Source organism: Armigeres subalbatus, chromosome 3 (assembly GCF_024139115.2).
Source record: "Armigeres subalbatus isolate Guangzhou_Male chromosome 3, GZ_Asu_2, whole genome shotgun sequence".
Taxonomy (NCBI): domain Eukaryota; kingdom Metazoa; phylum Arthropoda; class Insecta; order Diptera; family Culicidae; genus Armigeres; species Armigeres subalbatus.
This window is the reverse complement of record NC_085141.1, coordinates 135,265,590-135,326,537: the sequence shown is the minus strand read 5'-3', so window position 1 is coordinate 135,326,537 and position 60,948 is coordinate 135,265,590. Positions and strand designations below refer to the sequence as shown.

General features: G+C 39.3%; 1 protein-coding gene, 1 long non-coding RNA gene and 1 pseudogene across 6 annotated transcripts; 2 read left to right on the top strand and 1 right to left on the bottom strand.

The window, feature by feature from the left end:
• Positions 1-3,718: 3,718 nt before the first annotated feature.
• On the bottom strand, positions 3,719-41,924 carry LOC134224708 (uridine-cytidine kinase). 5 transcript variants are annotated; one of them, XM_062704238.1, is made up of 7 exons: positions 41,717-41,924; positions 41,412-41,477; positions 40,925-41,261; positions 29,961-30,058; positions 29,843-29,891; positions 13,919-14,038; positions 3,719-5,185 (listed from the first exon to the last, which is right to left on the bottom strand). In XM_062704238.1, the coding sequence occupies exons 1-7, from the start codon at positions 41,831-41,833 to the stop codon at positions 5,169-5,171; spliced, it is 804 nt and encodes a 267-aa protein (XP_062560222.1). In that variant the 5' UTR covers positions 41,834-41,924; the 3' UTR covers positions 3,719-5,168. The 5 variants fall into 5 exon arrangements, with proteins under 5 accessions (XP_062560222.1, XP_062560221.1, XP_062560220.1 ...); XM_062704237.1 differs by having other exon boundaries at positions 3,719-4,798; XM_062704236.1 differs by having other exon boundaries at positions 3,719-4,306.
• Positions 13,671-15,074, top strand: LOC134224710 (uncharacterized). The gene is made up of 3 exons (XR_009983030.1): positions 13,671-13,812; positions 13,876-14,099; positions 14,268-15,074. It is a non-coding gene; the product is annotated as an uncharacterized LOC134224710 (long non-coding RNA).
• A 12,952-nt stretch (positions 41,925-54,876) lies between the features above and the next one.
• LOC134222000 (uncharacterized) lies at positions 54,877-58,763 on the top strand (annotated as a pseudogene).
• The last annotated feature ends 2,185 nt before the right edge of the window (positions 58,764-60,948 follow it).

Genomic DNA, 60,948 nt, shown 5'->3' with positions numbered 1-60,948 from the left:
TATCGTGAGAAATCCAACGCGTTTAAGGAATTTCGAAAACACGGATCGATCGTTCTTCACAAACGGTACATCGCGCTTGAGATCCAGTTCAAGAAGCTAGTCAAAGTGAAGAAACGTGGATATTGGTTTATCGCGCGAGACCTCAATGAAAACTCTGTGGACCGTCGGGAGAAGAATGCGCAACGCGTCGTCCGTAAACGAAGATCGTAAAGCTCGTCGCGGTGGATACTCGATTTTGCAAAGAAAGTTTGTCCGGATTCGGTGCTGGTGAAGCAAGAGTCACGTGATACTTTTGTTGACAGGGATGATATGGATAGCCTCTTTTCTATGATTGAATTCTTGCTTGCTCTCCTTTCATGTAACAATTCTGCTACTGGGATGGATAGAATCAGGTTCAATTTGCTCAAAAACCTTCAAGACGTCGCGAAGAGGCGCCTATTGACATTGTTCCGGATGATTGGAGGCAAGTGAGGGTGGTAGCCATCCAAAAGCCTAGAAAACCCGCGTCGGATTGTAATTCATATCGCCCCATCGCGATGTTGTGCTGTCTTCGGAAGCTGTTGGAGAAGATGATTCTCTTTCGGCTAGACGAATGGATTGAATCGAATGGTTTGTGGTCAGATACACAATTTGATTTCCGCAGGGGTAAGGGAACGAAATCCAGCATACCTTCGCTAAAAAAGAGCTAATGGGCTCAGTATTCTTGGACATTAAGGGAGCTTTTGATTCAGTTTACGTCGATGTTTTATCCGACAAACTCCAGGAGTGTGGAGTTTCACCAATTTTGAACAAATATTTGTTGTAAGAGAAGCGTATGAGTTTCTTCCATGGTGACTCGGCAACTTCACGAATTAGCTACATGGGTCTCCTCGGGGCTCATGTTTAAGTCCCCTTCTTTACAATTTTTACGTCAGAGACATTGATGAATGTCTCATGCCAAATTGCTCGTTAAGACAGCTTGCAGATGATTGTGTTGAATCCGTTTCTGGGCCAACAGCGGACAATTTGTCTACTTGAGCTTTAAAGCTGGGTATCGCATTCTCTCCGGAGAAAACTGAGATGGTTGTCTTAAAAAAAAAAAACATAAGCCGGCAAAGTTCCCGCTCCAACTGATGGGTAAGGCAATCACTCATAGCATGTCTTCTAAATACCTCGGGGTCTGGTTCGACTCGAAATGTACCTTTGGGAAGCACATTGTGTATCTGACACAAAAATGCCAGAAAAGAATCAACTTCATGCGAAAGATAACGGGAACTCGGTGGGGAGCGCATCCTGAAAATATTATCACGTTGTACCGAACAACCATTCTGTCGGTTCTTGAATACGGTAGTTCCTGCTTCCAGTCCGCGGCTAAAACACACATCATTTCGCGGAATTATCGCTCTGGTTCCTTCTCCGCTGTGAGGTTCTCAATCCATTGGTCATTGACAACTTCGAGAAGCTGCTCGAACAAAACCCTCAATCTCGATTCATGAGAATTTACCACTAGTGCATGACGCTGGAGGTAAGCCCATCTTCGGTTGACACCAATCGTGCTAATTTCTTAGACTCTTACAGTTCCTCTGTTACTTTTGATCTGTCCATGAAGCAGAAGGTTCATGGAATACCAGAGTTTCTTCGTGCGGTGGTCATACTTCCATTATTTGTAAGCAAATACGGGCATGCCAGCGACGAGAGAAGCTTTTTTACAGACCGGTTAAAAACGGATGACTCCACTGGTTTTGGTGTTTTCAACGTTTTTCATAGCGCCTACTTTGGGCTGAAAATGCCTAATTCCGTGTATACCGCTGAGCTAGCTGCTGCACACTATTCACTTGAGCATATTGCATCCCTACCTCCTGACCACTTCTTTATCTTCACCGATAGTCTAAGTACCCTGGAGGCTGTTCGGTCAATGAAACCTGTAAAGCACTCAGCGTATCTTCTAACCGGGATACGGAAAGCTTTGAGTGCTTTATCAAAACGGTCATTCACAATCACCATGGCTTGAGTCCCTTCTCATTGCTCTATCCCGGGAAATGAGAAAGCGGACTCTTTGGCTAAGGTGGGCGCTATGGAAGGTGATATTTACGATCGACAAATCATTTTCGATGAATTTTTCTCATCAGTTCGTCAGGAAACCTTGATCAGCTGGCTCCAGAAATGGACAAATGGGGAGCTTGATAGATGACTGTATTCAATTCGCCCTCAGGTGTTGAAGCGTCCATGGTTCAAAAAATTGAATATAGGAGACTTCATTCGAACCATGTGTCGTCTAATACCCAATCACTACACTATAAACGCATATCTTTTCAGAGTGGGGCTCTCGGAAAGCAATCGCTGTGTTTGCGGCGAGGATTATCAGGACATTGATCATGTCGTATGGGCGTGCGAGGAGAATCGCGACCCCAGATCTGTATTAACTGAACATATCCAGGTCCGAGGAAAGCAACCAAGCCTATTAGGGAAGTGTTGGTGGGTCTTGATCTCGAATACATGTCCCTCGTCCACCAATTTGTGAAAGTTGCTGATGTAAGATTTAGATCTTAGTCTGCCCACCCCTTGTCTGTAGTACCCCATACCGAATGTCTTCCTCTTGTTGTCCATTTCAATGTCTGTCGTTAACCCCTTTCGTATGTCTTCCTCTTATTGTTGTCTCCCAAAAAAATGTTTGTCCCGTTACAGATGTGAAACATCGCCAAGAATGTCAACTATGTGAACATCAGCAACGTAATTACTTAAGCACCCTAAATGACCTTCCTTTCCTACTATATTATTGTATTCTCTAACCTCGACCAAACCGCGAGTCTTTCGGTTCCCTAAAACTAACATTATGTATAAGATTTAAGAAATGAATTGTTAAACTTGATTTAGCTCCATAACGCTTCACGGCAATTGAGCCTCCAAAATGAATGAAAGATCAAAAAACACCCAGTAGACCAGTCCAACTAGTCAGTATGATACTGGGTGTTGCAGGTTGATAGGAAAAACATCTTTTTTAAGGCGATTTGATGTGTTTAAAAATATATATAATGCGTAAGGTTTGGTTCAACAAAATCTGGTCAATTTTGAGTACTGTGGCTCTAACATGAAGTTCGAATTCTTCAAAACATGTCAGGATGTCCTATATTTTGCGAGCAAAGTTAATGTAAGTTATGACGGTGTGTAGTAGCTACAATGTCTCTTGTAAAAGATTTCGGAGCAAGGATGGGATGCAAAGATTTATGTGAGAACGCCTGCTAAGATCTCTTGTTCTTAACTCATGCGATAGTTATTCGCTTTGACGAAGCTGCGCTGTTGCCACCTAGCGGAGACGGACGTGTGCTTGAAATCACTCTATTTCAACATGGTGAAATATAGGAAGTATATTTTAAAATGCTTTTAAAATGTTATTAGCAGTGATATATTGAAAACTTTTTAATAAGTAGGATTAGAACTTTGAAAAACCACATGTTAGAATATTTATCTTCACATGTTTTTTTAATCAAAATATTTCTATTCTCGTGTTGCTTATTTAAAAGAAAATTAAATTTCTAACCCTAAAGATTCAACTATTTTCAGCTAAAATGTGTTTTAACGTTTTAATAAGCATTTTAAAATTGACGTCCTATATCCCTTGCCGGGTGAAATAGAAACGCATCATCCGGCCCCCATTTTGTTTTCTCGCTTTCGTCAGGGCCAATTATTATTGACCTGCCACATGGAACAATATTTCGGATAGAAAATCAAACTCTCAATCTGTTCGCCCGGTAGCATTTGAACATTCTCAAACTGAAATGACGAAAATCTTATCTTTTATTCCTCAATATAGCATAAAGTCATAACAAATGTTATTTGGTAACCTATAGGTCTGCTTTATTAGAATCAATATAGGAAAACAAACTTAAGTACTAGAAGATCATTACACATAAACTTTCGCATTGTGTTTCCCCTTTTGAAGGCCTCTAATTTTTATTCTTCTCGTCGAATTTTCTTTATATGAACTGTGTAATTTGGTGTGGTCCTAAAAACTTTACACGTATCTTTTTGCTCTCACATCAGGTGCGTGTGTGCACGATATTGCTCTTACTTCGCTGATTACCGAACGGTTTTTATTTTGTTCTGCTTTTATTTAAAATATGGAGTAAAGGTACTCTAAAGCGACTCCTCGTATCTTGGGAGATTTCCTTAGTTGCTACATAATCAGTATTTGCCAGTTTGCAAGGTTTATATTTGTTTTTCTACTGCTGCACTTAGTAGTTGAGTACGACTGAAAACAGCTTCTTATTGATGGTGGTCGAGGAGAACCGTCGGAAACTTGACGCGGAAGGTGGAGAATTGCTCTCATCTGGGCTTGTATGAGTTGAGTGTGAGAGTTTTTTTTTGGTAGGTTAGAGGATATTTTTAGGGTTTTCAGTTCAAAACGAGCATTATTGTTGTAGCGATGGATGGTAGAACAAGAGAGAAATAATTAAAAAATGAAGATCATGTTTATAACAATTGCAATATCGAGAGTCTTTTCGAAATATGAAAGCATTTTGCCAACATAAGAGAGTTCTGATTTGTTTTGCACTTAGAACTAAAATGGTGTGAGTGGTTGGTTTAGATCTACCATCGATCGGGGGAAATTCACAACTGATGATACTAGCACTAATTTTTGGTAAACTTGGAGCCTAACGTTGCTGAGCAGTTAGTAGTTGAGTGAATGCAAACTTTATACAATTCGATTTAATTTTGATTTTTGCTTTTGTCTGGGATTTGCACTCTTTCGTTAACAGTTTTTGTCTTGATCAAATTGACATCTTCATTTGTTTGTCTCAATGAAAAACGAAGTATCGGACTAGAATGGTTAGATTTCAAATCAAAACAGAATAAGAGTATCAATAAGAGGTCATTTTCAGATGGATAAAAACAATATATTTTGAATGATCTCTGTAGAAGTTGGCTATAAAATGGAAAAATTCTGTTTGTTTGTTTTTTTTTATGGCAATATGGAAGAGGATGGAGAGTAAAATCAACAGGGAGGTTAGTTTGAAAACTCTCGCGTGTGTTCGCTATTGTTAAAAGCTAGCCTAAATTAGCCACTACGGTTAATGTTAATCACGAACGATGATGAAACGTCGGTAAAGTTCGACTACTGGCGAATTGAACAAACATCAAACCAACCTAGCAGCAGAATTCAGCTTCTTGTGGTGTTGCTTCTACTCAGTTTAGTGTTTGTAGGTAGCTTTATTCAAAGAAAATTAAAACACGCTCGTTACTTTTGCGTAATTTTGGTACCTAAATAAGGCTGTGATTCGGTGCGTTAATACATGATTTTACTTTTTATTACTAGATCGTCGCTTACATACACAAACAAATTTTATCAAATATCTTTTGCCTAGAAGTGTTAGAAACAATATAAATCCTATCCTACTGGTACAGATGGAAGAATAGTTAATATAAGTTGAAAGCAAAGTTAGTATAAATGCTTGATGGTATAATATTCTGATATTGTGATACTTACAGGTGACTCCGAAGTAATGGAAAATTAAGACATTTTTTATTGAATCTCAAAAATAAAAACTACGCATGAAGTTCAAAATTCGTAAATGCAAATTCGTATATAATACACAACTTTTAAGGAGTCTTTCAGTGAAAAATGAATCCAAAAAGCCTTTAGGAAAACTGTTCTTAAGGTTTTTTTTTATAAATATCAGCTTATAAACAGATAAAAATAATGCAGGAATGAAACAGCGTTTGAGCTTAAATAAATACTTAAAGATGAATAGTTCTTTTGAATACAATAAGAAAAGCAAAGAAGTTGTGTATCGTTCTTGTAACGTTGTCTGGATATTTTGTACAAGATTCGAATGAAATTCGAGACGCTTATGACGTTCTTTCTTTTTGAAGAATATCAATTGAAATTAAGGTCAGTTCTAACAGAGCACTTGACTTGGCTCTGTATTCGCGTTATGCCGATAAGCGAATTTCTCGTATTCGGATGGTTGTGACGTCATTTCGACGGTAGTAGTGCATTGTTGGATGCAGAGTAGGTGCCGGTTTCAAAGGTGGTAGTGCAGTGAAATTTTGTTAATAAAACCGTGGTCTCCTGGTGCGCGTGAGTACATACGAACTCGTTAAGAGCAGGTTAAGAGTGACAGTGTGAAGAAGGCACTCTCAGTACTTTACTATTCCTTCGGTTGAGTGAGGTTAACTTTTATCTATGATTGTGCGTAGGGAGCGTACGGTTTGCGTGCGTGATCAACATTTTCTGTGGTACATAGTAAAGTGAACTTTTGTGGCTGGTGAGGTGGAGACGCACGGTACACGACGACATTCGCGTCGCACGTGTTCGGAAGAGACGGCGACAACTAGTCACCGTTGGGTCGCTGCAGGCAATGTTCTATTTACGCTTCCATATCAACGATGACAGAATCGCTGTAGCCAAGCGATAGAATTGCGTCGCGTGTTTCCGGACAAATGAATTGCTAAAGCCCGATGGCAATACGCGCAAACCGTGATGAATTTGGGCAAGGGTCACTCCTTCCACTTAGGGGACCCAGGGGGCGTGATAACCGTGCATCGAAACGAATCGACGGGGAAAACACTAACAGACGTCTGCCATGGTATGTGGACACGAACGATACCGCAGGACCGCTCCAAGCCCTATACGATTTCAAGGAAAAAAGTCCGTTGCACCAAAATCCTTTCATCCTTCGTCTCGCCGTTGAAAGTTTTCTTGGTTGTCGAGTGCAAAATTTGAGCAAACTCAGCAATGGTAGCAAATGTCTGGTGTCAGCCAGGGAGGCTCCAACGTCAAAGCAGTATCAACCAGCATAGATCGGGAATAGGCTTGATTCCGTGCACAAGCATGGAACAATCGAATTGTTCAGTAGATTTCCCTTCTTGCCGACTCTGTAAACAAGCTGCAAGCCAGCTGCAATATCAAGGACCAAATCATCGAGAAGCTACGCGAAACAATCCGGACTGGCGCCTTCCCAAAGGAGCCGTTCCCAGAAGTGCAAGTTAGCAAGGGAGTTGCCAAAGCAAAGAAAAACACGAACGTCGACAGCGAAGACGTTTTCATGGACTCCTTCGACACTATTGCCATAAGCCCATCCCAACCAACACCGAACCCCAACCCGAGACACCGAGCACTCCATTGGTGCTTTAAGTCCTGAAAAGGGGTAAACTCCCGATAGCCCGGAATTGGCAGGAACGAGTGTCACCAGACCATTCGCAAAGTAAAGAGAAATCGGGGACAATTTTCCTGGACGAAATCTTCCGCGAACAGTCAACAAGCGAACTGTGGAGACGCATCGGTGCCATATAGGGTAAAAGGCGCTTGTGGAGAATCACCCTGTCCATTAATGGTGTACCCCGCTGGGCCCGAGGAAATCGGCAACTTCATGCTGAAGTGCATACAAGCGTGAAGAAAACTTACCTTACTGGAAAGCATCAACAACGACTGAGCAGTGGAAAACCAGTCGCGTTTCTGGGTTATATTTTTCCAGGGCGTACGCAGAACCTATTTCTAACCCTTTCCGAGTGCAACTTGGAGCGCAGACGTCTAAGACCTTATCTCCCAAGGGTTGGTAATTACTGTAACACTATTCCTGGTGGCAATGGAGGAGGTCTTCGCAAACCTCTCCAAAAGAATATTTATTCTAGTGTATGCCAAAGATGTCCTTCTCATTGCATCCGAAAAACACCCTAAAACGATGAGGAAAATGCTATAAACGGCAGGAAGCAATGTTGCCAATTGGGCCAAATCCGCCGGGTATGAGAAATCTTCGCCCATGCATCTTGCGATTACAACCTACTGCAGAGCTTGCCGTCGGAAATTCCATCCCCTCGGATATTTCTCCAATAATTCCTCCGGAATTTCCAGCAAAAATTCCTAACGGAATTTCCGATGGAACTTTTTCAGGCATTTCCGATATTCTTAAATTTCTCCAAGAATTTCTTATACATTCCTCGAAGAACTCCTAAAATAACTTCTTGGATATAATTAGAAATTCCTTTGGAAATTTAAAGAAGAAATTCCAAGAAGATTTTATAAATTTATTCGGAAAATTTTCTACGGAATCTTTTGGAAATTTCTTTAGAAATTGTACTAGACATTCCTTTAGAAATTTCTTTATTCCTTCAAAATTCCTTTGACAATTTCTTCGGAAATACCTATAGAAAATCCTTCGGATATTCCTTCAGGAATATCTACAAAAAATGTTTTATGAATACCTTCGAAAATTCCTTTAGGAGCTATCCTTCGGAAATTGATTTAGGATTTATCTTCCGGATACGTTTTAGGAAATCTTTCAGATTTTTTTTTTTGAGAAGTTCTCCAGGAATTAATTCCAGTAATAATCAAGAAAATTACGCCAGGAATTCTTTTTGACCTTTGCGAATTTCTCCGGAAATTCCTTAGAAACATCCTCCAGGAAATCCTTTGAGTAAAGCCACACGGATTTTTCCCCCGGAATTCTTGAAGTAATTATTCCGGAAATTTTGTTGGGAGATTTTCTTTAGGAAGTTTATTAGAGAATGAAATTGGAAATACTAAATGACTTTCCACATGAAATTTCCGAAGTACTGTTATAATAATTTCCGAATAATTCTTAAAAGAACTTCTGAATAAATTTCTGAATTGATTTCCGAAAAAAAATCAAAGGAATGTTCGAAGGTTTGAGATTAATTAAATTTCCGGAGGAATGCTAAAGGAATTCCTGAGAAAAAATTGGAAAGAATTCCTGGATGACGTTTCAAAGAAATTCCGAAAGGATTACTGGGAGAAATTCTAAACATAATTGCTGAAGGTATTTCAAAAAAAAGATCGTAGGAATTTTTAAACCAATTTTCGCAGGAATTTCTAGAATAATTTCCAAAAGAAAATTCTGAAGGAATTCTCCTAAGGGTATTACAGAAGGTTTCCGTGGTAAAATTTCCACAGGTGTTAATTTCCATAAGGAATTCCGACCAAGAAATGTACAGCATTTCGTTAATTCGTTAAGGATATTTAGAAGAAGTTCTCAAAGCGCAGGCATTTCTTAAGGATTTTTTTTAAGTATTCCTTAAAGAAATTTTTGAAGCAATACTCTGACGCATTTCCAAAAGAATTTCTAGATCTATCTCCTAAGTAGTTTCGTGAGAATTTGATGAAAGAATCCCTGGAAGAAATTACGATGGAATTCTTGGAGAAATTTACAGAAAAATTCCAGAATGTCGGAAATTCCTTCAAGAGTTCCTTCGGAAATTCCATAAGAAAATCGTTCGGAAATTCCTGAACGGATTTCCGGCGAAGGCAATGAAACACTTTGAATAATATCTGAATTTCTGAAAATATGCTGAAGAAATTCCTGAAGGAAATTCTGGAGCAGTTTTCAAAAGAAATTTCAGATTTTTTTTAAAGAAATCTTTTGACGAATTTAGTAATGAATCACTGGAGGAATTTCCGATGTATTGTTTAGAGAAATTTTCGATGGAACTTCTGGAGGAATTTTCGAAGGTATGCCTGAAAGATTTTCTGGATGACTAACCGACTTAATTCCTGGGTGTATTTTTTACAAAAAAAAAACTATGTGGGAGACTTTGCGAACGAAATTTTGGATAAATTCATGAATATCAGGAGTTCAAGTTTGTTCGTGTTTTGTGTTAGACGCATAACAATTGCGCGATTATCGAATTGTCCGGTTCTGCTGTGTGGGCGCGTAAATTAATAAGAAAGTGTAATCATTGCAGGTTTGTTCGTGTTTTTTTTATTGGCATAGAACGATCGGTGAACGTTCATACCGTTTACCAAAATGAACCCTGCCACACTCTCTGCACCATATGTATATCCAACAACCTAGTGATTTCTCGTGGAAGTGCAGAGGACTCGTCGGTTTCCAAATCGAGAATCATATTAACATTTAAAATTTTTGTGGTTTCCTTCAAAAATTGGGCCGAAACGAATATTTAAAAACAATTATGTCCCCCCTTCGAATTTAATTTTAATAATTTGAGGGGACAACAAAAAAATAGAATGATTACGAGGATTTTCAAATAATTCTTTACCAAATCCGAGAAATCTTTTGATTTTTTTTTTCATTTTCATATTTATTTTTCATTATCCCCCCCATTGACCTTCGGAGACCAGAAGGACATAATATGAATTAAATATTTGTAACGGCCTTATTCAGGAAATTTATTCAATGATTCCTTCAGAAATTCATTCGTTAACTCTATTCATGTTTTTTTGGAAATTCCTTCGATAATTAATTCTAAAATTTCTCCTGAAATATATTTTGAAATTCCGTCAAAAATTTATTCAAGATTTCTTTTGTAAAACCTCCCAAAAAGCCTTTGTAAATTTCGTCAGATATTTCTTAAATAAAACAATGTAATATTCATTTTCAACTTCCTGCAGGATTTTTTTCGGGAAATTTTGTTGACAGAATTCTTCCGAAAAATTATTGAAGAATTAAATAGGAAGTCCTAAATAAATTTACGCAGGAATTTATTTTCTTACTAGAATTTCCAAAAGGGATTTCTTGAGAAAGAACTGGCAGAATTTTTCGAAACATATTCCGAAGAAATTCCTAAAATAAATCGTAAAGGAATTTAGGAATGATTTTCGAAATCTAAGCAATCTAAGCAATATCCAATGGAATCCTCCAATTTATTTTCAGAATTCATTTTTTTAATCTATCTGCAGAAATACCTTTCGAAATATTCTCGAAAATTCCTTCAGAAATTACTTCCGAAATTCTTCTAAGGATTCCTTTGAGAATTTATTTACAAATTATTTTAGGAATTTATTCGGCAATTCTTTGGTAAATTTCATCGGAATTTTACTCGGAATTTCAGCGACAAAACTTTCAGGAGAATTCCTTTTATAAATTGTATTATGAATTCCATTCAAAATTGCCTTAGGAATTCCTGCGGAAATTGAATTAAGAACTCTTTCATTTTTTTAAAGGAATAGCTTCAGCAATTATTTCAGGTTTGTCAAACAAATTCTTCAAGTAATTCTTCAAGAAATCACTTCCGAAACTCTAGGAAGACATTCTTGGAATTCCTTTGAAATTTCAATTAGGAATTCATTCAAAACTTCATCCAGGAAGTTTTTCAAAATTTCATTTAGGAGTCTTCGGACATTCCTCCAATTAAGTTTGGTATCAAGAACTACGCCAAGGTTTTTGACAAATTCAAAAAAAATATGTATAAAGTTCCAAACGAGTACCTTTCATATATACGGCATATACGTCACTTTGCCAGATTTACACTCAATCCTTCTCTATCGCACCACGTGGGAACATAAATTTAAGCGGTTTGCATTCTGTTGACGATAATATCATTTGCCACGTACTATTATGATAATTAAGGCACCCAAAAAACAAATCTGACAATTATTTTATAAAATCTTGGCATATACAATTCTGTCAGCTTTTTAAACAGATATTATATTAAAATAATACAAATCTGTAAGATTTCGATACAACAATTGTATTAAAGTCTTCCAAAATTGTATATGCCCAATTGCTATACAAATTCTGTAAGGTTCTTATGCAGAAGTGTATTAAAATCTGCCATCGGCTGGTTGGGTGGGAAGGCATCAAAAACGAATAGGCAGTGCATAGTGAGTACGCCTTGTACGATCTATCTATTTATTTATTTGTTTCAATGTTGAATTCAAGACTCTTTATTTTCCGGTTGCGTTTATCAAATAACGTTTCTGTCACGGTCATGGAGCAGATGGCTAACAGACGATCGACTTTTTTTTTTTGCTAAAAATCCAGTCTTCTAGATAACATCAGAACCTGAACGCCCGAAATTTTGAAGGGGAAGCAAAATAAAATTTCCATGAAGAATTGGAAATTCTCCATAAAAAAATTGAAAATCGCCAATAAAGAAATCATATGAGCAACAAATAAATATAAACTTTACACAAATAAAAATGCTAAAATTTCATAACCAGCCGATACAAATATTTAAAAACTATTATGTCCCTCAGATGTTTTTGCCCAAAAATAATATTTTGAGCTGGGTGGTGCGGATAGAATCGATTTGGTTGTCAAACTGAACCAACATTTTCTATTGTGCCGAAGCCAAACATTGAAGATTGTGGTTATGTTCGCTTTAGATCTTATATTGAGAAGTATTGTTATTAATTTGGGAAAAAATAAAAATAATAATAGTTTGAGTTTTGCATTCTATGTAACAAATATATTTACATTATATTTCGAGTGGATAATTAGTAGGAATGCAACTAAAAAGCACTCGTTACGAGATTTCACGAGATTCAGCAGCTAATTGGAGCAGGAATGTATGTAAACCATCGTAAAGTCATGAAGAGTCTCGCGCATTCGTGCGCCTTCATGCAGCATGGAAAGAGAAATTCAAAGAGCGGGAAATGTGTGACAGCCGGAGAACTGCAAAATAATTCTGTTTATAGGATTGATTTCAAAATATCCCGCTACTCGCTTGAGAGCAGAAAAGCGGCTCTATCCGCAGCACCCAGATTTTGAGGGGGCAAGAAAATAAAATTCGGATAATTTTGAGAGTTTTCAAAACATTCTTTAACAAATCCGAGGAGTTTTTGTTTGTATTTTTTTTCATTTTAATATTTATTTTTAATTATCCCTCCTTGACCTTCCGGAGACCAATAGGACATAATGTTAATTAAATATTTGTAACGGCCTTACGAATTTTCCACAAAACTAAAATAAATTAGCACTTTTAAGAGCAAAATTGCAATTATGATAGAAGATTTTTCCATAAATAAATCAAAATGCTCCACGGAAAATCCACAATAAACAATTACAAACAATTGAGAATTTTCCACAAAACAAAAATAAATTAGCACCTTTTAAAGCGAAAATTGTAATTATAAAAGAAGAATATTCCATAAAGAAATCAAAATGTTCCACAGAAAAAAAATACAAAATTTCCATGAATAAATTAATATCACAATAAACAATTACAAAATTTTCCACAAAATAATCAATAAGTGCAATAAAAAATAAAAAAAAAATACAAAAAGTAATAAAATTGATGAAATTTTCCATGAACGCTTTTAAAGAAGTGGACATCAATGAAGAAATGCTCAGTTTATTGCTTTTTTATATTTCTTTATGGAAAGTTTTATATTTTGTTATTGCTTTTTATTGATTATATTGCGGAATTATTTTTATTTTTTATGGAAAAAAATTGTAATTGTTTATTGCTAATATTGATTTATTCAAAAAAATTTATTCAAATTTTGTATTTTTTTTTCTATGAAACATTTTGATTTCTTTATGGAATTTAAATGGTAAATTTCATTATCGCCATTAGAATCCCAAAAAAAACATAACAGAATGATTTCTTAAAAATGGGTTTCAAAAGTCTTAAATTTCATTTAGCCTTCTGAGCCACCTGTACTTTTGTGTTATATGAGCATTATTAGTTAGGGTACAGAATGTAGACGTGTGTTGACTGCAAACTAATACTTAAGTGTGAACATTTTACTTTTGTTACCTTGATGTTCTGATTTCTGGACAAATAAATAGTGCACTAAACGATCTCGCTACATATAAAATTTGCAATTATTGGAAACATCTACTAGCTTTTTCCCCATATGTTGCACTTACAGCCACAATGTTATAATCTATGTATCTCTACTCATGTAGACAGTCATGTTGCTATTAATACGTTAGTACACTAAAGTAGCATTTTGTTTGTTAGTGATGACACTCAATGAGCCTCTACGGTTGATGACAGGGGCGATGATGATCCGGATGCGGTGAGAGTCACAAACACAATAGATAGCACGATCGATACGAACGATGTAATGTATGTGGGGGTAAGAACGAAAGAATAGAGCCCACCCGTGAGCGAATGAACGAACGAACGGTGAGTCAATTTGTGATTATTGTTTTTCGAAATACAACAGTTTTTGCGTGGTTTGAGTTTTAGTGTGGCCGATAATGTGGATCGTTATCGTTAGTCGTTATCTTACCTCGGCCGCGGGGTAGATTCAGTGCACTGGTGCCACCGCTGGCCAAGTGCGGGCTGTGATCCTGCCGGGTCCGATTGTTCAGGAACTCGCGGATGTGCTGCACGATCAGGTCGATGGCCACTGAAAGAGCACGAAAGCATGGGTTGGGTTTCGGATTACTTGTGGTTATCGCATCTATAGGGTAAGCGAACGGTTAGTTGAATGCTGATGATTCGTCGTCAACAGGAAAGTTCGAATGAATTCAAAATTTTAGTTTTAATAACTTTGTTTCTCTCACACCAACTGATTAATATGAACATCGGTGATAACCTCACAGTTTTCAATAGATTTTACCATTTAGTCGTTTCAGGAATTATTCGGGCAGCAGGAACTATGTTCAGGGTATTGACGGACTATCCCCAGGTCGCTGCGAGTTGTGGGGCTTGCCTAGGATGTGGGTTTGACTCTGAACATTAGACTCTGTTCCGTCCCACGAAAGCGACCATGTGCCGCTCAAAGCACACAAGCTCAAGTTATGGTGTTGGGTGGGACACTAAATAGACCTGGCACGACGGCTATCCTGAGAGACATGAGGTTTGCGCAGGCCCTATAAGCCGCCTGCAATCATTACATATGACATTACTGATAATTTGAATTCGATACAATCGCCTACGACCTAGGTGGCGAATAAACATTTACGAATGGAAGTTTGGAACATGGAACTGCATGTTTAGGTGTAGCAGGCTCTTACATGATAATCTACGATAAATTACTTCCCCTGGAACTTACACCTGTACAGGGCACAAAGTATGGAAATGTGTGCTTCAAACTACCACCTTCTGTCAAAGTTGTGGCGTCTCCAACGCGTGATTGAGAGGCAGCCAATTAACGGAAGAATGTGCTAACTGAGGATCAAAGATAAAAAAACTGAGAATCAAAGGCTGTTTCTTCAACTATAGCATCAACGAGCCGACGACGAGAAAGATGTGATGGATTTCCACTTGCGGAAAATCAAAATTGTCATCGGCGCAACGTTCAGGTAGGGAAGGAGGAAATGTGCAGATCGGAGATCGAACTGGATAGTCTGCATACCATATCAAGTGACAACAACCAACGATGCATAAACTTTGCCGTCTCCAGCGGAATGGTAGTTTGAACCTTTTTTTTCCTACAAGAATATTCACAAGACATCGTGGAGATCACCTAAAGACCACGGCGCATTAGGGGGCCGTCCAGAAACCACGTGGTCATTTATGGGGGGAGGGGGGGGGGGGCTTGCAAAATGACCACGATAAGCCACAGGGGGGGGGGGGGGGTGTTGCTCTCGAACCACGTGGTCTTTTTTTATACGAAAAGTTTTTAATAACAATAGCGGTGTAAAAAAATACAAATCATTAAATGCAAAGCGCATCTTAGAACCGATGCCCAAGTAGCGTCTTTTCAACTCAGAAAAAAATACAAAATTTTCATGAATAAATCAATATTAGCAATAAACAATTACAAAATTTTTCACAAAATAATTTTTTTTTCTACACATAATCTCTATATAATAAAAATGAGTTGAGATTTCCTTCCTGACGATTTAACTCGCGAACGGATTTGCAAGATTTTCCCCTAATCGATTCGTTTTGGGATCCGCAATGTTTGTATATATACAAAAAGTTAGTGAATTTAACGGGGAAATGTAAAAAGTCATTAAAATACAATTTTTGGTCAGCTGTTGAGGAAAAGAAAACAAACGCACGGAAATTGATCTAGAGTGCGGTGCTGCAAATAGTTCATTGTGACATTTGCAACACCTGGACCAAGATGAATACACAGCTAGGTGTTTCAATCTGCCCAGTTTATGGACGAGAAGAAGGCGGGGGTGAAAAATTCATTTCCGGTGCAAAACATAAACAAACCGGCTGGCTCTTCCTACTAAAATCCAAGATGGCTGAATCGTGAATTTGGCAGATTGGAACACCTAGTGGTGTATTCATCTTGACCTGGACAATGCTGGGTTTCTTTCAGATCAATAAAGAGCAATAAAAAATAAGGAAATAAGAAAGAAAAGCAACCAAATTGATAAAATTTTCCATGAACTTCCTACGCTTTTAAAGAAGGGTTAATCTATGGAAAAATGCTTAATTTTATTGCTTTTTTATATTCTTTGATAGAAAATTTCCTTTTTTTTCAATGCTCATTATTGATTTTTTCATGGAAAGGTTTTAATTTTTGGTTAAAAAATATTTATTTTGTTGAAAATTTTGTAATATTTTTTTTCTAATATTGATTTATTTATGGAATGTTTGTATTTTTTCCGTGGAACATTTTGATTTCTTAATGGAAAATTCTTCTTTTATGTTTGTAATTTTTGGTTTTAAAAGTGTTAATTTTTTTTTTTGTGGAAAATTCTTAATTGTTTATGTAAATTTTGCATTATTTGTAGAAAATTTGATATTTTTTTATTGCTAATTCCATGATTTCTTTATTGGAAATTACCTAATTGTTATGGAATTTTTTTTAAACTTTTAAGGCTGAGTTTTCATTTCAGTCGATATCGTATCTTAGAACATCGACTCATGGAAGGTCTTGAAAGTAATCAATGAAATCGCATTGGCTCAATGGACCTGCTTGGATGCTTAGCGATGCACGGATACATCGTTCAGGACTTGGTTGATCGGGTCGTTTCAAAACTCCGTAATATCATGTCTTAGGACATTTTGTTTCTTGACATGATTTTGATACTTTCGAGGATATGTACTTCAGAGCAGTTTGGCCTATAACACCCGAAAAAAGTACGACTTTTTAGTTCTTTCTATACTAGTTTTGGCAAGATCGAGTGGAAACCCCTAAATATATCCATGTAAAAAAATCGTCCTGAGAGGGTTAAATACCAAAATATAACAATAAATTCTAGAATACCAAAAGGAACCCAAAGATATTAAAGACTGTAGATTTAAAATGAAAACTTGCATTTTAAGCCAAAACTGTATAATTCAGGCAAAGGAATATTAAGGACATTGTGTTACGGTTCTGATTAGAATCATAGAATCTTGGCATAATGAAGAGAGTTTTGAGATTCTGAATAAAACTTGTATGCCCTTAGAAAAACCTTCAGTTCAGCTCAGATGCTTCGCTGAGGTTAATATATCTTAAGAATTTCCAGTACCTCCAGAGCTACGGAATATCCCAAATACTCTTAGGAATCTATAGGGATATTCAGTGGTGAACTTCATAATTATTTTAAAAAAATCACATAATCAAAATGTTCGAATTCATGAAAATTTATAATTTCCATGCTGGGTTTAGTTTGATTTTGAATCAGTTAAAATTGTCCATCTTCAAAATTGATCGGATTAACCATATGTTTTAGTTATATAAGGTTTTAAAAAAAAAATACTTGAAAAAAACCACGTGGTCAAGGGGAGGGGGTCTGCCAAATGATCACGATAAGCCACATGGGGGAGGGGGAGGTTAAAAATCTTCAAAAATATGACCACGTGGTTTCTGGATGGCCCCTAGGTCCCAAGTAACAATTTCCATGATTGTTGGATTTATCTGATTCTTATAGGGGATTTATGACAGCAGTCACCATAGCTAGTTGCTCAGTTTTATTGGCGATCTTATTGCTATGAATAAACCTCCAATAAATTCGCTGAAAAATTAACTCTCTCATTAACTCATTAACTCTCTTAACTCAAAATTAAACATCTTTTCCAAAAAAAGAAAAAATCTGACTTCCCTCACAAGTCATCAATCAAGAAAAAGAGAAACGATGATACCCTGCAGTATCACACACCGCTGCTGGTCGGACGCTCGGTGGCAAGCGAGCCTCTATTGTGGTTGCAGAAGCAAACCCGCCTCAATACGACAAATAGAAGCACATGTTTGTGATTCAAACGCAACCGACTGTTGTTAAATTCTGATACACATAGTTGGGTAGAGAGAACAGGGTGTGAAATGTTGCCAAAGCAGATTCGATAGATACGGGGAATTGACTGATATCCCATCGTTATTAGCTGGTTATGGAACAACTTCTCGCAAGGGCAGCTGTTGTTATATTTGGTAATACGTCCGTGTACTAAATGGAATAGTGTGGGTTCAAGTCCCACCGGCAGCCGAATCTTTTTTCGCAATATTTCTTCAAAGCAACATATTTGACAGCTGCCGCAACCAAATTCCCTTTTTTGCGGGCGGCTTGAAACGGATTTCTATATACTCTTATAACAGGTTTATAATGGTAACCTAGAGAGGGCCATTTGGCAATATCTTACTCTTATAGTGGTCATCAGAAGGTTGTCCTTTAGTAGTGGGTTTTATTGTTAGCTCTTATAATTCGATCTTGAAAACCACTCCTAGAGCGGAATAAAACTTGAAATGTTACTTGGGATGTGCGCTTCCCACAAAACATCAAAAGGCGTCGAAAGAGCGGAAATCAGGGGAACAGGCCCACGAAGGTTGCAATCAAAGGCGAAGAACGTAAGAGAAGGCTAGGGCTAAACAAGCCAGTTGGCCACCGAGAGGCGGGAGGTCAACCCAATCAAGGAAACCAGTCTCTGGAAAACGATTGCCAGCAAAGAAAAAAAGGAGGGGGAGCCGCTGCTGATAGACAAATCAACAAAGAGCTCTACGCCGACGGGCTCAAGGCTATGCGCAGTGCGGAAAAGCTGGTAGACCTAGGTAAAGAGGCTCATAGCATAAGAAGGACGAGAGCGTGCGAGATGATCATCCTAAGGAAGGGCTCACTGGCGGGCGGCTGCTGGAAGGCCTAATCAGGATAGACGTCATGATGATCCAAAGGTACCTTTCAGTAAAACGGGGTAAAATCAATACTTCTGCAGTCAAAATCTGCTTGACGACCTGCAAGGACTATGGCTGATTATCCACTAAAACATAGACATCGAGGTGAAAAAAGATAGCCGAGGAGTTGGGAAGCATGAGTGGTGATGAGCAAGTTGCAGTTCTGTCACGAGCATGCGACGGAATGGCAGGCCACCGGAATACTGTTGGAGGGAGAGAATTGCAGCCTTCCTGCAACCTGCCTCATGACCAGAAGAAGAATGCAAAGGTCTTGCGCTGTGGAAGTGATCGAGAAATGCACCAAGCTTTTCAAAGCGGCGAGGCTGGCCGCTAGGCTAGGCTGGCGGTAGTGAGGGCAGAAGCAGCTGAAGAAGAGGTGGCAATGATGCCGGCAGAGGTGCTACTGGGGGGAGGGGCAAAGTCAATTGACCCGATTAAAGCTCCCGGGCCGAACAATGGACGTAATGTACAATGAACAATGAACGGAACCCCTGAAGGAATTTCCGACACTCCTAAATTTTTTTCTGAACATTTCTTCAAGAATTCTTTCGAAATTTGCTCCAGGGATTTTTCCAAACAGTCCTTCAAAACTTTCTTCGGAGATAATTCCAGAATATTTTTTTAAACATTTATTTGAAAATTGAAAGAAGGAATTCTAAGTAAATATCTTTAAAAAGTCCTTTGCGTATTCTTTCAGGAATTTCTACAGAAATTCTTTTGAAAATTCTTTTGAAAATTTCTTTGTAATTTATTTAAAACTAGTCGACCTGGCAGACGTTGTCCTGCGCAGTAGGCGAAAATGCGCGCTGTGAACTGCCTATGCGAAGTTTCGATACGATTCTTTATTTTAGGTTTTTAGAATTTACTCAACTTTACTCGTGATTTTCGCATGCGAAAATATCATATAAACCCGTCGGAAACGATATCGGACATATTTGCTGAAGAAATGAAGAAAATCCGTCCAGCCGTTTTCGAGTTATGCGGATACGAACACAGACCATTTCATTTTTATTATATAGACTAGTCGACCCGGCAGACGTTGTCCTGCATAGTAGGCGAGAATGTGTGTTCCGAACAGCCCATGCAAAGTTCGCATAGGAATCACAATTTTAGTTTTTCACGATTTGCTCAACTTTACTCGTAATTTTCGCATTAGGAAATATCATATAAACCTGTCGGAAACTATAACGAATGTTTCTGCTGAAGAAATGAAAAAATCCATCCAGTCGTTTTCGAGTTATGCGGATACGAACACAGACCATTTCATTTTTATATATAAGATTTCTTCGGGAATAGGTTAGGGAAATCTTCAAGAATACCTACAAAAATGGTTTTAGGAATGCCTTCCAGAAATCCTCTAGGAGAAATCCTTCGGAAATTTCCTTAGGAATTTCTTCGAAAGTTTATTTAGAAAATTATTCAAAAATTCTTCTGAGAAATCCTCCAGGAAGGAATTTTCGATATTCCTAAATTTAGCCAAGATTTTTTTTTTAATATTTCTTCAAGAATTCTTTCGAAATTTGCTCCAGGGATTTTTTTTATTTTTATTGACTTTATTAAGGAGACTTTCAACCCGAGGCTGGCTCGTCTCCGGAAAACTCCAGGGATTTTTCCAAACAGTCCTTCAAAAATTTCTTCGGAAATAAGTCCAGATTTTTTTTTCAAACATTTCAAGTCGTTCATTTGAAAATTGAACGAAAGAATTCTAAGGAAATATTTTCAAAAATTCCTTTGCGAATTCTTTCAGGAATTTCTACAGAAATTCTTATAAAAATTCCTTTAAAAATTCTTTTGAAAATTTCTTTGTAATTTATTTGAAAATTTCTTCGGGAATAGGTTAGGGAAAACCTTCAAGAATACCTACAAAAATGTTTTAGGAATGCCTTCCGAAATTTCTTTAGGAGAAATCTTCCAGAAATTTCAAAAATTATTCTGGGAAAACCTCCAGGAAGAGATTTCCGACAGTCCTAAATTTTGCCAAGATTTTTTTTTTAAATATTTCTTCAAGAATTCTTTCAAAATTTGCTCCAGGGATTTTTCCAAACAGTCCTTCAAAAAATTCTTCGGAAATAAATCCAGAATTAAATAAATCCAGATTTAAATAGGCCTGAAAGAATTTCAGGATGACTAGGGGAAACCGCCAAATGTCGAACGGCTAATTTTTCGCCTATTATTGAACTCCCATAAGAAATGCACGTGCGTTCAACAATAGGCGAAGGAATACGCCGTTCAACATTTGGTGAATTACCCTAACTGAATTAATTCCTGGAGTTATTTTTTGCGATAAAATGTCTGGAGGATTTTCCGAATGAATAAATTTGGATAAATTCTCACCTGAATGAATACTGCGAAGCAACTTTTGAAGTAAATTCCCAAGGAATTCTGGATGATGGTTCGACTGAAATTCCGATATTCTGATCTTTTTTACCCTTTCAGGCCCACGGGGTCATATACGACCCCAACAGAAAAATGGATGTATAAAACGTACAATGGATAAAAGTGAACACTATCTTCAGCTGTATAAAAGCTTTTTTCGGTACTCATAATTTTATTATGTAATCAATTATATCCATTACATCTCCTGAAAGATCAACAGATATCGTTAGATCGCTTTGGGATATCCTGCGTTATCCAAACTGTCCTTGAGTTTGGAACTTGAGATCTACAGCTGCAAGAAAATCGTTTTCCAATACTCAAAGCTTCAATATGAATTCAATTACATCCTGCACAGCACCAATATCGTAAGATAGTTTTAAGATATTCTGGGCAGTCTATTCTTGATATCGGAACTTGAGATCTACAGCTGCTTAGAAGGTCTTTTCAATACTCAAAGCTTCAATATTCGTTCAATTATACCCATTATGCCTTCCGGGACGTCAACGGATATCGTAAGATAGTTTTAAGATATTCTGGGCAATACAAACTGTCCTTGAGATCGTGATTTGAGATCTACAGCTGCAAGGAAATCTTTTTTCAGTACTGAAAGCTTCAACATGCATTCAATTATATCCCTTACCTCTCTTGGGTGGTCAACAGATATCGTAAGATAGTTTAGAGACATTCTGGGCAATCTAAACTAAACTTATATCCATTACATTTCCCGGGATGTAAACGGATATTGTAGGATAGTTTTATGATATTCTGGGCAATCCAAACTGTCCTTGCGTTCGGGACGTGAGATCTACAGCTACTTAGAAACTCTTTTCGGTATTCAAAGCTTCAATATGCATTCAATTATGTCCATTGCACTTTATGGGAGGCCTACCGATATCGTAATATATTTTTGAGATATTCTGAGCCATTCAAACTATCCTTGATTTCAAGACTTGAAATCTACAGCTGCGAAAATAACTCTTTCGTTACTCAAAGTTGGGCTAATTTGTTCCCACTAACGCAATCCAGCGCAATTAAGTGAAAGAAGAGGCTTCGCCGCTTCCATCAGTGGTGTTGGATGGCGTGGTTGGACTCAAATTAGCCCACCAGCGACGTGAGCAGCTCTTGTTTAGGAACATAATATGGATATGGTTGAATACATATCAAAGCATGGAGTGACGAAAAAGCTTGCATGGTAACTTGTAGATCACAAGTTCTGGACTCAAGGACAGTTTGGATGATCTAGTACATCCCGAAAAAATATTTTTCAACTTGTTTTGTTATTTCTCTATTATTAATCACGAAAACAAATGAAACATGTCAAATTTATAAGGTAATACCGCGTAGAAAAAATTGGGCCTGTTAGGGTTGAGCAAGGCATGAAGTCTTAATTCCAGATTCAAAACAAGTTTTTTTTTATACTACTGTCTGAATTTTCGAAAGAATTCACGGATGTTTCTGAAAAAAATCTTGCAGGGGTTCGTGAAGTAATTTCCTAAAGAATTCCTGTTTATATCTAAAAATTTATATGAAAATACTAATAGGTATTTGATTAGAGAGTTCATTGGAAACTCTTTCGTGGATTTCTTTCATAATTCTTTTTTTGGAAATTCCTTCAAGAATTCATTCCGAAATTTCGCCCGAAATACATTTGGAAACTTCTCTAGGAGTTTCATCTAAAATTCCTCCAGAAATCTAGACCAACATTTGAAAAAGGCGTAACAGCCAAAATTTATTCCTTCTGATTTTTCGTATAGCTATACATGTGGACGATGAATCAGAAAGAATGAATTTTGGCTGTTACGCCCTTTTCAAATGTTGGTCTAGAAATTCTTTCGGGACCTCCTACAGCAGCGGTTCTCAACCTGGGGTACATGTACCCCTGGGGGTACCTTTCCCAGGCCCCGGGGGTACCTCGGACAAAAATGTATAATGGCGGATTTTAATCAATTTGAATCATTCAAGTTTAAATATATGTTTTTTTTATTTCAAAATTGTGTACATAATATGCATGGCGATCAGTAACCACAGGACTGTTGAATCTTTCTCTACACAATCACCACAGTGGATGAAGGACAGTGGGACAAAACACTAAAAGTCCAGAATGACGAATGAATAATTTTTTTTAAAAATCTATGCAATCAACCTGATTGAATCAAAATGTTGAATTATGTGTTAAGAATATGCTTCTGAAATAAAGTTTAGAGATGAAGTTTTTTTTTCGAAGAGCTCAGTTGCTTCTCGAAAGCCTCCTTCTAAACAGCTCGTAGGACTCCTTTCAAGAGGCCCGGAAGCCTCCTTTCAAGAGGCCCGGAAGCCTCCTTTCAAGAGGCCCGGAAGCCTCCTTTCAAGAGGCCCGGAAGCCTCCTTTCAAGAGGCCCGGAAGCCTCCTTTCAAGAGGCCCGGAAGCCTCCTTTCAAGAGACCCGGAAGCCTCCTTTCAAGACACCCGGAAGCCTCCTTTCAAGAGGCCCGGAAGCCTCCTTTCTAGAGGCCCGGGAGCCTCCTTTCTAGAGGCCCGGAAGCCTCCTTTCTAGAAGCCCGGAAGCCTCCTTTTAAAAGGCGTGAAAGCCTCCTTTCAAGAGGCCCAGAAGCCTTCTTTTAAGAGGACCGGAAGCATCCTTTCAAGAGGCCCGGTAGAATTCTTTCAAACGTCCCGAAAGCCTACTTTTAAGAGGCTCGGAAGCTTTTTTTTCAAGAGGGCCGGAAGCCTCTCTTCAAGGGACTCGGAATTCAACTTTCCAGATGATTTGAAGCCAACGTTCAAGAAGCTCAGAAGCGTCCTTTCAAGATGCTTAGAAGCTTACTTTTAAGTGACTCGAAAGCCGCTTTTCAAGAGACTCGGAAGCTTTTCTTCAAGAGCTTGATATAATTAAAATTTCAGCCAACTTTATGGAGAGTCATATATCCCGTTAATTTTCAGTACCATTTTCCATATATCTTATGAGTTATTTAATTAAAATTATGTCCTTCTGGGCTCTGAAAGATCAAGTTTGGCGAGGATGATAAAAAAAATAAATATTAAATGAAAAAAAAACTTCTAGGATTTCTTAAAGAATATTTTGACAATCCTAGAAATTATCCAAATTTTATTTTGTTGACCCCTCAAAATATTATTATTCTTGAGCAAAAATCCGAGGGGGGGGGAGACAAAATGTTTTTAAATATTTGTATCGGCCTCATTTTCACAGCAAAAAAGGGGTACCTCAATTGATGCAAAACTCCGAAGGGGTACCTCTCAAGAAAAAGGTTGAGAACCGCTGTCCTACAGGAATAGTTCTAGACCAACATTTGGAAAGGGCGTAACAGCCAATATTTATTCCTTCTGATTCTTCATCTACATTAGCTATATATGTGGACAAAGATTTAGAAGGAATACATTTTGGCTGTTACGCCCTTTTCAAATGTTGATCTAGAGTTAATAAAATTCCCCCATTTCCTGAAGGAATTTCGTGATAAGTTCTTGAAGGAATTCCCTAATTAAATTTCCGACGGATTCCTAAAAGAACTTCTGACGAGATTTCCGAAAAAAGGGTCAAAAAAAATTTGAAAAGGAATCCCAGAATGTCTTTCGTTTTTTGGGAATTCCTTTGAAAAGTGCATTTTTTCGGAAATTCCTTCAAAAATTCCTGTAGGGATTCCTTCGACTATTCCCTTACGAATTTATTTGAGATTTTTTTTTTGAATCTCTTCAAGAATAGCTACGGGAATTGTGTCAGATTGTGTGTTGTGTGTTCCAAAACTTCCTTTTGAAGAATTCCTTTCATAAATTTCTCTATGAACTCCTTCGGAAATTGCTTCAAGAGTTTCTTCAGACATTCCTCCTGAAATGTAGTGAAAAAACCCTTAAGGATAATCCTCACGGAATTCAAATTCAAAAGTTTTAAAGGGCTCACCACTCAACACGGAAGTAACGCACAACTGTCAGTTTTATTAGTTCACGCATGCTTCGATGCAGCAAATCAGAAATATTAAAAATGACAGTAGTAGTGCGTTGTTTTCATATTAAGTGGTGTGCCCTTGAAAACGCGAGTACTTTTCAATTTGGATTCCGTGATGATTGTCCTCAAGACCTTCGGATATTCCTTAAGAAATTCTTCGGGAATCTAATCAGTAATTCTTTTACGAGTTATTCAGAATTTACTATAAGTGCTCCTTCGGATATTTCATCTGGAAGTTCCTTTGATATTTCCGAAAAAAAAATCATATTTAATTCTTAAATAAATTTTCGGAAAAATCTAGGAAATCGTAGGAAAGAATTTCTGAAAGATTTTCAGAAGAGATTTCCGTAAAAAAAATCCTGGAGAAATTTTCGAAATTCTTGAAGAAATTTCCTAAGAAAATCTGAAAGATTTTCTAGAGAAAATTCTTAAAGAATTCTTAAAGAAATTAGAAATAGAAAATAGAAATAACTACTGGAGTTTCCATTCCTAAATGCATTTTTTTTAATAACTCCAAGAATTCCTTTAAAAGTTTGAGTGAAAAAAAAGTGATTAATTAAATTTCTGGGAAAACTATTTTTTATAACAATTTTGGCGTTTGTAATTAAATCATAGGATTTTTTTTGGATTTGATGGGTTACGTGCCGCATCGTGCCCAGTGATGGGAAATGTCAAAAAAATGTCATGGGGTTGCTATTACTAAATTGCTAATTACTTTTTTCAAAAGTCTTTTACAACTCGGATTTTTTTATTAACATGTAATGCTTAAAGGATCCTACAACTTTGCCAAACAGGTCATTGTTCTAAATATACAGTGTGAGGCATGATAACGAATTTAAAAAAATGTCACGGAAAAAAAGTTATTAACAAATTAGTCCCATGACATCGATATGACATTTCCCGTCACTGATCGTGCCCAGCTTACAGACATGTTCAGATTAGCCTGAAACGTGCCGGGACGAGCAGACATTCCAACAAACAATTTAAGCTGAATAAGCCACTTTTTAAGCTGCAAAAGACAAATTTTGTTTGAATAAGCGTTCTATCAGCTTGTTGGGATTCCTGGAAAAATTGGCTCTGTATACGTACCGTTGGGAAGCTAATGGAGAAGGTAATCCTGAAAAGGTTGTAGCCATACGTGGAGGATGCGGGAGGATAGTCGAGGAAGCAATCGGTGGTTTGCACTACCACGAACTGGCATTACGGCACTGAAAGTGTCGGTTTTAAAAGTTTCTTCTAGTATTGATCTAAAGAAAGGCTAGCCATCGCGGCCGAAGTGCCGAAGTTATCCTGGAGCTCCCACCACATTATATCAGCGGATGGCAGATTTTATTATTGTTCTGTATTGAAACCTTGCAAAATCATTTTACTATTTTGGAATCATAATATGATTCACAATTTTGTAATGGTTTAGTAAAGTATTAATATACAAAGTTGACATTCGTTGTATTAAAATCTCGCAGAACTGTATACGCCAAGATTTTATACAAAAACTGTTTCGTTTTATTGGGTGCAGGAATCAAGCAAGTGGCAATCGCTGACGACATGAAGATGACAGTGTTCGAGAAGTCCAACGTGAAGGACGACTTGACTACAGCCTCAATCATCCTCATTTAAGTAGCAAGAAACCAAATGTGTCAGCCTGAACTAACGGAACTCATGGAGAACTGAACCAGTAGAGGCTTGACCAGTCACCCGTTGAGGCGGGTCGTCGGTTACGGAGAAGCTTCCGGAGGATTGATTCTCCACCGGGAACTATCCGAGTAGTCGGGATTGAGGCGAGAACTAAATGACTCGACAAAGGTAGATGAACCGGAGTTTACACCGCAAATCCACACTGCAGCGTACAAAAATGTGGCATGGGTGGCAGTCTCCTAAATAAGGGCGCCAATGGGTTTGTGCGCTGAGGCAGAAAAACCGCGAAGTTTATATTGGTGGTGACGAAATAGAGGTGGCTGATGAGTTCTTTGGCTCACTTTGGCTGACCGTCGAAAACGATACCAGAAGAGAAAGTCAGAGACGTATCACAGTGACAGGGAATCATACTTTATTTTAATTCTGTCAGGTACTTCTATGGAATAAAGTTCATTCATTCATTCGATCGAATTTTGATCGAATAGACATTGTTCGAGAATGGATTTTGTCGAATGTGGATTGATCATATAAGGGAACTTTTCCGTTTTCCATCTCACTGAACAAATATTTATCTCATCGCAAAATAAAGAAATACAGCACCAATCTCGTCGCTTCTTTTTGCTAACACGCGTGTTCACTGATGTAAAAAATCACAAAAATAAGAAACAAACCAAATTCCTTTTCATTACTTAGTTTTTGATGGGATGGAAATAGGACAATGGGATGAATTGCCGAACCGTTCCCCTAAATCAAGATAAATAAATGTTGTGATCATTAATAAGTACATATTTGTTGTTGATATTTCAGTAAAAATGACGTTTCTTATTCTAAGCTGAGCACGCACTCAGCTGTTCCAAGTTTGTCAAGCTGCAGAAACAAAAAATGAGATCGAACCTGGCTAACGATTTAGCTGATGGAAAAAGATCGATACATTTTTTTTTTCATAAAATTAATTCTGAAGAAAAAAAATAATACTTTATTGGTTAAAAATTCAAGAAATGGTGACGCGAGCACTAAACATCAATAATGTGCACGATTTAAAAAAAAAAAATTTGTTACGATTTCCCCTAAGTCGCTCGAAAATAATTATTAATCAATAGTGGCAGGCCTTAGGCCTTACGGTGACAATAGACACATAGAGGTAATAAACTATAGAGGAAGATTGTCGCTGTCGTCACTGGCGAAACATTTTTTGCTGGTGAGGATAGGGAATAGAGGCAATAAATCATAGAGGAAGATTGTCGCTGGGGTTCCCTTTGTTTTCGTTCCCTTTCCTCATAAGCAAAGCTAAATGTCAACGAAGGAAAAATTAGTAGGGGAAGGGGGGCAATATGCCCTAGCTAAGCAAACACTGCTCTATTGTCTTATTTGTAACGCTATTCATGGGTATTTTTACATTATGCATCAGTTCAACAAGATAGATAGTTGCGTTTTAGGGCCTCTTCCCTTACGTTTTGACAGTTGTGTACCCAACATGTTTGGGAACGAGAACAAAGAGAACCGCAGCGACAAATAATTTGACAGTTCATTGATAATAAATGTTATTCCTATCGCACGACGCGTTTACTATGACGGTCACATTAGACTCTGGGTTAAATCTTCTCTTGTTACACACATTTCAAGTTTCATAAACATTATTAAAATAAAAGGCGGGACTGGATTGTCTACCTTCCTACCTACCTACGGCACGACTATTAAGGATCTGTCTGAGTTAGAGATGCGTTATCCGATACGAAAACGTTAACCTTCTGAGATTAGCAAGTTTCTGAATCACTATTGCAGTCTGTTTTGGCTGGATTCGGATTTTGTCAATGAGTGAAAATGAGGGATAAGTGTTGAGACACGGCTTTTCAACTGTCACTTTTATGTTTAATTTGAATTTAATTTACGAATAGAGAATCCCCTAGGAATGTATGCTTTGATGCTGTAGCAAACTTATGACAAGTCTTGAAACACCCGCTTATTTATTAACACACTTTTCAATTTAAGGTTTGATTCTCTCTGTATTAAACTATGGGAATTTGGCTATGTGAAATAAATTGAAAACATGCGTATTCTAGGACCTTGTCCTTCATTTATTGTATTTACTCGAAGATTATCTTTAAGGCGGTATACATGACACCACCTGACACATATTTATGACGTAGAAAAGATCGATTTGATATTTGTTCAAAAAAACCGTCCGCTTTAGGATTGACAGATTGTAATATGCTTGTCCAGGAATGACATTTCGTGCTGGCGGTTCTGAGGGGTTGACGGTTTCAAGGCATGGTATTTTGTTTTTTGTATTTGCATAAAAAAATGGGGAATGTTTTCTTAAAATTCACAGACTTTTGATGTGATGCGATGGACTAAAAATTGCACAAAAATACTATTTTTTCAAACAACTAAAGGTATCTTGCGTTTCACAGTATAAATGAGTTCCTTTACAAACTTATCAAACTAGGCTTAGGTTTAGTTGAGGGATTTGGTGGCAAGTGACAGCTGACAGTTAGGTGTCATCTGTCAAGTAAGCTCACAATTCCTGTCTCTTCGAGACACTACAGACTACATAGAACACACACATACGCAAATTGTAATTTGACTTGGCTTTTGTTCTTGGCTTTTTTTTGGACTTCTTCTCGCGATCACTCTTGAGCACTAAGCGAATCCCTAAGCGTGGGTCTCGTGTTTGAAGCCGGGTGCAATGTGATTCACTTGCGCTCCGTTGGTGGTGTTTCCGGCGTTTGTATGCACTATCTCGCTAATGTGGTGCACAATTAGATCAATCGCAACTGTAAAAACGATACAATAAAGCAAAAAACAACAGTGGGAAAACAGGGAGTAGCTTGTGAACAGAGCAATTTACATTGATAGAGACAGAGACCGAGGAAGATTTGTGTGTGTGTGCGTGCGTGCGCGAAATAGAAGAAAATGCAGATAAAATAGTGCAGCGCAATAGAAGGAAAGCGTATGCCTGACTGGAGGGGTTTCACGTTGAGTCCAAAATGCTGTGGATGTTTTCCCTAGCAGCTTGAGTATCAACACTTCCAAGTGACTGGCTGAAACATTATTTCCTCACATCTTTTATATGCATTAATAGCATAACATTCATGAGAGCGAAGTCTATGAATTAGTATAAAGCATTAACACATCAACTTAAAAAAAATCAGTAAGAATTTCACGACAGAATACACAATCATCCCACAAATAGCATATCACAGCATACATACCTGTATTATCAGCTCCACGTGGGATTATTACATCGGCAAACTTCTTAGTCTGAAAAATTGCGAAAGGAACAATAATTTAGTTTAAAACATATCAAATCTCTGTAATTGTGCTACTAACCGGCGAACAAAACTCCTCGAAAGCAGGTTTTACGAATACCATGTAAGCATTGAGGACCTGGTCCAAATCACGCCCTCTTTCGTTGATATCTCTAGGAACTGAAAATGGAGAATGAAGATGTAAGGTTAGTTTTGCTTTATCAAACGGGTCAATTAAGTCAAAATCATGAAGTTTGAGTAATAATAAGATCAGTAAAGATCCAATTTAGGGCATCAATCATGAAGTTTGAACCGTCATATACCCTGTTTAGACTCATTTTAGGAATTGTCTACCCTATTAGATCTTTCGAATCTTTTTCAATATGACCGAAATAATCGCTAACGGAATTAGGGCAGTAAACACCCTTATTGAAGTAGACTTGCGGACAGGGATATTACACACAATGTATTTCGCTTATGCAACACTGCACTTTTATTTCCACTTTTATACACGACTATGGTTTGAACTCTTCTGTCCCAATTGATGATTCCGCCACTTTACATACCTGTAGCTATCTCTCCCTCTTTCTTGTTTCAAATATACATGTGTGTGTATCGAACCCTACATTCTTTTCCCCTTAAAAAACGAGAAATGGGTAATGTTTTCAACATAACCGCGAGTAGACGTAGGTCTTGTATGAACGTAACGTATTTACATTTAACTTCTAACTTTTGGATCTATGGAGTTTGATTATAGGTATTAATATTGGAAACGACAACTTCCATGGTGTGAAGAATTATTAACAATTTGTTTATTCAAAACTTCTGGAAATAAAACTAATAATTGAATACATAATTAGAATTGCTTTGTTTCTATTAAGCCTTTATTTACTCAAGCAAATGCAGGGCATTTATAGATTTCTTATTGATGATACATAGTATTTGAAGTTTAAAAATTCTATTCATAAAGTTTTCAGACTTGGTGCTATTTTAGGGGAACTGTACCGTTTTCCAAACAATGCTGACAACATGCTGTCCCTGTGTAGGTAAACACAGCAAACGAACGAACGAAACAAAAAATGCGCGAGCAAAAAGCACGTCAATACGCGCTGCTGTCACAAATTATAATGACTCGCACACGGCAAGCACTGCTTCTTTTATACACAAAGAAAATCTTCCGGTAGACTCGAAGGCCCGTGACATACCGCATTCTGATGTCCGTGTTAGGAATGCACGGGATTGGTTACATATGAAATTTTTACTGGCTTTGCAAAAATTGAAATTTTCAATAGCTTATCGTTAATATTCTTAAGTTTCAATGAAATAGGCAAATTGCTGGAGAGTGTCCGAGTCGATTGATATATAAATCTTAAAAATCCATCGACAGATAAAGGCGCTAGTGACGTTCAAAATCTTCCCTTCCAGCGTAACGCTCTCTATTTCCAAAAAATCTAAATGACACCCAGTATAGTAAAGAAAGACGTAAGTCCTACGTCAAAAAAGTCTAACCTGGTCTTTCTGACAATGACTCCGCTGTATCGTTGATTGTTGATGGTTACTTCCTCAAATGAGTGACAGACCGACGAGACATTACTCCATCCTCATTGGCGACAACGGAATCGTTTTCGTTTTCTTTCACGACGGTGGGCTCTAGCTTTCCGGTCTCATAGTTTTAAGCATCACGAAGTCGCCAACGTAGATTTCCGAGGATTTGACAGCTGCTTGTTAAATATCGTTTCCAAGGCATCAAAAGTTGTCGACAACTTTGGTTTCGACTAAAGTAAATCAGCAACAACCAAATAACGTTGCGCAATCCTCCGCAAAAAAAACGGAATGACAATTTCTTGCTACACTCTATTTGGGATATCTTTCAACAGCATCGATTCTGGTGGATGCTGTTTATTGACAGCTGCACAGCCTGCACATTCTTGAGCCACGTTTCCGACATCGTCATCCATACATGGCCACCAAACACGCTCTTTTAATCGATCCAAGTCCAACCGACGTTGAGTAATGTCCTTCGTATCATAGCTTTCTAGCAAACGCATGTTTGAAGTCAGTTCGGTCCCCAAGTCATCTTCTTCTTCTTCTTAATGGCATTACATCCCCACACTGGGACAGAGCCGCCTCGCAGCTTAGTGTTCATTAAGCACTTTCACAGTTATTAACTGCGAGGTTTCTAAGCCAGGTTACCATTTTTGCATTCGTATATCATGAGTCTAACACGATGATACTTTTATACCCAGGGAAGTCGAAACAATTTCCAATCCGAAAATTGCCTAGACCGGCACCGGGAGTCGAACCCAGCCGCCCTCAGTCTTCCTTTGTATGCTGAACACCTAACACACATTTACTTCGATTCAGTCTGGCATTGTTCTTCTTAATTACTGACAAAACTTCTTTTAGTCTATTGTCATTTTTTGCTGATTCTTTTCAGGTACAACAATATCATCAGTACAAACTATTACATCTTCAATCTCTGACAAAGTTTCTGTCATAATGCTCTGGAAAATTTCCGGCGCGTAATTAATGCCAAAAATTAATCTTTTGAATTACATCAATCCTCTGATCAACATGAAAGTGGTAATTCCACGCGACTCCGGATATAGTTCAACGTGATGGAAAGCTCAACACTCATCGTCACCGCCGTCATTTCTTCTGTTTGTTGGGATGGAAGAAGGACCGCACAAAGCAGAGCAGCGTGTGATGTGATTCGTTTTATTCCCTCTTCGCGCCAATAGCTCTGTCGCGTTATATTGCGCATAAGCCCCAAAATTTTATTCCCACCTTTGGGTTTCCGCGCCGAGCACTCAGCGCCAGACTCGGCGACAAGAAGATAGTGGTCAAGTTGGTACTCCTGATTTTTTGACAACTGATGTCGATTGGTTGTGTGAGTGCACCGGTGTCAAAAAATAGAGCTTTTAGCTGAAAATTTAGTTGTCAAATGCACATTTTGACAGCAATATAGATGTATGAGTGAATGAAATGTGCAAATGCTCTATCGCGGAAGCAGTCGCTGAAGACAAGTGTCAATGGTTTCAGTGACGAAACGAAAAGTTTCAATGCAAAAAGCAATATACGTAAGAATTGGCGCGCAGGAAATCTAATTAGACTTTAAATTTGAGTGTTGTGCACACGTCCCTAATAAATGTATTTCTTTCCGTATTCTGTGTCGCCTATAAAAGGCGACACTTGCTTCAATGTAATGTACAGTGTCTCGAAAGTAACCTCCGAGCAGGCACGCTGCCTCTCGGAGGCAATAAATTAGAAGTCCAGTACAGAAGCAGTAGTTTTCTTCATTCGTCGCCCGGAGTATCACCATCAAAAATAATCACAACGTAGGGTCGTCCCACCCTGAACGAAACAGGGTGATTATATCCAACCTTGAAAAGACTGTAGATCCTCTGAGTTTGTTTTAAAACGTTTCGATCACCGACAAGGAGCTGTACTCTCGTTGAAATGTCTCGTTCGGATAATTCATGTTTATGCATAGGCGAATATCAGCATTACTCTTTGGCACAACCACCAGTGGTGAGATCCACTCAGTTTGTCCATCCACCGGCTCGATAATATCGTTTGGAAGCATTTCTAGATACTTCGCATTGACTTTTTCCTCCAACCAGATATTCTGAGGTATGCGATCTTCCTAGGGAGGACGTTTTTATCGATCGAGAGTTTCAGTATAATATTCGGATACTTTGGATAAGGACCCGTAACGCTGGGTAGACACCTTTACATGGTGTGATACGGGGTAAGATCTACCACAGATACATTGCCAGCTACAGGCAAATCCTGACCCAACGAATACCTTCCTTATTATACAACTTCGTGGTATTTATGAGGGTGTCGCTAAGTCGGTAACCTCTCGTTAAGTAAGTACCACATCAACGTCACTTCCTTTCTCTCCCTAGTTACGGTAAAGATGGGCGTGGCCAGGAGTAGTAATCCTCATGCTTTTGTTATTTTTGTTTAAGACTGGAATCAAGGACCACTCCCCTTTTTGATTTCCGATAGCATTCTAGATAAGGATCTCAAAAGTAAAACATGAGTATCACTAGTGTCCAATCTACGAATTACACCGTAACATTTAATTAGCTAACGCAACGTGTTGCAAATCAAAATTAACTTTTAGAATTCCTCAGCTGTCCTTTTACTAACAACTAGCCCTTTCAATAACGGAATACTCTGCAAAGCAGTTCGGTTTCGATGCGTTAACAGATATCCATGCTTCAAATATTAACAAGACGTTGAGAGGCGTATCGCTGGCTGAACTGCCGTTGTCATTGAAATTTTCGCTTATAAATGCTTGCCTTATTTGTATTGAGCATGCTCCAGACCCCCTCAGTAATACTAATGACACACTGGTGGTATAAGTACCATGGTACAAGAATCTTGAAATGAGTACCATACCAATTATTGTCTTTATCAAAGACAGTCTTGGAATAATTTTCTTGTCCTCTTGTACCATGGTACAAGTACCACAGGTGTTATTATTTATTTATTCAGACTAAGGCCGAAGTGGCCTGTGCGGTATATAAGAGTCTTCTCCATTCGGCTCGGTCCATGGCTACACGTCGCCAACCACGCAGTCTACGGAGGGTCCGCAAGTCATCTTCCACCTGATCGATCCACCTTGCCCGCTGCGCACCTCGCCTTCTTGTGCCCGTCGGATCGTTGTCGAGAACCATTTTCACCGGGTTACTGTCCGACATTCTGGCTACGTGCCCGGCCCATCGCAGTCGTCCGATTTTCGCGGTGTGAACGATGGATGGTTCTCCCAACAGCTGATGCAATTCGTGGTTCATTCGCCTCCTCCACGTACCGTCCGCCATCTGCACCCCACCATAGATGGTACGCAGCACTTTCCTTTCGAAAACTCCAAGTGCGCGTTGGTCCTCCACAAGCATCGTCCAGGTCTCGTGTCCGTAGAGGACTACCGGTCTAATTAGCGTTTTGTAGATTGTCAGTTTGGTACGGCGGCGAACTCTATTCGATCGGAGCGTCTTGCGGAGTCCAAAGTACGTACGATTTCCAGCCACTATGCGTCTCCGAATTTCTCTGCTGGTGTCATTTTCGGCAGTTACCAGTGAGCCCAAGTACACAAATTCTTCTACCACCTCGATTTCGTCACCACCGATGCAAACTCGCGGTGGGTGGCTCACATTGTCTTCTCTTGAATTTCTGCCTATCATGTACTTCGTCTTCGACGTGTTGATGACTAGTCCGATCCGCTTAGCTTCCCTCTTCAGTCTGATGTAGGCTTCCTCCATCTTCTCAAAGTTACGTGCCATAATATCTATGTCGTCGGCGAAACCAAATAGCTGGACGGACTTATTGAAAATTGTACCACTCGTGTTAATCCCTGCTCTTCGTATTACACCTTCCAAAGCGATGTTGAATAGCAAACACGAAAGACCATCACCTTGCCGTAACCCTCTGCGGGTTTCGAAGGGACTCGAGAATGCCCCTGAAACTCGAACTACGCACATCACCCGATCCATCGTCGCTTTGATCAACCGTGTCAGTTTATCCGGAAAACCGTGTTCGTGCTGCCATAGCTGGTCCCGATCGATTGTATCATATGCGGCTTTGAAGTCGATGAATAGATGATGTGTGGGCACGTTGTATTCGCGGCATTTCTGCAGTACTTGGCGAATGGCAAACACCTGGTCCGTGGTGGAGCGTTCGCCCATAAAACCCGCCTGGTACTGCCCCACGAACTCCCTTGCAGTTGGTGCTAGTCGACGGCATAAAATTTGGGAGAGTACCTTGTAGGCGGCGTTCAGCAATGTGATTGCGCGGTAGTTGCTACAATCCAGCTTATCGCCCTTTTTGTAGATGGGACACACGACACCTTCCATCCACTCCTGCGGCAAAACTTCCTCCTCCCAAATCTTGGTAATGACCCAGTGCAGCGCTCTAGCCAGTGCCTCACCACCGTGTTTAAATAGCTCTCCTGGTAGTTGGTCAACCCCAGGGGCTTTGTTGTTCTTGAGCCGGCCAATCTCCTCCTGGATTTCCTGGAGATCCGGAGCCGGTAGAATTATGTCCTGCGCGCGTTCTCCTAGGTCCATCACCATACCGCCATCTTCGTCTGCGACATCGCCATTCAGGTGTTCTTCGTAGTGCTGCCGCCACCTTTGGATCACCTCACGCTCGTTCGTAAGAAGGTTCCCGTTTATGTCCTTACACTTATCGGGCTGTGGCACGTGGCCCTTACGTGAACGGTTTAACTTCTCATAGAACTTTCGTGTGTTATTAGCGCGGTACAGTTGCTCCGTTTCTTCACGGTCTCGATCTTCCTGCTGGCGCTTTTCCTCCGGAAAATCGAGTTTTGTCTGTTCCGCGCCTGTTTATATCGTGCCTCGTTCGCCCTCGTGCGGTGTTGCACCAATCCCCCCCATGCTGCTTTCTTCTCTCCCACTACCTGCTCACATTCGCCGTCATACCAGTCGTTTCTCTGATCCGGGGCACCGTGCCAAGTGCAGCGGTTGCGGTGCTACCAATGGCGGATCGAATATCTCTCCAGCCATCTTCAAGAGATGCTGCGCCTAGCTGCTCTTCCGTTGGAAGTGCCACTTCCAGCTGCTGCGCGTATTCTTGGGCTAGTCTACCGTCTTGTAGCCGCCCAATGTTAAGCCGCGGCGTCCGACTTCGACGCGTGTTGTACACCGTCGAGAGTTTTGAGCGCAGGCATACTGCAACGAGGTAGTGGTCGGATTCAATATTCGCACTGCGGTAAGTGCGGACGTTCGTGATGTCGGAGAAGAATTTACCGTCGATTAGAACGTGGTCGATTTGGTTTTCCGTTTCTTGGTTAGGTGATCTCCATGTGGCCTTGTGGATATTTTTGCGGGGAAAGAAGGTGCTTCGGACTACCATTCCGCGGGAGGCTGCGAAGTTTATGCATCGTTGGCCGTTGTCATTCGATACGGTGTGCAGACTATCCGGTCCGATGACCGGTCTATACATTTCCTCCCTTCCTACCTGTGCGTTCATGTCACCGATGACGATTTTAACGTCCCGCAGTGGGCATCCATCGTATGTCTGCTCCAGCTGTGCGTAGAACGCTTCTTTCTACACCCAACCAGAGATTGCAACATTTTATTGCAATCTCGCATTAGTTTCGTGTACAGTTTGCCATAATTTGCGACATATGCACAGATTGTATTAAGTAAACGGCAGGCCCTTGTATTAGGTCTCCGGTCACGAGAAAATAAGAACTGGTTATGTGTTAGTGTCTAACATTGAATCTAATTTTACACTCCCCCATCGAGAAGTGAAATGTTGTATACTTCGACAACCTCAGCAACCATACAAAAAAATTCGGTCAAAGGCGGGAATTGAACCCGAACCCTCCACCCTTAGCACATCTAGACTGACGCGCTAACCATCTGGACTATTTACCAGATGAGGAACGACGCGACCAAAGGCAATCATAATCCACGTTTCATGCTATGCGGATGTGACAAGTGGAAGGGTAACAGGGATAGCAATGAGTGATACGAGAGGAATAAGCACCATGCATATTTGCGTCCTTTTCCGTTATCAAGCTAAATGGAATCGGGAAGATTGTGTGGGTTAAAGTTATACTGCTGTACGGAATTTATATACTTGATCTAGGAGGAGCCAACGAGATTCGTTTGGATGTATTGATTGAAACCAAATAAACCGACTTAATACAATGAGCTGTATTAACAAGTATGACATTCTCTGATCGGTTTGAATGCGAGATTTGATACAAAATGCTTAATACAAAGAATGTCACACAGAATTGTTTTGGGTGTAGTCGTCGGGTCTCCCTTCGTGTGGGCAGTGCACGTTGATGATGCTATAGTTGAAGAAACGGCCTTTAATCCTCAGCTTGCACATCCTTGCGTTGATTGGCTGCCACCCAATCACGCGTTGGCGCATCTTACCCAGCACTATGAAGCCGGTTCCCAGCTCGTTGGTGGTGCCACAGCTTTGGTAGAAGGTAGCCGCTCGATGCCCGCTTTTCCACACTTTCTGTCCTGTCCAGCAAATCTCCTGCAGCGCCACGACGTCGAAGTTGCGGAGATGTAATTCATCGTAGATCATCCTGTCGCAACCTGCGAAACCTAGCGACTTGCAATTCCATGTTTCAAGCTTCCAATCGTGATCCTGTAGTCGTCGCCTTGGTCTTTGCCGATTATATCGAGTCGCATTATCTCTTATATTGTTCGTAATGATTGGTTTTCTAGGCGGCTTATTGGGCCTGCGCAAACCTCCTGTCTCGTCGGAGGGCCGTCGTGTCAGGGCTGTTTAGCGTCCCACCTAACACCAGGACTTGGGCTTGTGCGCTTTGAGCGGCACACGGTCGCTTTGGTGGAGCCTACTTGCGGATACATGCAGCTTTTTATAGAGGTTTAACAGGGCCCACTGTCAAACCCCACCACATCCTAGGCAAGCCCCACAACTCGCAGATGGCCTGGGGAGGGATCGTCAAGCCCTTGGACATAGTGTCCCTGCTGCCCGCAATTTGTTAATGTGCTAATGTGTTAAAATATTTGATGATAAAAAAACACAAGGAAAAATGGATTGTGGTTTGGAAAATCACAAAGCGTATCAGGAAGACCGCTGGGAAATGGATTGTGGTTTGGAAAATCACAAAGCGCGTCTGGAAGACCGCTGGAAAATGGATTGTGGTTTGGAAAATCACAAAGCGCGTCTGGAAGATCGCTGGAAAATGGATTGTGGTTTGGAAAATCACAAAGCGTGTCTGGAACACCGCTGGAAAATGAATTGGGGTTTGGAAAATCTCAAAGCGCGTCAGGAAGGCGTTGGAAAATGGATTGTGGTTTGGAAAATCACACAGCGTGTCCGGAAGACCGCTGGAAAATGGATTGCGGTTTGGAAAATCACAAAGCGTGTTTGGAAGACCGCTGGAAAATGGATTGTGGGTTGGAAAATCACAAAGCGTGTCTGGAAGACCGCTGGAAAATGGATTGTGGTTTGAAAAATCACAAAGCGTGTCTGGAACACCGCTGGAAAATGAATTGGGGTTTGGAAAATCTCAAAGCGCGTCTGGAAAACCGCTGGAAAATGGATTGTGATTTGGAAAATCACAAAACGTGTCTGGAAGACCGCTGGGAAATGGATTGTGGGTTGGAAAATCACAAAGCGCGTCTGGAAGACCGTTGGAAAATGGATTGTGGTTTGGAAAATCGCAAAGCGTGTCTGGAAAACCGCTGGGAAATGGATTGTGGTTTGGAAAATCACAAAGCGTGTCTGTAAGACCGCTGGAAAATTGATTGTGGTTTGGAAAATCACAAAGCGTGTCTGGAAAACCGTTGGAAAATGGATTGTGGTTTGGAAAATCACAAAGCGAGTCCGTGTCCGCCTGGAAATTAATTGTGGTTTGGAAAATCACAAAGCGTGTCTGGAAAACCGCTGGAAAATGAATTGTGGTCTAGAAAATCACAAAGCGTGTCTGGAAGAGAGTTGTTTATAGAAAAGCTAGTTAGTTAGCAAAATATATTATCTTGAAGTTTATCTGGAACTGGCTTAATAGTCATAGCGGAATTACCAGTTGCCTCAGATATCCAACATGCACGAAGCTTAAAAACTTTGCCAGCTTTCATAAAGCAACTAAGTTATTGGCTAAAACTACTAGTTAACATAAGTCAAAAGTATGATATCTCTGTTTAAGTTTAAGTATGATATCTCTGAAAAGGTTTAGACAAATATTATTTTCTATGCGGTTGTTTGGAAGTTCAACATCGATATGTTGAAAATCAGCTATATGGTGTTATTATACATGAGAGATCAATATCATAACACTAGGTACCTAGAGGAAGAAAAATGTGGGCACACAATATCTACTGGGCCAGTGTCCGGTTATCAGACCAGTAAAAGTACGGTGAAGCGCCGTGTTTCCGTATGCTATTTGGCCGATGGCCACTATACCGAAAGTTGTTCGGCCGAATATACCATTTGGCCAAAGGGGTCATTTAGCCGAAAGGGTCATTTGACCGAAAGGGTCATTTGGCTTTAGCCGGCTTTTGGCTTTTGCCATAACTTATAAGGTACTCGGATTCTGATGGCTTTTCCGCAAACGGGACCTTTAAATGGCCTTTTTTATGTCTTTATTAGGGAGACTTTCAGCCCGAGGCTGGCTCGTCTCCCTTTAAGTGGTCTTTTTGTGTAGGGGTTATCACGCATATCTAGCTAGAGAGTACGATGTTAAGGTTTCGAGTCCCTCCAATCAATTGGTCCATTTCGAAACATATGCACAGCCAAGATATTTAACAAAAAAATGATTCTCGTAAGGCTGAGCTGCCGAATAATATGCAATGGATTTATAGTTCTCCGAGCTAAAAGCCTTTTAGATTAATTTCCTTTTGCTAGTGCATGGTGCAATCATAATTTTTGATGGATTAATACCAACCCCTCCCTGAATACACCATAAATGGGTAAATTTTAGAGCCCATTGTATTCTCTCCGAAATGAGTTTCAAAACCTTCTTCCTTTAAGCGTCCGAATAGATCGTCTTAGAGATGAGAACAAGGGATCACTTCGATGAACTGATCAGATCTGGGTCATTCACTTCACTTGTTCCGGATCGGATCCTCAGGATAAACCACAAGAAGAATGAAAAATAGTGAAACGGTTGTCATTCAGGATCACAGGTTTGAATCGTACATCCAACAATTTCACCCTATTTTGCTCACAAGCGTATGAAGCGCACTCATAATGAACGTCAAATAATGGTCAAATAATTTGTTGATCTGCTGAACCGGTTCTTTTAAAAAAATGAGCCATGGATCATTCACTTACATCAAATAGCCGGATCATTTTCACGGTTCCGGATCTTAGTGCCCATCTCTATTATCTACTATCAAGGACCACAGTAATGGTGAAAGGATTCCTGCTTGAGAACAACCTTTTGTTGCCCATACCGTAATAGACGAACTCTTCTCTGAAGCGATTATTCTTTTTGCAAACAACGTGTGAATCCATTTGTTAATGATCGTGTCCATGTTTCTTATCACCATGGCACGAACCATAAAATTAAATTATCCTCACCTCTTCTGGCCAGTCTCGTATCCGAATCCGTGTCCACGAACAGCTTCATGTGAAACAAATCCCTGATGGCAGGGAAGTAAAACACTAAAATTCCCTCAAATAGTACCACATCTGCCGGGTAGATCGTCAGTTTCTTCTCTGGATGCAACGAATTGCTGCGGTAATCGTATTCATTGATCTCCACTTTTTTGCCTTGCAGTACGTCCTGAAGTGTTTTCAACATCAGTTCTTCATTGAAAGCATCCGGGTGATCGAAGTTAAATAGCCCCTTATCAGCACGCAGCTTTTCAGCAGGCGTCAATTCGCGATAGAAGCTGTCCTGACTGATCGATACAACCTGCAAAAAATACAAAAAACGATTAGAATATTTATAAACAAACTGCGTCATTTCTCTGACACAGGAATTGGCACGATGTATATCAACAATGGTCCTATGCAAATAGCATTACGTAAAACGAGATGATATCCAATCAAGCATTCTACTCACTTGTCTCTGTGCGTGGTCCATATCGGCTTGGCCCAGTTGCTCCATAATCCGCTTACATACCGTAGACTAAAACGACAGTATCGAACATAACGAGAATTAATTTCAATCAAACACGAAAATCGATCGTCGTACATCCTAAATCGGGGTTTTATTTTGGTCGCCCATTGGCATACACAAAAGATTTTCAAGGCCATTTTTTCAGATTTGCACTGATTCGTGAGGATGTAAATACCAGTAGAAAGTTATATAGCATATGCTTCCCGAGTTCGCGATATTTGATTCATAACTAGAAGAGTGATGCGTACCTTTCCACTGGCGGTTCCACCGGCCACCCCGATCAGAAATGGAGTCTTCAATCCATTATCGGACCCGGTGCCTTTAATACCGTTCGATTTCACTTCACTGGGACTGTTTTGTTCCATCTTTAGTTATTTTTTCTAGAATTATTTTCTCCACGTGAAGAATGGAACGTACGCCTATTCTGCACGGACTATGAATGAGTAATGAGAATAGCGGCACTGTCAATTTTGACTGCCTTGCCAAAAGAAGAACGTGAGAAAATTGATAATTATAGATAGGATACGGTAAGTGAGAAGTGAGAAAAGCTTCATGTCGTAGCATAAAGCCAGATTATAGTTATGCATAAAAGCTTCAAAAGCTTGTGCACTTGGAATAAAGCTTTCCGTGTCTCATATTCCAATTGGAATTGCCTGCGCCTAAATCACTATGACCGATCTATAGGATTCAATAATTGATAATTTTGCACATTCCTCATCCTCGCATTTCGTTCTTCTCTAACGTTACTCAGTTATGTATTTAAATTTAATATCACTGTGAAAGTTGTGGAGGCACAGACGTATGCCTTAAAAAAGTAATCAATGTTACTGTTCGTGTCTAAAGATATTTTATGGGTCCTATACACCCCCGGTGGTGCAATGGGCCGACTTGAAAGATCTCCATCCTGAGCGATGTCAACGGATCGGTGTCACATAATAGTCATGAGCTAATCGACTAAGAGTACAATGAGCAACGATTGTTCACTAAATTGGGTGTTTTGATAAGCGTCACCTACCTATATCTATGATGGACGTACGCTTCGTGTGGTTTGGAGCAAAATCGAATGTGAAGTCAAATTTCAGATCTCTCATTTTTGGGACGCCAATCGCACTGTGGTCGGATATCATGATATCACAGTACAATATTTATTTTCGCATAATCTTTCTGTATTATGAAGAATAATATATAGTAGCAAAAGTCTGAGCCGATTTGACCAAGAGACAAAACTTTGAAAACGCCTAAATTATTATAAAATATTCAAAATCGATTTATTCTCCCATTTCCTCCACATCCTACTATTTTTGTCTTTATTAGCGATACTTTAAGCCCAAGGCTGGCTCGTCTCGTACATCCTACTTAGATTTTATCTCAGTTAGAAACTTTGGCTTGTTAAAATGTAACGGAGGCGAAAATTGCCGCATTGGTTCGTTCTTTTTCTCAGTAAGACCGTCAGCGAGAGCACATGCAGTTTTCCAGCCAGCCTCGTGCTCCATTTCGAAGCTTCTGTCGTTGCTATGTCGAGTAATGCGTAATTGTGCATGGTGCCGACTAGTTAAGACATATCATAATCTTCCGGTGATGTCCCTGCTATCGGAAGTACGTTTGAAATCATTTTACATTAACACTTACTTACCTGGCCCCCAATTTCACGTAAAACTAAATTTTCAAAATGATGGTTCTCAGCAGTCTTGCATCGGAATTTGGTTCTGTTTCCTGCAATCGATCACAAAATTCCCATTGCTCTAGGAACATCGTTTTGAAAATGGACATGGTTCCGGAGATATTGATGGGAGTACTGGGGTAACTTCCTGGTCCGGAAAAATGGTCACTGCCTGATCAAGCCGGAAACACGTCTTTCGACGTGTCAAACTTCATGATTTTGTAAAACAAGTTCATGGAAATGTGTTCTGAGGATGTTTGGTCCATCTGGTCACATTCCGGGAGGCCCTAGAATGTTGGTTTCCTGGGGGAAGTGGCCACTTTTTGATCATTACTGAAACCTGACTTGCGACGTATCAAAGTTCATGATTTCCTGAGCTGAACCATTCCAGGGTGTTTCGGAGTGTAACCAGATGAACCAAATGCTCTGTGAACACATTACCTTGGAGTTCATTTACAAAATCATGAAGTTCGATACGCAGGCCAGATTTCAGTATTGTTCAAAAAGGTGCCCCTCTCCCCCAGGGTACCAACATTCCAGGGCGTCCGAAATGTGACCAAAATGACCATATACCCTCCGAACACATTCCGCTGAGCTTGTTTTGCAAAATCAAAAAGTATGATACGTCGCAAGACAGGTTTCGTAATTGATCAAACTGTGGCCACTTACCCCAGGGAACCAGCATTCCAGAGCTTTTCGGAATGCAATCAGATGGACCAAATATCCTCAGAACACATTTCTTTGAACTTGTTTTGCAGAATCATGAAGTTTAATACGTCGAATAACGTGTTTCCAGCTTGGTCAGGCGCGTAAAATTTTCTTTGGTTCTTTGCAAAAAGTAAACAACATTGACGCTTGTCAAAACGCACCAATGCATTCGCTAGTTGGAGCAAGCTCATACTCCAATTAGCAAAACATTACTGTACTTCAATTCTGTATATGTGAAAATGTTGCTCTTTTCTTCTTGGTTTTGCGGATAGCATCGACATCTTTGGTGTAGATCGCAGAGTAATGTAAGAGGCTATCGTGCTTTTTGAACGGGAGACTGAGAGAGTCTGTGAAAACTAAGTACCCGGTGGCTGGCAAAGAAGGGCAGTCCAAACGCTGTTGGCTCGTATACTTTGTAACACTTTGCTTTTTCGCATAAATCTAATCAGCTGGAGTAGAAGTAGATCAGATTTGCTCGTATTCATCACGGATCAATTCGAACTGATTATTTGTGCCTGGTGTTGGAAATTTGATCTCATCAGTAGCCTTCTGAGCTGCAGAGGACGATGGAGGAGGTCCTTCGTAGCTTAGTAGAGAAAGCACCTGTCTAGCGTACTGGTTTAGTGAGATCAAACCGCACCGAAGGATGTGATTACTCAGTTCGTTAGGAGAAGAATTGTTTGCAATATTAGAGGAAGAAGGAATATTTGATGTCTCCAGCTTCCTTCCTCCACCGATAATGCCTAGCCCTTTCGATATCACCAACGCAGACAACGAAGTTATTCTCGGCCAGTCATCGAGATACGAGCCGCCCAATGCCAGTCGATCAAGTTAGCAGACCACGAGGTCGTCATTGTTCCTGAAAAATAAGCTAGTTATCAACAATCAAACCATGCTCCCTGTGATCAAATACGGCATGTCGGTCTGGGTGAGTTGCGCTAAAATTCATCCTCTGAAAATCTAACAAGTGCAAAATAAGTTCCTGATGATGATCCTCAACAACCTCCCTTTTATGAGTATAACGATCGGTTTATGGCCCGTTGCTTAGCTTCGGACCAGGCCGCTTTTAGGGCACTAGTTCTAATCTAGGTTATCAAATTTTCAATGCAAATATTAGTGTACTTTGTAGTTACGTTATCAAATTGTTAAAGTTAATCGATGGCTCTTTTAAGCTGAGCGATTCCAAGCAACAGCATCAAAATTTAAGAAAATTTTTAATTCATGATTTTCTATTGAGTTGAAACTTTGCACAGTTTTTCAATTTCATCTAAATCGTCATTTTTCGATATCAAATCTTCATATTGAGTCACGACTAACTTTTCAAAAGGGTGTATGTGAAAATGGTTCAAAAATATTTAAAAAGCTGCACAGCAAAAACGGAATGTTCGATTGTTATGATTTTTCAAGAAAAGTTAGAAAACAAAATGGTGATTCTTAAGAAAATGTGCACAGTAAAAAAAAAAATTTTTTTGCCTTTAAAAATATCATTTTTGTCACAAAAACTTAAATATCTCAAAACCCTATCTTTTTTCGAACGTAATTTTTTTAGGGAAAACGGTCCATTATATTAGCTATCTACCATAAAAATTTGGTGATGGTAAACTAATAAACAAAAAAGTTATGACATTTCAAACATTTCACAATTTTCACATATAGTAAACAAAAAAAAATTCCCGTGTTTTTTTTTTTTCAAGAATCGCAGTTTGATGCTGATTTTATTGTTAAGGGCCTTGCGTGAGTTAAACAAGTTGTTTGTATGATATTCCATATTTATGTATTCATCGATATTATGTATATTATATGTATAAATCAGTGGCGTAGCCACGGGGGTAATTTGGGCATAAAACCCACCCCAGAGACAACATTTTGGAAGACATTTTTTTTTCCGAAAAAAAAATGTTCGGAAACCCCCCCCCAGACCAATTTTCTGGCTACGCCACTGGTATAAATATTATATGTATAAATAAATAAAAATGAATTAATATTATCCTAAGTATTAAATTAAATGTGGCAGTTACACAATGTTGTTATAGAAACTCTAAGAGTTTTGGGTTTGAATTTTGGTATGGGTTATGATATCATGAAGTTTATTAATACTTATTTTTTATTTATTTTTATTCAAATTTTTTAAAATATCGAACACTTTTGAATTATTATCAGCACAGTTTGAGTATAGTTTTGCTTTAATTTTATTTTCCGACAATGGAATGAAACAGTGAAATTTTTGGGTTCCTTGGATCGTTTTCGCGTTATTAAATTGCTCGCTGAGCTCTGAAGCCTTTATTTCGTACTCTTCAGTAGTAGTAAAACAAAATGATAATTTGGTTAAATCTTTTTCTTTTCTACGATTCCAAAAGTTCTTTCGCAGTTTTAATTGGATGCTCACGTTCTTTGGCTAAACTTGCTCTTGTGGCCATGCGCTTTATTGTTCCTCCAATAGCATCACAAGGACCTTTGCCATGTGATGTAGCAAAAATGCCATTCTGCATCAATTCCGTACATTGATTTAAATTGACATAGGCTCGAAAAATTCTTACGATTTTTGTACTGCGACGCTGCTCCATCAGACATGAAATATATCTTTTGACTTCTTTATGCTTATCAACGCGTAAAAGTTAATCATTTTCAATGAACAAGTTTACGGATACTGAATCGTATCTTAAATCTTCGGAAATTATAATAAAACTTAAGTGTTCAATTTGCGTACTTCCATTAAAATAAATAACGAATGGATGAATTGTAGCTTGTTGTACGTTCCAGTGATGGGACTGCACTTCATCTTGCAATACAAAGCTGTAATTTTCAGAAAAATCACAAATGACTAAAAATTCACCATTTTGTAATGTATTTTCGTATTTTTAAAAGCTGGATTGTTCTGTTTTAATGAAATCGTGAGGGATTAAACTTTCTAATTTCAAGCAAAAATATGAGACAAACTCATCTACAGGTTTTACAATAGTTTCTATGTCACACCTATCCGTGGTCACCCATTGCTCAAATGATAACTGATCAATATATTTTTCTTCAAACTCAGCGAATAAAGTATTTTCCAATGATGAAGAGTCTGGACAATCCGAACAAGATCGTAGATAGCAATTTGATGTTGTATTTTCACACAAAAGACTACCAGTTAACATTTTAATATCCTTTGTTAAATTGATTCTTTTCAAACTATGTAAAATAAGATTAATATTCTCATGGGTTGTGCACACACACACATTATGTGTTCCTGAATTGGAAAGAAGCTTACATTGCCTTGGCCGAAGGCTTGCAAATGAGGAAAACCTATTTTAATATTATCGTGAATTTCCTTGAAGCGTGTGTACGCTTCTTTCAAAATCGTCATCATTAATCGTTTTTGGATTGCTTGACGCTTTCCAACTTTATTTACTGATACATAATCTTTTTGACCAGGCATAACTCGACTTACTTCATCATCTTCAAAATATTGAACTACTATTTCTTTTGTCTCATCTGTTAATGCAGTACTAGACCTAGTATTTTTGGTTGAAAGACAGTTATTCTTCAATTGTTTTGCCTCTTTTACTGTATTTCTATTGGTTTTGAACTCATCAATGGCATCCTGAATAGACCACGAACTTGGCAGCATCGACAAAATCAATAATTTTTCTTTCCTTGTCGTGGCTGCATTCGAGAACCTTTCCTTCATATTTATAATTACCTCATCGTAGACTGTATTTTCCACATCATCAGGTCCTAATTTGAAGAGGTTTCTTCGTACAGCTTCGTTTATTTCACGGTATTTTTCTCCGGGTAATAAACGTAGTCCATCTTACTCCATTTAATCAGGTCACTTTTATCCCAGCTATGCCCTCGTTAAAGCGTTCGATGTTGACCTTTTGGATACACTCATCTTCCGATTGATTTGTTGAAACAGATTTCGCTGATGGTACGGTGGCAAGGCTCTCAGCACTTAATACTTCTGGTAATTCCTCAGTTGTTGTCGATACATCTGGCAATTCCTCAGTTGCTGTCGTTTTCGAACTTCCTGCGCTCTGCTCAACCGATGATATACAGATTGCTCTTTTGTCAACGTTTAGACGGCAGGACGTGCAAATGCGTAAATTTGTATTCAATGTGGACATTGGAGCATAACCAGTCGCTTTCAGTTTATCTATGGTGCTTTCGGTGAGATTTCGTAACTCTTTTGAACACTTTTTTCCATCAAACGGCCTACAACAGTTGAGAAAGCGGCTACTCATGTTGTTCGTAATATTTCAATAAACAAAATCACTTTTAAGTTTTTACTGACTAGTTTGGTGTCATTTGCTTGACTGAAGAAAAAAAATTACTATAAGATCTTTAACAACCTTAGTAGTAGTAATTTTTTTGCTTTTTCGTGAGCATTGTCATGGTATGTACCTATCATGCATTTGTTGTTGTTGAAGATACCCGTTTCCTCCCGATCATAAAGTCTATTCTCTAAGAGGTATATTTTTGCAGGTAAACTATAGACGTACACGTGTTTATAAATCTTTGATTTTGCAGCTTTTGTCTTAAAAATAACATTTCTGACATGTTTCTATCAACGTTATTATCAACAGGTTTCAACACTATTAAAACACTTTCCCCCCAGTCACCTGCAATCCAAATTATCATAATATCACTACTTTTGATCACAACACTGGACAGTGTCTAAGTTTCTTCTAGATGCCATGAATCACTAAATCAAAATATCATGAAAACAACTTGTTTAAATCACGTCCCTTAACAATAAAATTTGCATCAAACTGCAATTCTCGAAATAACTTACACAGAAAAAATTTTTTTTACTAAATGTGAAAATTGTGAAATGTTTGAAATGTCATAACTTTTTGTTTATTAGTTTACCATCACCAAATTTTTATGGTAGATAGCTAATATAATGGACCGTTTTCCCTAAAAATTACGTTCGAAAAAAGATAGGGTTTTGAGATATTTGAGTTTTTGTGACAAAATGATATTTTTAAAGGCAAAAAAATTTTTTTACTGTGCACATTTTCTTAAGAATCACCATTTAGTTGTCTAACTTTGCTGAAAAATCATAACAATCGAACATTCCGTTTTTGCTGTGCAGCTTTTTAAATATTTTTGAACCATTTTCACATACACCCTTTTGAAAAGTTAGTCGTGACTCAATATGAAGATTTGATATCGAAAAATGACGATTTAGATGAAATTGAAAAACTGTGCAGAGTTTCAAATATTTTCGAAATGGTCGCTCAGGATCGACTGACATGCCCCCGTGGAATGCCTCAGCTAGCTAACTATTAAATTAGAAAATTTTCGAATTGCTTGCCATATAGTATATTGCATGGCATATACAATAATTTATAAGCAAAAAAGGCACGGCAAATGCTGGGTAAAGCGTACCATTGGTACTTCGCGTACCTTAAGGAAGAAAATAGACCCCATTTCGCGGTCCTTAGCCTCTTACCCAGCAACTCCTATTCCTACCTCCCCGTGGTGCTGGCCGGAATACGAGCAACCTTAGGGAAGATCGGGTAACCAACCCCGGTGGGAGCTGACAGGGAAGGGGGGATTTGCTCCTCTTTGGAGGTGCAAATCTGATCGAGCGTCTGTTCTCCATGGTAAGAGCGGCTCACAACAGCGTCTGTTCTCCGTCCGAATGCCAGCGAGGGACTCTAAGCGAAACTGTGCACACCATGTTGCATCGAGAAGGCAGCCCCTTCAACGCGATGTAGGTAGCGCAACCCTGGTAAGGTAGCCTAACGAAAATTGTACTGTTACCAAGAAAGGCAAAAGTAGAGCAACGGCAACAGACCCGTAAACGAATAAAGGACAACGATTGATAAGTCGGATCTTGGAACGTGAGAACTTTGAATGCACCCGCACGTGTTGGGCTCCTGAGCTGCAGAAGGTCGGCGTGAGCGTGGCAGCAATCCAGAAAATACGATGGCCCAGAACTGGAGAACGTGAATATCGGACGGTGGATCCCATAGCGAGCACTTCATTCAAGTACCACATCTACCAAAACCACAGTGCCCAAAACACGATGTAAAGATTGTCATCGGGGATGCAGATGCGCAGATCGGAAGCGAAAGTTTCGTTCGCCCTATTATTGGTACGGAAAGCCTTCATTCCGCTACCAATGATAATGGTCTGCGACATGTAACCACAGACAAACAGACATAACACATTGAACATTCATTCATCAAATTCATCGTCATTTAAACACTTACGACATCTGTTGATTTCAGTTAGTTGGGCAAATCGCGAACCAGATGGCGGTAGTGAGCATATGTCAAACTCGAGCAAATCCGATGCGCGCGCCACTAGTGACCGATTGGCCAACTAATGATTATTTGAATTGACCAGTAAATCACTGAATGATGGAAATTTGACGAGTGTTAAGTCTGTTTGTCTGTGATGTAACCTTTGCTGCTACTGGAGGGATGTCAATCAGCAGTACCTACTTCGCACGTAAGAATATCCGCAAACACACCTGGCAACATCCGAGTGGAGACACTTGCTCAGCCGGTGCTGATCGACGGACTACTTTTGTCGGATGTTATAGTTGTAAGGTCCTTCAGAGGTCCGAACATTTACTCGGGTCACTACCTTGTAGTTGTAAAAATACGGGCGCGACTTTCCAGCGTCACGGATTCACGAAGCAACAGAACGATGCGTTTCAATATCCAACGCTTGTCAGTTGAAAAAGTTGCTGAATAGTACCACCAGAAGCTGGACGAGCGGATAGGAGATGCCACCGGATCGGGCGACGTCAATAGATTGTGGGAAAACGAAGCTGTGACTACTACAGCACAGGAAGTGTTAGGCAATGCACAACGACGCCAACGAAATGGTTGGTTTGATGAGGAGTGCCAGCGAGTGACGGACGAGAAAAATGTTGCTAGGAGTCGAATGCTAGTGACTCGTACCCGTTCCAACAGAGAGCGTACAGTATAGCAAGGGCAGAAGAGAAACGTATCCACCGCAGAAGTAAAAGGCAACACGAAGAGAGTGTGACAGCTGAACCGCAGGAGAACATGGATAGAAACGATATGCTGAGGTTAAAATACTTCAAATTTCCATTTACTTCCGCTATATTCACTTATGTATCATACGTATTTCGTTTTCTACTTGAAAACTTCTTCAGTGTTTTGTTATCGACTTATATTAATTAATTCACGATATGCTGAGGTTTTACGCAACTGTCAATGGCGCGTGTGGCAAACGACTGCGCCACCCAAGTAACAATTTCCGTGCCTTTTGGATTTATTTAATTCTTATAGTGGATTTATGACAGCAATCGCAATGGCTAGTTTCTCGGTTTTATTGGCGCTCTTATTACTATCAATAAACCTCTCATAAATTTGCTGAAAAAGCTTCAAACGTCAAATGCCGATTGATCTTATGAGCAACTCCACGGTTGTGCTGAAGAGCTTAATAAGCCATATTTTCAAAGCTCGATCAAAGCCACAAATTTTGGTCGTAATGTGGTCAAATGAATAACCCCAATAAGAATATTTGCATTGCAAAGAGTTTATAACAGTGTAAAATAAGAGCAACATTTTTCTGCTCGGAATTCATGATGGCCATATTGGAAAGAGAAAAGTATTTTCAAGTCGGTGAAATTAATCGCTGTAATCAATAAATAAATGATATTTACATCGCTTAGAACACTTTTCCTGCTAAATGATTAGAACTGGGTGAAAAATCAACAGATTAGGTAAACATTTACGATGTTGATGTTATAATTATTTTCAATTTGAAGCGCTAAACTACACTGCCGTAATCTGAAAAAGTGACGTATATATACGTCTTTTTCCAAAAATGGTGTTAACGAGTACTACTCATCGAGCTCTTTAACAGAAAAATGGAAAACATGCATGTTGTAAAATGGCTGTTACATCATTTTTCCAGATTACGGTAGTACATTAGTTTGCTGGTGCATATTATGCAATCTTATTTTTTACCTAGCTTTCACTATACAGTTGAACGCGCAACTTAGTTCAAAGAAAGTATATCGAGAAACAAACCTGGATAAATATTATTTTGTTGACATCCTCATCATGATTTACTTAATCAGTCCATTTTGTTATGATTTCTCCGCAATATTTTTTTTTTCCTTTTTTGAAGCAAAATTTTTGACAGCTGCCGCAGCCAAATTCCCTTTTTTGCTGGTGGTTCAAAGGGGTTTTTCGAATACTCTTATAAGAGGTTTATATAGTGGTTATCCGAAATTTTGTTTTACCGAAATCTCAACAGCAGAACTGTTCGGTAAATAATTTAACTGATTTTCGGTGATTTTGACAGTTGAGTAATGGAAAAAATTACAAAAAATCTGTAAAATAAATTACCGAACAGTTCTGTTGTTGAGATTTCGGTAAAATTTACCGAATACGGTAAAATTTACCGAATACGGCAAAATGAGTTGAGTGTGTAGAGAGGGCCACTTGGCCATATCTTACTCGTATAGTGGTCATCAAAAGGTTGTCGTATAATAATGAGTTTTATTGTTAGTTCTTATGATTTGATCTTGAAAACCATTTCAAGAGTGGAATAAAAATAGAAATGTTACTTGGGCAGTGCCCGCCAAGTGCAAGGACCGAGAGGGGAATTTGCTGACAGACAAGACTATGGTGGCAGCCAGGTGGAAGGAGCACTTCAAAGATTTGTTGAACGGTGAAAATGAAGGTGTATTCAGGAACAGGATATACATAATCGGCGACGGTCAAGCTGTGGAATCACCAACGCTGGACGAGGTGAAGAAGGCTCTAAACGAGCTGAAAAACAGTAAAGCTGCTAGGAAGGACGAGATTCCGGTCGATCTTCCAGCGACGCGAAATTAGCAACTACCGCGGAATTGCTGCTATGTGCGCAGTCTCAAAGTTGTTCGAGAAAGTTATCTACAATTTTGTATTCCACAATTGTCATCACTTCATCTCGGAGCATCAACATGGTTTCATGCCGAAACGATCAACGAATAGTAATTTGCTGCTGTACTCTTCTTTCATCGCAAAAGCTCTTCAGAAAGGCCAACAAGTCGACTCAATTTACACCGATTTCTCTGCCGCATTTGACAAGATTAATCATCAAATTACTATCGCCAAGTTTGAGCGATTGGGATTCTCTGGATCATTTCTTCGCTGGTTACAGTCCTACCTGAATGGCCGGGAAATGGCCATTAAGATTGGGGATATCATCTCATCCTATTTCCTCGTTACCTCGGGGGTGCCACAAGGTAGTCACTTAGGTCCGCTAATTTTCTTGGTCTACCTGAATGATGTCCATCCACATTTGAAATGCCTCAAGCTTTCATTTGCTGATGATTTCAAACTATATTGGATAGTTAATACTGTACACGATGCCCTATTCCTACAATCCCAACTAGAGCGGTTCACCGATTGGTGTACAGTTAACCGCATGGATTTGAACGCTAGTAAATGCTCGATAATTTCATTCTACCGCCGACGCTCTTCGCTCAATTTTGACTACAAAGTTGGCGCTATCAGTCTCAAAAGAGAATCAGTGATCAAAGATCTAGGCGTTCTGTTAGATTCGAAGCTGACTTTTAAGGACCACATCGGATACATCACCTCAAAAGCCTCTAAAACACTCGGTTTCATCTTCCGCATAGCTAAAAATTTCAAAAACATTCAATGTCTCAAATCCCTGTATTGTTCACTAGTGAGATCGATTTTAGAATACTCGTGCATTGTTTGGGCACCATACTATCTCAACAGTATTCAACGTATTGAAACCATTCAACGCAAATTCTTACATTTTTCTCTGCGCCACCTACCATGGAACGATCCCTCCAATCTTCCCAGTTACGATGATTGTTGTAAGCTTATAGAATTAGAACCTTTAAGTGTGCGCCGCGACGTCTCCAAGGCGCTTTATGTTTCTGATCTTCTGAACTCCAAAGTTGATTGCCCTGGTCTTTTATCTAGTCTGAATTTAAATATTCCCTATAGACAGCTTCGGTCAAACAATTTTCTGTTTCTTCACGGTGCTCGCACAAATTACGGACATAATGAGCCTCTCACCGGTATGTGTAGGATGTTCAACCATTGTTCATCGGAATTCGATTTTCACATTTCACGATTGACCCTCAAAAAGAAATTCACCCTTCTTATCACTACCACTACCAACTCTACACGTTAGCAAGTTTTTTGTTTGTTTTATTGTATAGTGTTTTTCTTGAAATTGTTTCTGTACATATGTTAGTTATAAGTAGTGTATAATTGTATATTTAAGACCATAATGTATCATTTGGAGTCAATGTAAATTCTGTTGATACGAAAAGATGAGAAGGTTTTGCGCCCACTTGAGAAAGTGCCTATACGAGCACTACTCGAACGGGCTTTTCCCTACTCCCAATAAAGATAAAGATAAAGATGTTAAAGATCTTCTCAAACACGGAAGTGAGCAGCTGCATCAATCAATCCACCACATATGGGAAATTACAGAGGGATCACCCTTCTGAACTCGGCGTACAAAATCCTGTCGCGTCTCCTGTTTAACAGACTGAGATTGCTTGAGGAATCCGAATACCAGGCGAATACCAGGCATCAGATGTTTAGCCTGCGGATGATCCTTGATAAATTCCAATAAATACAACTTGCAGACTCATAATATGTTCATTGATTTCAAAGCAGCGTACGATTCAATGAAAAGAAATGAGCTGTGGCAGATAATGATCGAGCATGGTTTTCCGACGAAACTGATTAGACTGACACGTACAACGCTGAATGGCTCGAAATCAAGTATTCGGATTGCAGACGAAGTGTCTACCTCGTTGAAGCAGGGTGATGCACTTCGCAAGTGGTTTGTTGTCACAAAACTCGTCAGTGTGACCAAGTTTTTTGCAGTTGGTACCCTTGACACAAAAAAAAAATACGCAACGGAAACAACATATTTGTTTTTATTTGTATTTGTTGCTTGTGTACAAGCTCCAACATTTTACGCTACGGCACGTGCTAGCAGCGCTTGATTACGAAATTAATAGCGTGCTAAATCGTCTGGAGAAGAATTATGGTACGTAACTTTGAGAAGACGTAGTCTTCGAAGATGGAAGATGACGAACGGTACGTGGAGGAGGTGAATGAGCCACAAGTTACATGAGCTGCTGGGAGAACCATCCATCGTTCACAGCGCGAAATCGGACGACTGCGGTGGGCCGGGCACTTAGCCAGAATGTCGGACTGTAACCCGCCGAAAATGGTTCTCGGCAACGATCCGACGGGCACAAGAAGGCGTGGTGCGTAGCGAGCAAGGTGGATCGATCAGTTGGAAGATGACTTGCGGACCCTCCGTAGGCTACGTGATTGGGTGCTTGGCGACGTGTATCCATGGACCGAGATGAATGGATAAAACTATTATATACCGCATAGGCCACTTCAGCCCTTGTCTGAATAAATAATCCAGGCCCATAGCCAATCCAGTCTTCAGCAACAGTGCATACAACTAATGCAATGTACACACCAGTCAAGCAGTTTGACGAACATTGACTCCGCCCCCAAGAAAACGCTTCGGTTGCTGCTTCGTTTGAACGTGTGTGAAGTTGTTCGAACAACCATTTGACAGTTGGCGGCTTGGTAGGAAAAAATTAAAACGGTTTGATTTTGGTTTGAGTTGTTGGGGGTGGAGTCAAGATTCGCCGAACATGTTTGAGCATTTGTAGTGAAGTTGCACAAACCCCCATATATTTTTTGATGGTTGGTGCTCAAGTTGGCGCTTCGGTCGTTCGTGTGTGGTATTGTTGGTCGAATGAATTGATTGTTCGTGCCGTTGTTAGTAAAACTTGATGGATGTTGGAATAAACGAAAGGTGGAGTCAATGTTGGTCAAACTGCTTGATCGTGTGTATGTTTCATAATGTAGCGTACACGGCTCAAGCCAGTGACCAGTGTGTACGCTGCATAATAGAGGTATTGACGGGCCGCCACTAAACCGGACCGCGCTAGCGCAACTCGCGATGCGACATTGAGCTTTGACGTCTTTACTCGACGTTAACGTTTGTCAAAAATATTCATGGGAGAATTGTTTATGTTTACTTCAGACATTCGATCAAACATAGTTTGAAAGCGCAAAGAATTTTCCATTCCAATTAAAAATGTATTCAGAACTAGCTTTATGTACCCGGCCTTGCTCGGAGTTGCCAGTTTGGTTCGCAGTTTTTTTTCACAATCGGAAAATAATAAAACCAATTGGTTAACAGTGTAATTGTGTTTACTTGTTGATACTTCATCATTTGATTAAAAGAAGGCTTTTGGAAATATTGACTGATTTTGAAGAAGGGATTGTGGGTTTGAATAGCCTTATTCCGGGCAAACGTCTATTTCTAAAGAAGGGAAAACATCCACCGATGTCTTATTCCGGGAAAACGCATATTTTGAAAGAAGGGATCACACCCACCATTGCCTTATTCCGGGAAAATGCCTACTTTTAAAGGAGCAATCACATCCACCATCCAGAAGGAAACACATTATTCATTGCTTTTCACTTGGCAAACTATGATTCCGATGAAGGGTAACAATTATCATTGCTTTATACCCAGCAAATGCATGCTTTCTATGAAAGATTTTTCTGATGCTGTTCAGTATTATCCCAAATTCACTTCATGTTGAATGACCTTAGGCCAAATAGTGTTATGTTAATGGCCTGCTTCATTCAGGGATATGTCATTTTCAGGGAAATGTTATTGTAGAGGATTAGCTATTTTTGAGGAATTGTTTTCGGATCATTGTACAATGTCAAAAAACTTCGAATGAACTAAATAAGAGGGATTTTAAATTAAGTCGTTTTCCAACATCCTCCCGCATTTCAAAAACTCCACCCAGCCTCTCTAAAATAGTTTCCTTTGGGTTAACAATACATGTTTAAATATTTGGTTTGAATTCACCCATGCGATAAAAAGGTATACTAAACTGTTCGTTTAATAAATATACCCTCTCTCGTTCAGCTATGACAGTCCTTGACAGAGAATATGGGTTCCAAATTTGGTGGACATCGGTAAATGGGTTCAGAAGTTATGCTGAATTGATCGCTCACTAAACAATACCCCTCTCTCATAACCTGCCCATTTTAAAAGACCTACCAATATCCACTAAAATCGTTTCCTTACGACAGACAATATTTGATACAAATTTGGTTCAAATCGGCCATGGAGCTCAAGACTTACATTGAGTTAATCGATTGCTGAACAATACCCCTCACCACATACCATCTCTTATTTCCAAAGAGCATGCTTAACCTCCCTATCGTCGTCTCCTTAAGATAAAGAATGTTTGTTCCAAATTTGGTTGAGATCGGCCAAGGGGTTCAGAAAGTACACTGAGTTGATCGACGACTAAGCAATACCCCTCTCTCCACACCCTCCCCCTTTTCCGAACAGCATCCCTAACACCCCTATCGTCGTCTCCTTAAGATAAAGAATGTGTGTTCCAAATTTGGTTGAGATCGGCCAAGGGGTTCAGAAGTTATGCTGGAACATACATACAAACATTGAGTTTTATATATATAGATTATCCAAAACCAAATCCTACAGAACATCTAACATCATCATTAAAAACGTTCGTCATCGGCACGCAGTGTTAATACGGTTTATCATGCCCTCTACGGTCACTATTTTCTAGGGATTTCGAAAAAGGATTTGGCCACAATTTATGGGAAAGCCAAATCAACCATTTGTGGTTTGTGAAATTCCAACGAGACGGATTATTCCAGAGAAAACAACGTCAACAAGTGTTCAAACAGTTTAGCGCAGGTAAGCGGGATTGGTTAGTCAATCTGTATCAAAAGGAGTCCTTTCTATTCCTCGACGAGGCAAAACTCCGATTTCAGAGGCACTTCCAACAGTCAATAAGTGTGTCATCAGTTTGCACAATACTACACAATACTGTACTCAGTTGTACAATACTACATGGATTGAGCTGCAAAACCATCGAAAGAAGGGCTATCCAGATCCGAGACGATGAGATAGTTCGCTTCGTTAAAGAGATGCTACACTGCCAAAAATATCTATATAAGATATATGTGTCGCCGTTATAAATTTTTGCAATAGCTTCACCCTAATACAATCGATATCGAACCACACATAAATTAAATAATTGCTAATTCGAGACCACACATAAAGTTTATTTGGATATATATTTCATTAGTAGTTCGCGTGGAGAATGGTTATGTGTGCGCTGATATACATCATAAGTTAAATATGGATTTTTGTCAATAAATATGTGTGGATTTTTAGCAGTGTATCGATTCCATGGGATACATTCAATCTTGTTTTCCTTGATGAGGTCTCTTTTGATAATAAGGATATGTTGCGCAAAATGGGTACGGAGTCATTGGCCAAAAACTTATTTATCGCGGGGAGTTCATTAGAAAGCCGAGAGTTTCCTTTTTATGCTTTCTTGGAGTGAATGGAATGCTTGATAGTTTTTATACTGATGGTACATTTAACAGACAATTTTTTTTAAATTGCTGTCGTAATTTTGCTCTGAATAATCACAATGTTCACCAGTATCCAGGATTTCACTCTATTTGGATTTCGGATGGAGCCCGCATTCATTGCGACGCTAATTGGTATTTTCGTTCTATTGGCATTATGCCTATATTTATTGTCCATTTTTCAATCCAATTGAGATAGTGTTTGGATTGGTAAAAGCGTATCTCAAAAGAAATTACCGCCAAGATAGATCCGTTCTCAAAGAAGTTTGTACATCTATTTATCCGGAGGAGTGTTTCTTCCAGATAAGGATTGGCTCAGGATCCCAAATATATGGATTTGAACATTGTTCCTGAATAAACAAATACAGTTCTATTTCAATAAATGATTTAAAAGTAAAAAACGATTGTTTTATTGTTTTAACAAACTGACAGTGATACTAATGCACTACTACTGCAAATGATTCACATCCTCACAATCAGTTACTCTGTCGGCAATCTCACGACTGAGGTTGGATTCTTCCGGTCGCTTGACAGATTCCATAGCTGTGAAAAGCTCAGCAGTTATCGATCCTCTTGTGGACATACTTTCCATTTTCTGCTTCATGCCCTGCAATATGTTGAGGGCCTTGTTGAGGTCATTAGTTATTTGTTTGAGCAGCTAGCATGTGCAGTTTGTAATCGAGCTGCTTCAGACACACCTGCCCATCGGAAACACTTGGCAATTCTAGAGGAGGAGATGAGTCGTGAATTAGCCGGTCTTGACTGTGTGCTAGAGATGAGTTAATTTGGTTTGCCCAGAGCAACCAGGGACCAAAGAGTTCTTCAAGGTGAGGGTGGCCGTCTTGTAGCTCAGTAACAAGTGCTGATTCATCTCTTGTAGAATGTGCTCCAGAGCGGTCAGGGTTTTGAGGAGCAATTAGTTTTCGCGTAACTAACTGATACAGACATGATGTTTCGATGCTTGTAGAATAGTTATGAATAAATATTTTGATGGATTTGTTCCTCCATGACGTCAGCGATCTTGTTGTTATGTCCCGTAGATTTTCTTCCTCACCGTATCTTGCAGTAAAATAAACTTTGTGATGTCCTCGAATTCTGGATCGTGTTCTTCTGATCAATGTGGAATGTCGTCTTCGAAAATAACTTGGTGCCTTACCACTAACCACTAGCCTTCTAGCACGTTCCCAAATACATCGTAGATATTCTTCCGGTGAATTACCCTGTACGGAACCCTGAGAAATTTCCTTTGATAGTAACTGGCTCTTGTACAATTGTTCGAGGTAGATCCCATTAAAGCAAAACGTTGAGGGGCCTCCTTCTTCATCCTATTCAAAAAACTCGATGTCATGAAGAACTTTGGACATGTCCACATTCTCATTTTTTTATTCCTTTATTTATTTGTTAGGCACTCTGTGTTACTTAACCGCTACTGTGCCGAGATCTACTGTGGTATTCTGTTGTACAGAATCCACACAGAATCTATTTTTAGATTTCCATTGTCGTTTTTGTTGTAGGTGCCAGTCCATCTCGTCGTGAGTCCATTGTGTCCGTTTGTCCATGTCGTGTATCCATTGATCGTTGCATTGTTCGGTTGCCATTTTTCCGGGTAACGTTGGAGGAATGCCTCCGAGAAGAACAATTTGTCAGTCGTCATCAGGCAGCCGTGACGGTAAGGCGCGTACCCCAAACGCCACCGTATGGGCTGCGGATCCGGCGACTGACGAGGGTTTGGTGGAGGGGCTGGGAATCGAACCCATGGCCATTCGCTTGTAAGGCGAACGTGTAGCCAACTACGCTACGGAACCCCCTTATCCACATTCTCATCTGTGGCTCTATCTCCCGAATCGGCACCGACTTGAATTGGGGTTGGCTCATCATTGAAGATGGCAGCCTCAGCCGTTAGTTCTTCGAGGTATTCCACTGAATCATACCTGTAAATATCAAGTCAATAAAATATGCTAATCAAAGTAATTTAGCAATATTCACTCGTCCATTATCACATAGTCCAAAAAGATACGGAACGGATAATAATTGTTCACTCATGCACTAATCGAACAGTAGATAAAATAAATATTTTTAAATTTTTCCTTAGTTGACATTTAGTGCCCTCTCCTCGCCAGTAAAAGATGTTAATCAGAAATAATAAACAAAAATTAAAAAATCAAGTCTCAAGGCACTCTATACTTTAGTAACTTCTGCAGAGAAGTACTCTGTTTACAGCGTATATTTTGTTGATTTTTAATCAGTACTATACTATAACTCAACTATTTCGCATCATCCTGATAGTCAACATAAGACATCCCTGGTCGGAGACCTGGAAAGAAATCTTTCTCCCAAAAGCAAACTTCTAAGTGTAAAATCAGTAGTGATTCAAATCGTTCGGGGCTGTCAATTTGAATATGAATCTGAACCGTTAATTTTCCAAGCAGCTGTTCTATATTTATTTTTTATACCAGTCAGCTGTCAAAAAAATAAAACTTGTATAACGCTCAGTTCTATTTTCTGCAAATTTGAACCACGAGATTCAAATATTTTTCGATTGTTTTGGGGTATGATTGCGTCATTTCATCTACGGATCAATCCACTTTGCAATTACGGCGCCTTTCTTGGCAGCAACAGAATGATTTCATTTAATTGAAAATTTAAAAAAACATGAATGGAATACTGCTGGGGAAACCAGCAAGTATGTTCT

Bases quoted from the DNA above. Each gene is read 5' to 3' on its own strand.
- LOC134224708 (XM_062704236.1), bottom strand. From the start codon at position 41,833: ATGGAACAAAACAGTCCCAGTGAAGTGAAATCGAACGGTATTAAAGGC. The intron at 29,892-29,960 runs GTTAGTAGCACA...GCAATTTTTCAG, and splicing joins TCGAGGAGTTTTGTTCGCCG to ACTAAGAAGTTTGCCGATGT. The intron at 14,039-29,842 runs GTATGTATGCTG...GTGCTCTTTCAG, and splicing joins ACGTGGAGCTGATAATACAG to TGGCCATCGACCTGATCGTG.